Source organism: Monodon monoceros, unplaced genomic scaffold (assembly GCF_005190385.1).
Source record: "Monodon monoceros isolate NGI ecotype Baffin Bay Population unplaced genomic scaffold, NGI_Narwhal_1 Super_Scaffold_18, whole genome shotgun sequence".
NCBI classification, from domain to species: domain Eukaryota; kingdom Metazoa; phylum Chordata; class Mammalia; order Artiodactyla; family Monodontidae; genus Monodon; species Monodon monoceros.
Window position 1 is genome coordinate 34,165,679 of NW_021703774.1, and position 60,948 is coordinate 34,226,626.

The 60,948-nt window shown below is 43.4% G+C and overlaps 1 protein-coding gene across 2 annotated transcripts; it reads right to left on the bottom strand.

Moving 5' to 3' along the window:
• Nucleotides 1-34,815: 34,815 nt before the first annotated feature.
• Nucleotides 34,816-47,159, bottom strand: CUNH1orf116 (chromosome unknown C1orf116 homolog). Of its 2 annotated transcripts, XM_029231271.1 has the most exons (4): nt 47,005-47,159; nt 41,475-41,660; nt 38,931-39,108; nt 34,816-37,573 (listed from the first exon to the last, which is right to left on the bottom strand). In XM_029231271.1, exons 2-4 carry the CDS (start codon nt 41,577-41,579, stop codon nt 36,036-36,038), a joined length of 1,821 nt encoding a protein of 606 aa, XP_029087104.1. In that variant the 5' UTR covers nt 41,580-41,660; nt 47,005-47,159; the 3' UTR covers nt 34,816-36,035. The 2 variants fall into 2 exon arrangements, with proteins under 2 accessions (XP_029087104.1, XP_029087105.1); XM_029231272.1 differs by lacking the exon at nt 41,475-41,660 and having other exon boundaries at nt 47,005-47,158.
• Between the last annotated feature and the right edge of the window lie 13,789 nt (nt 47,160-60,948).

Genomic DNA, 60,948 nt, shown 5'->3' on the forward strand with positions numbered 1-60,948 from the left:
GTGGGTCAGGATCTCAGAAACTGCTGGTGGAGAAGACCCTTCCCTGGGTATCACACAGGAGTGCTTGAACCAAGGTCTGACTTCACACGCTAAGAGAATCCTATGAGCTTCTCTCATAGTTGTCAGGTCTGGGGGGTGGACAAGATGACCTCCTTGCTTTCTAAGCTACCCTCATTTCGTTGGTCTGGTGCTGTATTTCCAGCCCTCTCCTGGGTTAAGAAAGGGGATAGGTTCTTGCCACAGACGCTGGAACCACCCGCAAGCTACGGTGCTTTTTCAACCATGGGCAGATGCTGCCACCTTGTGGCAAAAGGGCTTCATAGCTACGGTGACCATGTCCTTTATTACTCAGATTAGGACACTTTTTAAAGTGAAAGGGGGCTTTTTAAATCATGGTGCCGGGCCAGCAGGTGCAAACGGGGACAGGGAATGTGAGGGAACAAAAGGACGTGCTGGGATTCTCTGGAGACAATTCTGGCAGCGTTTTCCAAATTGTCCCACTCTCCTCCGTTTACTCTCAGCAAGAAGCTTCCTTCCACGCTGGCCATCACCCATCTCATCCAATGTTAACAATACAAGAAAGAGTTTTGAGTTCCTCTGAGACAAAGTATAAGGAAATGCCAACTACGCCTATTAATAGAGGGGGAAAAAAAGGATTATGTCTTTCTACATTGCCTGTGGATTCAAAGTGCCCCAAGCACATTTAAAGTTTAGTTCTGACTTTAAAGGTACATTTTAGGGGTGGCTTCCCTGGTGGTCCAGTGGTTAAGACTCTGCTCTTCCGCTGCAGGGGGTACAGGTTCGATCCCTGGCTGAGCAACTAGGATCCTGCATACGGCAGGGCGTGGCCCCCCACCCAAAAAGATACATTTTAAACCAATAAAGGAACAAAAAGCCCAGAAAAGACCTCAAGTGAGTGTGTGTGTGTGTGTGTGTGTGTGTGTGTGTGTGTGTGTTTGGTGGTGGTAGTTTCGAAATTTATATATTACTCAGAAACATAAAAGTAAAAAATTTTTTTATAATTGCATTTTATTCTGGACGTTAACTTCTGTTGATAGCAAAGATGAAGTGGCATTGGCAAGATACTTAAACCTGATGATTTAACGGTAACTTAACCTCTTTCATTTTCAGACCTCTTTTAGGTAAAGCAGTCAATTCAAAGCCCAAACTCCTAACAGCTTGAAGGGGTCCCTCTACCCCTTCTCAGGATGGTGTCTGGGTACAGTGACATTGCTCAGATATCACCTGGTCCTCCCCATTCTCCGCTGAGATATTCTTGTCCTGCGTGATACCTTTCAGAAAGCGATTTGTCAATGTAACCCAGGAATTTCACTAGTTGGAATTTATCCTATGGAAATAATTTAAAAGAAGACTCAAGTTATACACGCTTTTTATAATCCCTTTCATATTACACTGTGATGACCATTTTACACACTGGACTGTCCCATCAGACAATGGGAGACTGTGTTCTTTTCACCCCCCAAATTCCTGATGCTTAGCCCAGAGTCCAGCATATTGTAGGTGGCAAATACATGTTGCAGAATACATTTTTTTAATTTATTTTTTATTGAGGTAACATCAGTTTATAACATTATATGTTTCATGTATATAACCTCATATTTCTATTTCTCTACACCCTACAGCGTGCTCACCACCAAAAATTCAGTTTCCATCTGCCACTATACAGTTGATCCCCTTTGCCCATTTCAACCGCCCTTCCTCCTTCCCCTCTGGTAGCCACTACTCTGTTCTCTGTATCTGCTTGTTTGCTTTTGTTTGGTGAGATTTGTTCATTTATTTTGCTTGTTTGTTTGTTTTTTAGATCCCACATTTGAGTAAAATCGTATGGTATTTGTCTTTCTCTATCTGACTTATTTCACTTAGTAAAATACCCTCAAGGTCCACCTATGTTTGCACAAATGGCAAAATTTCATCTTTTTATGGCTGAGTAATATTCCATGGTATTATATACCACATCTGTTTATCCTTTCATCTGCTGATGGGCATTTAGTTTGTTTCCATATCTTGGCTATTGTAAAAAATGCTGCAATGAACATATATCTTTTTGAATTCGTGTTTTTGTGTTCTTTGGATAAATAACCAGAAATGGGAAAAGGGGATCATATGCTAGTTCTATTCTTCTTTTTTTTTTTTTCATTTTCATCAAGAACTTTATTGAACAACATATTCACCCTTTTGTTCCACTACCTTCTGCCATTTTTCAGGCAACTTCATAATTCCATCTTCCCAAAACTTTTTACCTTTTTGAGTAAAGAACGGTTCCAGGTGCCTTTTACAGTCTTCCAGGGAATTGAAATTTTTTCCAAGAAAAGAATTTTGTAAAGGCCGAAATAAACGGAAATCCAAACATGCAATGTCTGGTGAATACAGCGAATGAATCAGAACTTCCCAGCCAAGCTGTAACAGTTTTTGCCTGGTCATCAAAGAAACATGCGGTCTTGCATTATCCTGAGGGAAGATTATGCGTTTTCTGTTGACTAATTCCGGATGCTTTTCATCGAGTGCTGCTTTCCGTTGGTCTAACTGGGAGCAGTACTTGTTGGAATTAATCATTTAGTTTTCCGGAAGGAGCTCATAATAGAGGACTCCCTTCCAATCCCACCATATGCACAACATCACCTTCTTCGGATGAAGACTGGTCTTTGGTGTGGTTGGCGGTGGTTCATTTCGCTTGCCCCACGATCTCTTCCATTCCACATTTTTGTACAATATCCACTTTTCATAGTCTGTCACAACTGTTTTAAAAACAGAACGTTTTCATTACATTTCAGGAGAGAATGGCATGTGGAAATATGGTCAAGAAGGCTAGCTCTAGCCTTAATTTTTTTGAGCAATCTCCATACAGTTTTCCATAGTAGCTGCACCAATTTACATTCCCATCAACAGTGTATAAGCATTCCCTTTTCTTCACATCCTAGCCAATACTTGTCATTTCTTACCTTTTTGATAGTAGTCATTCTAACAGGTTAGGTGATATCTCATTGTAGTTTTGATTTGCATTTCCCTGATAATGAGTGATATTGAAGTCTTTTCCAGTGCCTGTATGGCTGTATGTCTTCTTTGAAAAAATGCCTATTCAAGTCCTCTGCCCATTTTTTAATCTGGTTGTAATTTTGCTTGTTTGTGTGTTTGTTTTGTTATTGCTGTTGAGTCATATGAGTTCTTTAATATTATGTATATTAGCCTCTTACTGGGTATATAATTTATGAACATCTTCTCGCATTTGGTAGGTTGTCTTTTTGTTTTGTTGATGGTTTCTCTTGTGCTACGGAAGCTTTTTAGTTTGATGTAATCCCATTTGTTTATTTTTGCTTTTGTTTCCCTTGCCTGAGGATACATATCTAGAAAAATACCGCCAAGACTCATGTTAAAGAGCGTACTGCCTATGTTTTCTTCTAGGAGTTTTATGGCTTCAGGGCTTACATTCAAGTCTTTGATCCATTTGAAGTTGATTTTTGTGTGTAGTATGAGATAGTGGTCTAGTTTCATTTTTTTGCATGTGGCTGTCCATTTTTCCCAACACCATTTAATGAACAGACTATACTTTCTCCATTGTATGTTCTTTGCTCTTTTGTTGTAAATTAATTGTCCCTATATGTGTGGGTTTATTTTGGGGCTCTCAGTTGTGTTCCGTTGATCCATGTATCTGTTTTTCTGCCCATACCATGCTGTTTTGATTACTATGGTGTTGTAGACCAGGGAAGCATCTGTTGCAGGCCTTTCTCTAGCTTCTAGTAGTTTCTTGGTTTGTGGTAGCATAACTCCAATCTTGACATGATGCTCACCCCCTGGCATATCTGTCTGTTCAGGTAAAGTTCTGTTTTTGTTTTTATAAGGACACTAGTCATATTAGATTAGGAATCCACCCTATTCCAATATGACCTCTTCTTAACTGGACCTTGTTACCAAACCAGGTTCATTTTGCCCGATGCACAACAAGCCAAAATGCTGAGACACTGATGTTTGCAGCAAAGAGAGGGTTTATTCGCAAGGCAGCCAAGTGAGGAGACTGGAGAACAAATCTCAAATCTGACTTCTCAAAGGTGAGGGGCTTGAGATATTTATGGGATAAAGAAGCAGGGTGGTCTTAGGCGTGGGGAGAGGTAGGGAAAAGGTGAGGTAATCAGTGTCCTGTGCAGGCTATCTGAGTTACATGCTTCTTCATGGGATGTACGTTTAAAAATGGAGGCGCTTAGCACAATCTAAGGGTGGAGTTTTTGGCCTTCTGATGTCGAAAGATCATTCATCAGACACCTATGCATGGCCCAATTTTAGGGTTGGTGGTCCCAGCCAGTCTTAGCAGGCTCAGGCTGGAGCTAGACACTGCTGACTCCAAGTTCCTGGTAAACAAGTGGGGTACATCTTATTGTTTAGGCTACCTGAAGCTTGGAGGGTATGCAATTTGCAACAAAATAATTAAGGCAAGCTTGCTCATTGGAGGCAAGCTACAAGAGAAGGGGTTTTTAGCAAGCTGCAAGACAAACTCAAGGATTTCTATTAGTCACCAGTTTCTGTTAACCCTATGAGGCATGGCTTCAACCTCATCTACAATGACCCTATTTCCAAATAAGGTTACATTCTGAGGCACTGGGGGTTAGGATTCCAACATATGAATTGGCTGGGGGGGTTGGGCAGGGCACAATTCAACCCATAACTAGTAACAGCAGCTGAAAGCTGTTGTTACTTGACATTGTGCTCTGGATACCCTGATCAATTCCCAGTCCCCAACTCTAAAGGACTCTGGCTTTGCTATATCAGTGGACAAGTGTTTGTCCTGGGTCAAATTTCCCCAGTCTCGAGGATGGTGTTACACCTCTTGAATCATGCTTTTTGCTGAACACCTTCCTCCTGGAGCCCTTGGATGTCCTGCTCCACAGGGGGTATTGTTTGCTCACAAGACCTACGTGCGGCATAGCTGTCCCGGGTTGTCATAGCTTTCACGAGCAAGAGCCACTGTTTCTGGGGTCCCATGTTTTTCCTGTCTTAGCTGACTCCCATATTTGTTGAAGTGTGTTGTTAATCATTTACTAACACAGGAGGTTTGATAGGTAAATTTCTTCAGCATTTCTAAAAATATTATTATGAATAAAACGATTAACAAGGTTGGTCTAATGGACATACATTAACTACTATACTTAATAACTAAAGAAAACAGTCTTTGAAAAATATATTTAAAATTTATGAATTGACTGCCATTGTAAATCATAAATCAACTTTCAACAAATTTCAGAGTTAGTATCCAGCAGATAGATCTTAATTCTGATCACAAAACAATTGTGCTGAAATCCAATAACAAAAACATACCTATCTTTTAAAAGCCATATGTTTGGAAAATTTAAAATAGATCTTTAAATATCTGATGGGTTAAAATAGAAATGATAATATGAATTAGAAAATACTTAAATCTAAACAATAAAAATACCAACTTTCAAAACTAAAGTAGAAATGTGAGGGAAATTTATAATCTTAAATTGCTTATTTTAGAAGAGGAGAGAGGCTGAAGATTAAGTAATTATACTGGATTAAGTATCCAACTGAAGATGTTAGGAAAAGAACCACAAAGAAAACCAAGTGAAAGTGGGGAGTGAAATGCAAGACAAGAGCAACACATGAAATAGAAACGTAAAATAGAGAGTGACAGAACCAAAGTAACTAACAAAACTCTGGAATGATTCTTCAAATAAGGGAAGCAAAGGCACTCACAGACTGTATCGTGAATGAAAAACGAGGTTACTACAAGATTAAAGGGAGTGTTATAAATTATGCCAATAAACTTGTATTCTTAGGTGAAATGGACAAACTCCTAGAAAAATATAACTGGTAACAATTACCTTTACATAAAATAGAAAGCTAGAATGGTTTTATAACTGTTAACAAACTTGAATCATAAAGAAAACATGGAGCCCAAACAATTATAAAGGTGAGTTCTATCATGTGTCCAAGAGACAAAGGGAGATAACCCAAACTTACTCAGACTCTTACAGAAGGAGAGGCAATACTCCCAACTTCGGAACCTGATCCCCAAACTGCACAAAGACAGTCTGAAAAAGAAAAATAACAGAACAGATTCATTCACTCATACAGATGAAAAAAAAACAAAAGCCCAAGTTAAATGCTCCAAACATAATCCAGACATTAAAAAAATAATATGAGTCTATTCCACAAAGTTATATAGGAAAATATCTTCATATAATTTATCCCATTAGAGATTTAAAGAGACGATCATCTCAATAGGTCTAGAAAGCATGTTAGATGATATTCAACATTCATTCATTGTTAAAAAAATTAAAACCAACCTCTTAATAAATTTGAAATAGAAGGTAATTTTCTTTACCTGGTCAGGGAAAACAATTTTTTAAAACTACAGCATTAACATCATAAGTCATTGGTGAAAAATTAAAAGTATTGCTTTTAAATTCAGAAACAAAATAAAGATTGAAGTGACTATTTTAGCTAGCTCAAGGCAAGAAAAAGAAGAGAAAAGATATAAGAATGAAAAAGGATGAAATAAAAGTCTCATTTTGGCCAATGATATGAATATCCACATGGGATACTCCTAATAATCTACTAATAATCTTTATTATTAAAATTAATGACTGTTTAGCAAAGTTGCTAAGTATAAAACCGATATACAAAAACTAACTTCATTTTATACCAGCAATAAACAGAAAAATATAATTTCAAATTTCCAATGATAAAAACAGCAAAAAACAAAAATATCTAGAAATGACTCTAAAAATGTGTAAATCCTTCATATAGAAAGTAATATGACTTTTTGAAAGATATTACTTAAGACTTAAATAAATAGAAAGACAATATATTTGTGGGGAAGGAAAATCAACTTTGTAAATATTTACATTTTCTCTATCTTGACCTATAGAATTAAAGAAATTCCGATTAAAGGCTTAACATGGTTTTCCCTGGAATATGATGATCTTACCCTAAAGTCTATTTGGAAGAACAAAGGGCCAAGAATATCCAAAGCCCTCCTGAGGAAGGACAAGATTGGTGATTGGGGTGGGACAGCATGTTCTCTGCTGTCACAATTTTTAAAAATAAAACTAGAGTAATTAAAACAGTGTCATATTAGGAAAGGATAGACATATAAATCAATGGAACCGAATAAATAAGAAGACCCGGGAAGAGTCGAACACATAGATGAAAGCTTGATATATGAGAAGGGGGGTATTGCTGATTATTTACCTATGATGAAAAAAGAAATTAATTCCCTAACTACATCATACAGGAAAATAAATTCCAGATGGATTAAGAACTTGAATATAAAAAACAAAAAACTTAAATTTAGTAGATTATAGAAGAATTTCATGGCTTCAAGGAAAAGAAGGTTTTTTCTTTTTTCTTTTTTTGTAACAGGACACAAATCACAAACTAAAGGAAAAGGTGGATACATATGAATACATTAATACATTGTATATATTTTTATACATTGAATACTTTGATACAGATTATCAAAGTATACCATAATGAGAGACAAGGAAAGCCACAAACTGAGGGAATATATTTCTAACACACATAGGTAACAAAAGAATTTTTATCCAGAGTATAGGAAAAACACCCACAAATCATAAGAAAAATAAAAATAAACCAAGAGGAAGACTGACAAAAGACATCTCACTTCTCACTGGAGAAGAAAGCTAAAATGTGAGCTCAGTATCTTCTTCAGAGATGTCTAACCCAATAGGGTACCCTGGGTTAGGTCCCCTTACATGCTCTTATCATACTCCATATGATAATTGTCATCATTTATTTAATGCCTATCTCATCCTTTGCTGGACAGAATTCTCCATGAGGACAGGGAACCTGTCTGTTCTACTGCATGAGGGAGTCAACTGTGTCCAATTCACTGAGGACCTAATACTCAGGTTCACCAAAGACGTACTGAGCATTTACTACTTGTTAGGCATGATGCAACTTCAGATACAATCTTATTTAATTTCATCTCCATGAACTTTTTTTTTTTTTGCGTTATGCAGGCCTCTCACTGTTGTGGCCTCTCCCATTGCGGAGCACAGGCTCCAGATGCGCAGGCCCAGTGGCCATGGCTCACGGGCCCAGCCGCTCCGCGGCACGTGGGATCTTCCCGGACCGGGGCACGAACCCGTGTCCCCTGCATCAGCAGGTGGACTCTCAACCACTGCGCCACCAGGGAAGCCCCCATCTCCGTGAACTTTATGCTAGGATTTGAGGTTCCAGGAGCTGAGGTTACTGCATTGAGATTATGAGTATTAGATGAGCTCAATATGTTGAAAACTACAGGCCTGACACATAGCAGGTGCTCAATGAATATTTATTTGATGGAAAAACACATTTGAAAAAAGCAACCCTCTGCTGAAGAAGTTAAATTATTTATTTTACAGCTGAGAAAAACAGATTTCCTAAATCAGACAGCTAGGAATTCCTGGGCCTGGGATTTGGACCCAGGCCTGGAGAGGTGAGTCCAGATCTCACCCTGTGTTCCCAATTATCTCTGCTGGTCCAGTGGGAACTCAAAATGGTAAAGACCTTGGTCTGCCCTGGAGGGACAGTAAAATTGATAAGAAAATGATATAGGCACAGGAAACAATCTGAAGACCTAGGTGCCTCTTGGTGCCAAAGCAACGGATACAAACAGGAAATGAAGTTGGAAATCAGAGAAGGAAGAGCTCCACATAGTAGTGAGGGATGCCTCCAGGGCTGGAGAGGCATGGAAGGGCATCCAGGAGGGGTGAGCCAGCGGAAGCAAAGGCAAAGAGGAACAACTCAGCATGAGTGGGAATTGTGCAACCAGACCAAGCGTGTTCCCGAGCAGTGGGAGATGAGGCATGGGGAGAAGAGGAGAGGGGGTGCCAGTGGCTGAGGGCCCTGCATGGCAGATGGAGAGGTGACTGGACCTGGCAATGGGAAGTCAGTTGAGATCTGTGATCTAGGGAGCAGCCTGATGCGAGTGGAGTTCCAGGAAGATCAGTCTGGGAGTTATGTGCAAAATGAACTGTAGCAAAGAAGAAAGAAGAAAAGGCAGAGGGGAGGAGGCAGGATGGACAGATGGAGGAAGAAGGGAGAGGTAGCCCTTGCTGAGAACCTAGTAGGCCCTTCAAAAGAGCTATCTCTGTTATTCTTGTCAACAACACTAAATGGAGTGTATTACCATCCATGTTTTACAGATAAACAAGCTGGAGTTGAAAGAGGTGAAATAACTTGCCCAGGATTACTTAGCCAGATAGGAACCAGACCTAGTGCTTGAGTATTTTGTCTCCAAGTCCAGCAACCTTTCCACTGCATCACAAAGTGCATCTGACAGAGAGCCCAGTTAGGAGGTCACAGTGATGCTGAAAACTTGGCCTCTGTGCACCGGTGTTGAATAAATCTCAGAGACAGAGTTTTGGGTGAAGTAGAAAAGAATAGCTTTATTGCTTTGCCAGGCAAAAGAGGACACAGTGGGCTCGTGTCCTCAAAAACTGTGTGTCCCAACCCAGGGAGATTTGGTGAGGAGTTTTATAGCAATGATTCAAGGCAGGGTTGCTGATAAGGATCAGGGTGTGTACAGGGCCTGCATTCCTTTAATTTGGCCCCAGGTGATCTCCTGATGAGCTTTTGTGGTTCTTGAGGTTATAAAACTATGACCTTCTCTCTGGAATGAAGAATGCTTCATCAAGTAGTTCATCTTCCATTTGTTGGGGGTTTTAGTTCTGCAGAAGAGCTCAAAGATATTTTTATGTGTATCCCTTGAGGTGGAACCAGGACTCTGCCCCAAGGCTGCACTAGTGTTTCTTGACTGCTTCTCCCTTGTCTCTGCATCCCCTCCCTTCCCTGATTAGCAACTGTTTGAATCTGCCCTTTGGAACTCAGGGAAGGTCATGGAGGCTGGAGCCTATTCCCTACAAATAAGAAATGGGGGACACAGAAAGGCTTCTGTGCCCAGGAGCCCCACAGGGTCCTGATTGGTTTCAATAGGGTGGTGGCTTTGGGGACTTTTCTGAGCGAAAATGATTGTGTTTATCTCTGGGACCCAGCTCTAAAAGCACCATGGCAGGCATGCTCGAACAATTCTAGCAAAGAGTTCAGGAGCAGCACAAGGTCAGTCCTGGGAGAAGCGTCCCATGTGGAGCCACATGAACAGCTGAATCCAGAGCAAAGTCTCAGGATATGTAGTTAGAGCCAGGGAGTCAGCCTGGCCTGGGAGTCGGGATAACTGGGTTCTGGTCATGAAAGCATCCCTTTGGGACTTTGGATCAGTCAATCTCTTTGAGCCTCAGCTTCCTCATCTGTAAAATAAAATTAAAAATCTCAACTTCCTCATCTTCCATGTTATGAGATCCAAATGAAATTGTCACTGTGGGTGTGTTTGGATTACTGAAAAATGCTAGGCTGGTGGGAGAAATGGTTGTTGTTATCAGAGGTCAGGGGGTGATGGGCAGGTTAACTCCAAGGCCTGAAGGGGAGCATTTCCTCACCCAGGATCCAGTGGACACTTTCATTGAGCTGTTGCCCTGAACTGGGTGTTTGTCATCAACTATTTCTCCTTGACCATCATTTCCAATCAATTCATTGCCTATTTATTAAGCACCACTTTATTTAAACCACTGTCTGGACAAGTCTTGCTCCGATCCTCTTACAGCCCTTCTTTTACTTTTCCTCTTCACTGTGTATCAAAAGAGGAAGTCAAATAAATCCATTGTGCTGTTGGTAAATAGTGAGTTACTCATATCCAAATCTTGAGACAGATTAAGAGCCTCCTTTCACATTTTCCCCAGTCCATCTCCCTTCTCCAATGAATTCACCATCTGTGACATATTCGTGTTATAAATGACAGGCATAGCCTATCCTATTCCATTGTTGAAAGAAGAGAAAGGAAAAAAATACTTACCAATTTTCATTGCTGGTTAACTTTAAAACATGATGCATTTTATATGTGTGGAGGAGGGAACCTAGGCATTGGCCAACACAATGCCTCACAAATTTACTTTTCACAGAAAATGCATTAGGACAGGCAGTGCCAGCCTCTCCCATCTTGCATCTGGGATGGCATGGCTATGCACGGCCCACAGCTCCATCTGTCTACTGCCCATCAAATTCCATCCTCCTCTGGGCACCTTACCTTGCCCCTCCTCACATAGAGCCCTCCAAGATGGGGCCAGTCCGCAGTCTGCCTTCTTCAGATCCTGCTGGAAGCAAGGATAAAAAAGCAGCACCCACTTCTGGCTCAGGAGGGGAGAGTACCCAACTTTTTCAGTCCTTCCTTACCCCTTCCACAGTTCACCGCACTTGCTCTCTTACTCCATTTCCTTTTCAGTCTGGGAAGAGAATGACAAGAATGCTTCCTCCTAGTTCAGCCGGGTTCTTCTACTTTCTTCCCCCCTCCCCAGAACACAGGTCTTATTGCCCCTCTTCCAAAGCCCAGCCCCAAGTGCCAGGCCCAGCAGAGTCCTGATTCTTCTGTTTCCAGGGAGGTGAGGCACAGGCATGGCTGGAGCAAAAGGAAGGCGGCAGGTGCTGATAATAAAGGGATGGGGGTGGGCGGGTCGGGGGGCTGTCACATGTATTTGTTCATATACTACTTCACTTTTAGAAGGCTGAGAGTCTTCTACAGTGGCCCTCTCATGTCCTTGTCCCCAGCAGTTATTCCTCCCAACCTCTCTTGCACACATGTCGACTGAAAAAGAACTACACAACCTAAAAGTTGAGAGTTTTGTTTTCTTCAGGGACCTTACTGAGGACTATAGCCTGTGAATCAGCCTCTCAGATAGCTCTAAGGAACGGTTCCAAAGAGGTAAGGGAGGAGCCAGGATGCATAGGAGTTTTTGCTAAAAAAAGAAAACAATAAAAACAAACAAAAAACATGCAGTTGAACATCAAAAGATTACTACTAATCACAAAAAACAGACATCTCAAGTTAATGATTTTAGTGCTTTTCTAAGATGCAAAAGTCTGTGCTCCATGAAATTATTCCTTTGTTGTGCGTCTTAACTATCCAGGGCCAGTATCCTGTTTTATCTCCATCCTGATTTCCCCTCTGGGCACGCACTGGAGTGGCTACAGTGGCTGATGGCTTGATGGTAGGCAACATTCTTTGTTTACTGAAATGGCAGGAAACATGATTTTGTCCAAACACACATGATTTTTTTTTTTTTTTTATGTTTAGGATTTTGTATTTTATTCTAAACAGGACAGGAAGTCATTGAAGAATTTTAATGAGGACATGATTAGCATGATCCAATTTGAATTTTGAGGATATCAATATAAAGAATAGATTAGAAGGGGCAAGACCAAAGCACTAAGGAGCTAACTTAGGAGGTGGTTACAGTTATATGCCATAGGAGAGTCCTGATCCAAATGTTTGCTGATATTAGAAAATGGAGGGGCTTCCCTGGTGGCGCAGTGGTTAAGAATCCACCTGTCAATGCAGGGAACATGGGTTCGAGCCCTGGTCCGGGAAGATCCCACATGCCCCGGAGCATCTAAGCCCATGCGCCACAACTACTGAGCCCTCGTGCCACAACTACTGAAGCCTGTGTGCCTAGAGCCTGTGCTCCACAGCAAGAGAAGCCACCACAATGAAAAGACCTCACATGGCAACGAAGAGTAGCCCCTGCTCGCCACAACTAGAGGAAGCCTGCGCCCAGCAACGAAGACCCAACACAGCCAAAAATAAAATAAATAAATTAAAAAAAAAAAAAAAGAAAAGGGAAAAGAAAATTTAGTGATTTCTTTAGGAGACAGAAATGTTAGCCTTGGCAATGATTAACTATGTGTTGTGTCTGTTAATCCTGAACTCCCAGTCCTTCTCTTCCCCACCCCCCTCCCCCTTGGCAACTGCAAGTCTGTTCTCTGTATCTGTAAGTCTGTTTTTGTTTACGGATATGTTCGTTTGTGTCATATTTTAGACACAGTTGTTTGGGATTAACAGATGCAAACTTTTATATATAGGATGGATAAACAACAAGGTCCTGCTGTATAGCACAGGGAACTATATTCAATATCCTGTGATAAACCATAATGGAAAAGAATATGAAAAAGTATATGTGTATAACAATCAATTTGCTGTACAGCAGGAATTAAACACAAAATTGTAAATCAACTGCACTTCAATAAAATTTTAAAAAAACATGTGTTGGGAAGCAGAAAGTATGAATAGGGGAATAAGTACCGGATGATGCTAAGAGTCATTTAGTGTATGATGGTGTGATTCACTGAAATGTCATCAAAGGAGGTAGTTCTTGAGACCTAGGTAGGGGTGGGAGATGGAGGATGATGAGATTAACTTTGAAACAATTGCATTCGCATCACCTATGGGACAGTGAGATGGAGACTTCCTGAAGGCTTGAAACTCAGAATCAAGAGCTATAAGGTTTGAAATTCATCAGCAGGTAGATATTAATTAATAGTGGGGGTGTGGATTAGATCTCTTCAGCAAACACACATGATTTTAACCCTGTTTTTCTGCACCCAATTCCAATGTGTGTGTGTATGGGGGGTATGGGTGAAACGGAGCAGGACCCTGTGGGGACCTCCCAGGTACAAATCCTGTGTCCGATGTAAGGCCAACTGGCCCGAGGCAGGGGAACACAATCAGATTCACAGGTTGCATCAGACCGAAACTCTCCAGACCACCCAGTTCCAGGACCTGACCTGGGGACTTTGAACCCGGCCCAGCCTTCCCGCCTTTCGAGGGGCGGGACTAACGGTCCCCCAGGATACCCGAAAAGACCACCAAATAAGGAATACCCTGCGCCCTCCCAGATTCACCACACCCCTTTCCCTTCTTCCCCTATAAAATCTTGCCCAACCCTCGCCCAGGTGCGACTTCTCTGGCCCCTTTCTCTCGGGCCAGTGAACCTCGCCCGGGAGTGCTCCCTAATAAAGCTCACTTGAAGCTTTCCTCTGTTTCGCGGTGCCGTTTGTTAAGATCCGACCTTACATCCACCATTTCATTGTTTGTAAGAAATAAGCTTCATTCAGCCTCTTTGACCTACCCTGAGTTCCAAAGGGCAGATTCAAACACTTGCTTATAAGGGAAGGGAGGGAATGCAGAAATAAAGGAGGAGCAATCAAGAGGCAATAGTGCAGCGATGGGGCGAGGTCCTGGTTCCTCCTCAAGAAATATACACAACAATACCTTTGAGTTCTTCTGTGGAACTGAGGCTCCCACCTAGGTGGAAGATGGTACTTCAGGCTGAGCACAAGATTCCTGGAATGCCACCCTGTTACCTCACCACCAACCAATCAGAAGAAAGTCTGCACACAGTGGAAGATAATAAAAGACCCTGACCCCCTCCACTAATGAGTCTCCCTTTAAAAGCTTTCATGGTTGAGCAGAATCTTTGGAGTTGGTTTTTGGACACAAGTTGCCAATCTCTTGCATAAAGCAACCTTTCCATTCCTACCAGCACTTGTCTCTCAGAAGCATTAGCTTTTGAGCAGCGAGCAGCCAAACCCGAGTTCAGTAACATGGGGGCAGGAGTCCACACACCACCAAGCAATTCTCGGACACCACCTGAGTTTCCTACAATCAACTCAATTCTGAAACTATCTACCTGGAGATAGCATCAGATTCTACAAGTTAAAGGCTCAGTCCTATAAGACTGCCCCCTTCCCCCAGTTGCCACTTCAGACACCAGTCACAAGTCCAGGTCTTTCTGACCCACCAGCTGTAAAATCACAGCTTCCAATGACCGCTTCCTTGAGTTTCCGTACCAGGGAAGAGCTAAATCGGACTCCTTGTTAGATCTGTTATCTTTGAGTTTAACCTTTGCTTTTTGTTGCTTTTATTATTATAATCATACATAATGGCCTGCCTCGGAACCCTGACCCTCTGTCTGAATGTTAAACCAAAGTGCCTTTGTTCAGGGAAACATCTTGACCCAGTCTACCTGTGAATTGCTGCAGAAAAGAAGAAATTAATGCCTCCCCTCCAGGAGGCTGGCCATTCTAGGAGATATTTGCAAGGCTTATGGCCTTTTTACATTACTTCCTCACCTCCTCCCCTTCTCTGTTCTATAAAAGAAACTGGCATTCAGACCAAAATAAGATGGTTTTTTGGGGACCCTTGTCCGCCATCTTGTCGGTCTGCCGGCTTTTCGAATAAAGTCGTTACTCCTTGCCTCAACACCTTGTCTCCTGATTTATTGGCCTGTCGTGTGGCGAGCAGAGCGAGTTGCACTCGGTACCAGTTCCAGCAACCCCTTTCTTGGGTTCTGATTAACTTACCAGAATGGCCCACAGAACTCAAGAGAAACATTTTACTTACTAGATTACTGGTTTATTATAAAAGGATATAACTCAGGAACAGTCAGATGAAAGAGATGCATAGGGCAAGGAGTGAGGAAAGAGCACGGAGCTTCCATGTTCTCTCTGGGCCACCACTCTCCACTAATTTCCATGAGTTCATCAATATGGAAGCTCTCCAAACCCCATCCTTTTGGGGGTTTTTATGGAGACTTCATTGCATAGTCCTGATTGATGAATTCATTGGCCATTGGTGTTTAAACTCAGCCTCCAGCCCCTCTTCCCTCTCCAGAGGTTCGGGGGTGGAACTGAAAGTTCCAACCCTCTGATCACAAGATTGGGTCCCCAGGCGACCAGCTTGAGTCTTTATGTGAGCTAGGAGCATTCCAAAAGTCACGTAACGAAAGACACCTTCACAATTCTCCTCAGTTAGAAAATCCAAGGGTTTTAGGAAGGAGTTCCAAGCCAAGAAAAGAGGTTGGTGTCAAAGACCAAATATATATTTCTTTTTATGAATCACAGTGTTAGAAACCTCTAACTGTTCCTCTCCACTTCTCTTGATAAAATACAAATGGCTCAAACAGTGGGTGCTAATCTGCAAGCACAGTTCCTCCTTCTTCTGAGAACCATTTTTTTTTTTTTTTGCGGTACGCGGGCCTCTCACTGTTGTGGCCTCTCCCGTTGCGGAGCACAGGCTCCGGACGCGCAGGCTCAGCGGCCATGGTTCACGGGCCCAATCCGCTCCACAGCATGTAGGGATCTTCCTGGACCAGGGCACGAACCCATGTCCCCTGCATCGGCAGGAGGACTCTCAGCCACTGCGCCACCAGGGAAGCCCCCTGAGAACCATTCTTAGTCAACTATTCCTGAGACTAGCTGAACTTCAGCTGACCCCTCCTGCTGAAGCCCTATAAACCGTTCTATTTCCCTCCCCAAGTTAGAAGGGCATAAATGGTCTTCTTCCACAATGCACTCCTTGTGATAAATTGACACAATCCAGGAAAGGGTCTTCTATTTATCCCAAGAAAAACTTCCTGGAGGGATGGGGAACTTGAGGAGAGAGGAAGGGAAGATCATTCTGAAGCTTGTGGAAGGATTAGAAAGTGTGTTTCAGGGAGGGTGATTCTAGAATAGTCGGCGGGTCTAGCAGGCACCACCCCCGGGGGCTGGCCCAGGAGCCCTTTTTAGCTCCCCTCATCACCATATCCCCCCCCTCACCAGGCCCCTGAGTGGTTGCCTCCTCACCTCACCCCGGAACATTGGGCCCCACTTCTCAATGCACCTTCCCTGGCTCAGTCCTCCATTTCCCTGTAGACCCACACAACTGCTTTGTTTTCTCTTCTATGTTTTGTCTTGGAAAGGTGATTCGCTACTATAACTGAGGTTGACCAAGGAATTAGCACTTCACAGAGGGAAATGTGCCTCTAGAAATACAAGCTCATGGTCTCTAACCTGAGGGCAGGTCCTGAACCAGGCATTGTGCTTTGGGACCCCCCAGTGTGGATGCAAGTCCTGTTCGCTCTCCACATGGTTCCTGGCCCCAGACCCATCTCTGTCAGAGCAGGTACAAAATTCCCGGGTGTTTGTAGGACCTTATCAAGGGCATCAATGGAAACCTGATAACCAGGCCAGAGTCCAAACTGTACCCCATGCTACAGCCACACACGTCTGCAAGAACAAGGGGTCCCTCACTAACCGTTGCTTCCTGCTGCTGTGTTCCCTGAACGGAATCCAAGCTTATTCACAGAGAGGAAGAGGCTGCCAAGGCCAGGGTCCTATCAAAAGGCCTTTTGTCTCCTGAGCTAAACGTTGGCTCATTGTTACCTTTCTCCCTGGACCCTTCCAGAGGTGGGAGGACACCCAGAGCCTCTGGTTTCAGTTCATGGGTCTGAATGCAATGGAGCAGGAGGAAGAGAGTGGCCCAGCTCCAAGCAAGAGGAAAACCTGGGTCAGGCTGATGTGATGCACTTGCTCAGGGCTTCCTGTCCAGGCATGACCAGGGTTCCACTGGCCGAGTGGACACACAGTTGCCTTTCTTCAGGATGAGGAGTTCTTACACCTTTTCCTTCCTCCCTTCCAAACTCAAACCTGTTAAAGACTCCTTTTCCCCTTGCTTTTCAGGTTAAGCTCTTCATCCTTCAAAAATGGAGCTCAATGTCCCTTGCTTTCAGTCAGCTTCCTCTGATCAGCTCCGCCATATTCCTTAGTGGTGACACGCCTCATCCGTACTGTGATCCTCTGCCCTCTTCTTCCTGTGGCACTGCTCATCTGTGTGCTCTGTCTCTGTTACCTGAAAACTGGATTCACTTCTCGGTGGGTGTTGAGCCAATAGAGAGATCCAAGCCAAAGACTGGGGGAAGGAAGGATTTATTACTTGCAGCAAGTAAGGAGAACTTCGGGGATATTTCCCAAAGCAGTGTCTCCCCAAACAGCAAAAGTGGGGAAGTTTTCAGCTAAGGGTATATGCATGTTCATGAGGGAGCTTGAGAAGAGAAGAATTCAGCAAAGAATTGGGGCCAAGGTTGACAGAATCCAAGCTTTAGCTGATTGAAGTCAGGAGGGTCAACATTATCATTCCATCCTCCACCTGGGTGAGGGCCTTAGTTCCTGCAGAACTCAAAGATGTATATTATGTATATCCCTTGAGGAACCAGGACCCTGACCCAAGGCTACACTACTGTTTCTTGACTGCTCCTCCCTTGTTTTTGCATTCCCTCCCTTAAGATCATTAATTACTGAGGCCTGTTCAAGGGCAAGCATCTCTCATGCTTAGGTCACAAAATGGCTGCGGCCAAAATGTTACGAAAGGCGCTCCTGGTTCTCTTTCTCCAGGGAACCCCCTAACCTATCCCACATTGGAAGGCTTTCTTAGGGCAGAATCCATGGCTTCCTTCTTTCCAGCTTGAAGCCTGAATACAACACATCATGTTCTTTAAATGTTTGTTAAATACCAATTCTAGCCACACCTCTTCCAAGGGCAGTGTTAGAAAGGTCTGTGTGCAGACTGTCTCTCTTTCTCTGTCTGTCTCTCAGGATTGGACTTAAGCTGTATGTTATTTCATGTAGATCAACCATCCATCCTTCACCAAGTTACTGTCCCTGAAACTGTGTAACTCTGATCAGGACTTGAACCCACACGCTGGGACCTGAATGCAGCCAAGACCCAGATTGGGACTTGAACCCATGATCTTTTAATTGAGATCACACACCTGGTCTCAGGACTTAATGAAACTCAGGTGCTTGAATTCAGAAAGAATTCAGTGAGAGACAAAGTGATGGGTAAGAAGTCGATTTATTTAGAGAGAAACACACTCCACAGACAGAGTGTGGGCCATCTCAGAAGGCGAGAGCGGCACCAGGATACGGGGTTGCCAGTTTTTATAGGGGTGGGTAATTCCATAGGCTAATGAGTGGGTGGAGTATTCCAGCTATTTTGGGGAAGGGGTGGGGATTTCTAGGAATTGGGCCACTGTCCTCTTTTTGACCACTATGGTTGGTCTCAGAACTGTCATGGTAGCTGTGGGTGTGTCATTTAGCTTGCTGATGTGTTACAATGAGCGTATACCGAGGCTCAAGGTCTAGTGGGAGTTTTCTCATCTGCCATCTTGCACCTATTTCATTCTAACCAGTTTATGTCATGTCCTCAGGCTATGTCATTCTTTTAAAGGTTGTGCCCTGCCCCCTTCCCTCCTGTTTCACCTTGACTATAGTAAATGGTACAAAATGAGTTTAGTTATATTCCTCCAAGACTTGAAATCCTGTTTCAGAAAGGGGTGAGGGTTATTTAATCACCTCCTCTCCACCCTGACACTCCCAACTCCCATAACTGAGAAATGAAAACTTCAGAGGGAGGAATTTACTCTCAGCCTATGTTCTGCTGTAGTAGACCCCAGACGAGCTTAACCCTAATGACACCAAGGAAGGATCTCAGCCCAGTCCAAATGGAGGCCCCTACACCAGCATTCTAATCAGCAATAGCCCTACATTCTTTATTGGACACAAAATTCTGACATATCCTCAGAATTTCACAGGCCACCCATTCTATCCCCTGTGCTAATTGAAAGATGCTTCCCCAGCGCCCTCTCCTGGCCCCCTTATGTCAAGGGGCTGTGATGACACTGGGAGGCAGTGTCAGCATTCTGCTTACCCCAGACCATTTCTAGAACATGCCTTTTCCGCCCTCCTCCGCATAATACCAATCCTCAGTGCTTCCAGAGTAAGTCTTAAAGTCCCTTTTAAGCAGCCTTCAGGCGCTGAGAGCTTCGTCAAGTACTGTCAAGATGCTGGAGTGGTTCTCACAGGTTCTGGGGATGAGTAGGTATGGCTGCAAGAGCTGTGAATTTAGCTTAATTGGGTGGAAATTTGGGGTAATTGTTTTTTCAGAACAATTGTTTTCTGATGGAGATTTTTTTTTTAACTTTATTTTATTTTTTATACAGCAGGTTCTTATTAGTTATCCATTTTATACATATTAGTGTATATATGTCCATCCCAATCTCCCAATTCATCCCACGCACACCCCCACCACCACCACCCCCGCCCCCGCCACTTTCCCCCCTTGGTGTCCATACGTTTGTTCTCTCCATCTGTGTCTCTATTTCTGCCCTGCAAACCGGTTCACCTGTACCATTTTCTTAGGTTCCACATATATGCGTTAATATACGATATTTGTTTTTCCCTTTCTGGCTTATTTCACTCTGTATGACAGTCTCTAGGCCAATCCACATCTCTACAAGTGACCCAATTTCATTCCTTTTTATGGCTGAGTAATATTCCATTGTGTATGTGTGCCACATCTTCTTTATGGGGATGTTTTTATATAGTAGCTGTATAATGGTGAGTGAAGGGCCTCAGTCAAAGGACCAGGGATAGAGATAAGCCTGCACCCCCTCCAACCTGATTGACCCAATGCCACCTTCCTTTCTCTACATATTTACGCTTTTCTGGGTGGTTTCTGACCTGGTTTGTACCTGTGATATCACCACACGTTCTTTTCTGTCATTTTTCCCAATGAACTTTGTTTCTCATCCCTACCACTATGGCTATTTTATACTTTCTCTCTTATCAAGCTCCTTACCCTTCCCCTACTTCCTTTGCTTTCAGCAGTTGACATTGCTTCCAAATTAAAAGGGAAAATGCAATTTATTAAGAGGGGACTCCCTTCATTTTCCACCCTCTACCCACAAAGATTTTTGTTTTTTGTTTTATATCTCTCCATCTTTTCCTTCTTCTCTCTTACCTGAAGAAGGTACTGACCCTCTTTCCCAAGAATTCATTCACTAGATTCTGTCCCCTCTTTCCTTTAAGAGCCTTGCTCTATAATGATGACATTTCCTGTATATTTAATTTTTCTTCTGCTGACTCTTTCCTCCTAGCATATGATCATGCTCAAATCTATTTCATCTTAAAGCAAACAATTAAAAATAAACCCTCCTTGGCCCTTGATGACTCTCTGTCAATTGCCCTAGCTTTCATTTTCCTTTTATAGCTAAGCTTAAATCTATACTGTTTTAATTTCCATTCACCTGACAACCCTCTAAAGTTGGGCTTCCACACTCAACTCTCCACTGAAAATGCCTTTGCTGAGACTGTTGGTGACTCAATTTCCAAATCCAGTGGAGGTGTTTTTGTCATTGTCATATTTGATGCATCTGGGGTATTTGATACTGTTGACCGTGTCTCCTTCTAGAAGCTCTTTTTTCTTTTAGCTTTCACAGTCTCTCTCTCCCTTTCAGCCTCTCTCTCTCTGTTTCTCTACCGTGTTTCAGAGAAATCCTCTCATATATTCATTAAGCAAATATTTGTTGAGTGCTTACTATGTGCTAAGAATTCTTCTACAAGATAGGCAAAGTCCTTGCTTTCACAGAGTTTATACTTTTGTTGAGGGAAAGAGAAAATAAATAAAATAAGCAAACAAATAAACAAGAAAATGTTAGATAGCATTGAGTACTATGCAGAGAATTAAAGTGTGTTACTATTAAAGAAAAGACTGAGCGTCATCTTTAGACTGAGCATTCAGCAAAGCCCTCTCTGAAGATCTGAAATTTTATCCAAGACTTGAAGGCTGAGAAGGAACCAGCTATGTAAAAATGAGGGGAAGAGAATTCTAGCAGAAGAAACAGCCAAGGCAGAATCCCAGAGTTGGGACAAAATTGATGTGTTTAAAGGATTTCCCCTTTGAACATGTAGATATATCTGAGCAAGGTAGTGCCCTGGGGCCCAAGAGAATGAACTGGCAAAGGCAACTGAGAAGGAGCAGACAGAACTCAGAAGACCAGAAATGAAAGTGTTTCAGAAAGAAGGAAGTTGTCAACTATTGCCAAGAGATAAAATAAAATGAGAGTAAAGAGGACCATTGGATTTGCCAAATGGGTATAATGGTGACCTTGACAAGTGCAGTCTCAGGGACATGGAGGAGACAGATGTTTGTTTTCAGGGGGTGGAGGAGTGGGTGTGAGGTGAGAAAGGAGGAACTGTGACTGTTTCAAGGAGCATTTCCAGAAGAAGAACAGAGATGGTCAGAGCTCTAGAAATGCGCTGTACTGTATGGTAGCCACTACTCACATGTGGCTATTTAAACATTTTCATTAAAATGAGATAAAAGATTGAGCTCCTCAGTCACACGAACCACATTTGAAGTGCTTGACAGCTTGATGCAGCTAGTGGTTACTCTATTGACCAGAGCAGAGATGTTTTTATCATTGCAGGAAGTTCTATTGGACAAGCTTGCAGTAGAGGATGTGGGATTAAGGAAGGTTTTTTAATTTTGTTGTTGTTATTCATTGGTTGGGCTGTAGTTAATTTTTTAAAAAATATTAATTTAATTTATTTATTTGGTTGTGCCGGGTCTTAGTTGTGGCATGCGGACACTTAGTTGCAGCCTGCTTGTGGGATCTACTTCCCTGACCAGGGATCAAACCCTGGTCCCCTGCATTGGCAGCACAGAGTCTTAACCACTGTGCCACCAGGGAAGTCCCTGTAGTTAATATTTTAATGTGGTGGATACTAGACACAGCAGTGATCACATAGAGACTGGAGGTACATCTTTCTTCCTGAACTTCTCTTTATCTCCCTTCAGCTGTTAGTGTGCCCTAGAGATCCATCCATGACCCCTGCTCTTCCTATTCTACCCATTCTCCCTTGACAACCTCATCCATGCTCATGATCACCCATCAATTGGCCCCATTATTTTGTCTCCTTCCTGGGCAGCAGATCCATAGTACACCTACCTAAAGATCATGTCAACTTAGAATTCCCACAGCAATTTCAAACTCAGTATGTCCAAAACTGAACCTCCAGTTCCTCCTGGTTCTATTCCTATAGCAACTCCTTGAAACCCACCCGCTTACCCAGGCCAGCAATGTGGGAGTCATTATGAATCCTTCTTTCTTATTCTTTATATCTGGTCAGTCACTAAACGGCTAGGTAGATTTGGGAACATACGTGGAATTGATTCTCTCCTCTCCATTTTCACTGACTTATTTAAACTCTCACTTGAACTGTTGGGGACATTGTGGATTGGCCAACAGAATACTCATACCCACCTGCTTCTCCCAGGCTAACCTCTAATAGAGAGGTTGAGGGAAGGGACACATTCAGCTAGGGAAGGCTTGTCTCATGGACCTAAAATGAAGCCTGTTGAAGAGTTTCTGGGAAAGATTTTGCTTTCCTGATCAAAAGGGACAGGTACAGCTGCTGCCACTCTTTCTTTCCCTTCTTCCCCTTTAACTGCCGACATCATGACTGCCACCACCTTGCAATCACTGAGGGAAAGACAAAGAGAATCTTAGAGCCTTCAGCCCTGACAAGTGCCAACAGACACCTACCCCCAGATTTCTCATTGTGGAAAAAAAATAAACCTTTATTTAAGCCAGAGGGGATTCTGTTACTTGCAGACAAAAGCATCCTTGACTGGTAGTCTCCTACCTGGTTTCCTTGTTTGAATCTCACTGCAGTTTTCCATTCTTCACAACCTTGGCCAGAGTCACCTTTATAAAATGCAAATTTGATCACACTACTTCCCTAATTAAATCCTCCACTGGCTCTCCACTAAACAGGATACAGTTCAGACTCCTTTGCATGGCATGCAGACCCTCCACAATCTCCCGCGGTCTGTCTTTCCAGCCTCATCCCTTGGCACTGTCCATCACGGACAGTTCTCCAAGTAAACCATGTTCTTTCATGTTTTCTGGGCACATGCTGTTTCTTCTGCCTGAAATACCTTCTTTTCTTCAAGCTTTTCACCTCCTTCTCTTAGAGCTCTATCTTCTATGGTTCCATATCCTTACTATCTTTATCACGATCACATTTTATTGTCTTCTCTTCTCACTGGACTATGAGTACCTCTATGGATTTGTCTTATTCATCTTTGTCTTCCCAATATTGGGTAGGGGACTGGGACTTAGGCAATTGTTTGTAAAATGAATAAATAGACGAATGAATGAATGAGTGCCCTGAACCAGGGGTCTTGATTCCCTCCTTAGTTCTATTTCTCATAACCCCTTGCGTTCTCTGAAAATCATTTTCTTCATATGTAAAACAAGGGTATTAATTTTACCTTTGTCTATGTCTATTTGGAGTTCAAATGAAATTATGTTTGTGGCAGCTTTGTAATGTCAGAAACAGCACTGGCCTTGGTGACAAGCAGACACAGGTTAAAAACCACCTTTCTACTAATCACTAATTTACGAACTTGAGCAAGTTAAGCAAACGCTCTGAGCCTCAGTTTCTTAATTGTTAGGAGGTTGTGTATAAACCTGTGTGGTTGTTATGAGGATTAAATGAGATACAGGATGTGAGAATTTCTGGCTCATAACGGGGGCTCAGTAAATATTAGTTGAAGTGGAGGTGAGGAGAAGAGGTCTTCAACCTCAGTGGGATTCTGCCTGGGATGCCCATTTCCTGAAACCCAGCAGGACCCTGTGGGGCTCCTGGGCCAAACAGCCTTTCTGTGTCCCCTTCCCTGAGTTCCAAAGAACAGTTTAAACATTTGCTAATCAGAGAAGGGAGGGGATGCAGAGGCAAGGGAGGAGCAGTCAAGAAACACTAGTGCAGCCTTGGGGCAGGGTCCTGGTTCCACCTCAAGCGATATACATAATGTCTTTGAGCTCTTCTGCAGAACTAACACCCCCCCACCCCCCACCCCTCACCATCCCTTCCCCACCCCCCCACCCCCACCCCCCCACCCCCCGCCCCGCCACAAATAGAAGATGAAGCCCTCTTCATTCCAGAGATGGTCACAGTGTGCCCATCAGCACCTGACGCCAGATGATCTCTGGATTGAAGGAATGCAGGCCCTGCATACACCCTGATCCTTATCAGCAACCCCGCCCCCTGGACTATAAGACTCCTTACAACACCCCCCCCCCAAGGTGGGGACACACAATTTTGAGGGCTAATGCCTGTCGTGGCCCCCTTTGCCCAGCAAAGCAATAAAGATATTCTTTTCTACTTCACCCAAAACTCTGTCTCCAAGATTTAACTCAGTGTCGGGGTACAGAGGCCTGATTCACCTTTATTCCTAGAAGAGAGGCGCGGTCCACGTGCTGCTGGGCAGCCAAAGCCACAGAACGCTGTCTGCCTCCTTTAACTGTGCAAACAGCAGCTGCCAGGCCAGCTACTCCATGCAGAGCTTCTCTGGGTCTCTGCCCCCAGGCTGGAGGAATAAGAAGAGCTATTAACATCCTCACAGCACTGAAAAGGTCTCCTGGTGCTTTCATAAATATGTATCTCATGTAATTTTCAAAACAACTCTGTGAATCACCTCTTCAAGGGTGCGCAGCAGGTGACTTGGGGCAAATCTTTTACCCTTTTAATGCCTCAGTTTCCTCTTCTACAAAATGGCAATAATACTAGGATTGTTGGGAGGATTAAAAAGAATAATGTGGGTAAAATGCCTGCCTCTGTGTCTCCTATCTTGTACAGATTAACTGCAGTAAATATTACCTATCATTACAATTCTCAAGACGAGCCCCAGGATCTGATTTCCTGAGTTTTCCCTCTTAACTTGTTCTCTGCTACCTCTCAAGGCACGTGAGCATGGTCCTGGGGAGTTGGGATGAGGTTCCCCTTCTCTGTTTAGAAAGTTCCACAGTACAATCCAAGCCCAGGGTAGAGACAACGTCCACACATTTGCTTATGAAGCCTGACTATCAAGAGGACCATTAGGCCCACCAGGTTATCTAATACCTGGCAGGTCTCAATATGAATGCGGCATATTTGGAAAAATTAAAAAGGTGTACCTGAGACTTGGTTAATCAAAACTGACTCACTTTTTGTATGAACTATAGAAATGATGGGCCTTTGTGGCACCCTGCACCCTATTCCATCATTCATTCCTTCATTCATTCAACAAATACTCATTGCGTGTTTACTGCATGCTGGGAATTATGCAATGGCAGTGCATACAATGATGAGCAAAAAGAGACATGGTCTTGGATTTTGTGGGCCTTAGGCTAATGGAGGAGCAGACATTAATTAAATAGCTATAAGCAAATGCCCTTTGGGGAAGAGAGTGACAAATTCCATGACCTGAAGGAGTGGCTTGCAGCTCAGAGAGAGTGCTTTGGAGGCTGGAGGGATGGACTGGGGCTGCCTATGACGGAACTTGGAGATCTTACAGTCCATGTTTAAGATTTTGATCTACATCCTAAGAGCAGTGGGGAAGCCAGGTCATGTATGCTTCAGTGTTCTATTTTGAAAAAAAATTCTTTCTTGAAACTTTTTGTTTTAAAAGAATTTTGGATTTAAAAAAATTTGCCCTATGAGTTCCCACATATTATTCCCTCATCTTCCCCAGATGTTACCATCTTACATAGTACTTATTAAAACCAAGTTCATTGCAGCTCTATTTACAATAGCCCGGAGATGGAAACAACCTAAGTGTCCATCGTCGGATGAATGGATAAAGAAGATGTGGCACATATATACAATGGAATATTACTCAGCCATAAAAAGAAACGAGATTGAGCTATTTGTAATGAGGTGGATAGACCTAGAGTCTGTCATACAGAGTGAAGTAAGTCAGAAAGAGAAAGACAAATACCGTATGCTAACATATATATATGGAATTTAAGAAAAAAAAATGTCATGAAGAACCTAGGGGTAAGACAGGAATAAAGACACAGACCTACTAGAGAATGGACTTGAGGATATGGGGAGGGGGAAGGGTAAGCTGTGACAAAGCGAGAGAGAGGCATGGACATATATACACTACCAAACGTAAGGTAGATAGCTAGTGGGAAGCAGCCGCATAGCACAGGGAGATCAGCTCGGTGCTTTGTGACCGCCTGGAGGGGTGGGATAGGGAGGGTGGGAGGGAGGGAGATGCAAGAGGGAAGAGATATGGGAACATATGTATATGTATAACTGATTCACTTTGTTATAAAGCAGAAACTAACACACCATTGTAAAGCAATTATACTCCAGTAAAGATGTTAAAAAACAAAACAAAACAAAACAAATTGAGATGTTTTGCAAGATCCAAGCTAGGCTCCCACATTGCTTTTATTTGCCATATCTCTCTTATCTCCTCCAATGTGTGACAGTTCTTCGGCCTTTATCACTCAAGACCACCATGCTTTTGAAGAGTACTGGCCAATTATTTTGTAAAATGTCTCTCAATTTGTGTTTGCCTGATGTTTCCTCATTTAAGTTCAGGTTGTGCTTTTCTGGGAAGAACACCACAGCTGTGGTATTGTGTCTTTCTCAATACAGTGTAATAGGAGGTACCTTATGTCAATATGTGTCATAATTGGCGATGTTAACTTTGATCACTCAGTTACTTTTTTTCCCTTTTCAGTGAATAAGTATTTTGCAGGAGGATACTTCGAGACTATGCAAATATCCTATTTCTCTTCATACTTTCTTCCACTAATTTTAGCATCCATTAATGATTCTTGCCTGCAGTAATTATTACTGTGGTGTTTGTCAAATTGTTATTTTTCTATTTCCATCATCCTTTCTACATTTTTTGCTGGAATTCCACTGTAAAAAAGAACTTTTTTTAAAACTCCACTTAATTACTTATTCAATTATTTATTTATATCAGTATGGAATCATGTATACTTATTTTACTCTCTGGATTATAGTCCATGGCTATCATTTATTTTGTTGCTCAACTTACTCCATACTTGGCTATTGAGAGACTATTTATATTGGTTCTTTTGTCCTTTTGACATTTATTAAAAATAAATAAGAAAGTGAGGAAGACTAGAACAAACCTTGTGATTTTGGATTGGAATTGGAGGTACTGATCTCAGGTAGCCTTGGCCTGCAGCGGCTTGAAGCAGGATTTTGGTTCCATGGCCAGAGATTGAAGTCAGGTTGCAGCAGTGAGCATGCTGAATCCTAGCCACTAGACCACCAGGGACCAGCGGCCAGTAATAAGGCCGTGGCCCATCAGCTTTGTAGAAATAAATTTCCACAAAGAGATATAAAGTAGTGAAAAAAATAAAGTGTTTATTAGGAGGAAAAAGAGTACATGTGGATCGACACAGAGGCAGACTCAGAAAAAGAGTCACACCCTCGTGGTAGTTTGAATCACTTATATGGGGCATTTCTTCTGGGTTTCCTTTGGCCAATCATATTGCTCTTCCTGGTTCTGAGTTCGTATTTGGTTTATTTCAGGGTCCTCCCACGTATGCGCGCGCATCTCTTAGCCAAGATGGATTCTAGCAAAGAGGTCTATGGGTAGGTTGACATCACCTACTATGGGGTGGCATCCCCTACATTTTTAACCCCCGATAAGCCTTTCTGTGCATGTGTAGTCAGGAAGGTCTCCTTGACCTTGAGAATGAGAAATATGTGGTCTTTTGTCTCTTATCTGGACAGGGGCTCAGCTTCTCCTCCCCTTGCTATTATCTTCATCTTGGAGTATCTGTCCACAAGGGACAAAGTCCAGCTGCTCAGCCTGGGGCCCATCTATCTCCTGCCCCAGTATCAGTATGAACTCATGATTTTTAACATATTACAGATAGATAAAAGTAGACAAGATATAGATATGTGTAGATATGTGTATATATTCATACATATATTTTCTAGCTCTTTCTGCTGAGAGGGTCTAGAAGCAATGGGCACATCTAGCACCCAGATCTTAGTTTCCAAATATCATTTCCCAAGAAGAGGATCCATCAATCCTTGGCGAGGAATTCCTGGGTAAAGACAGGGAAAGAACAGATGGGCCTAAAACATTTTGTGGTGGCAAAATGTAAGGAAGTACTCAAAAAAGTATAGGGGCATGTCAAAAGGACAAGAGTCAAAGTAGGGCTTCCCTGGTGGCGCAGTGGTTGAGGGTCCGCCTGCCGATGCAGGGGATGCAGGTTCGTGCCCTGGTCCGGGAGGGTCCCACGTACCGCGGAGCGGCTGGGCCCGTGAGCCATGACCGCTGAGCCTGTGCGTCCAGAGCCTGTGCTCCGCAACGGGAGAGGCCACAGCAGTGAGAGGCCTGCGTATCGCAAAAAACAAAAAAAAGAGTCAAAGTAAAGGATAAAGTTCCAAACAGTAAATGTAGAAGGAATGGTAGAAATAGACAAATGACAATTTGCAAACAGCACAGTAGTAATTGTAATAATTGTTGCAGGCAAGTATCATTAATGGATGCTAAAATTAGTGGAAGAAAGTATGATGAGAAGATACTTGCATAGTCTCAGAGTATTTTTTCCCTTCTTATTTCTCTTTTCAGACAATGAGAAATCTGGTTCTTTTATACATAATATAGGTACTTATTGTTCAATCCAGTAATACACATAAATTCAGAATGCTAACCTGTAAACGTGAAAAACACATTCATCAAATAGAATCTGTCGTTAGCCTTTGACACTGATGCAGCCCCAGTGGCAGCAGAAAAGAGGACAGGTTTGAATGATGTTTGGAGGTGATATTGTTACAATTTGGTAACTGATTTCTGAGGGTGACGTCATGGATGATGCTTTGGTTTCTGGCTTGACTGATTGGATGGATGCTAGCATTGCTCTCTGAGATAGAGAACATTGTAAAAGGGTCAGATTTGGTGAGGGGTCCCTCACATGGGCCTGTGTTTGGACATGTCGACTTTGAAGTGGCAATGGAGTAGGCACCTGAGGCATAAAGCACAGAGGGGAGGGCTAAAGAGTTATTCCTCAAGCTGTGAATTCTGCCCTGATCTTCTGGTCAAGAAGTGAGTGCAACAGCATGGGGAAGAGGATCTGGTACCCAATTCCAGTGTGACACCAGCAGGGTGTCTTACAGTTCAACCCAATCCTGACACTATCCACCCTGAGACAGCATCAGATTCCACAGGTTGAGGGCCCAGTCCCACAAGATTCCTCTTTACTTCTGATGCCAATTGCAAGCTCAGGTTGTCACCTGTGCTTCTGACTGCCTGGTTATAAGTCAGAGGTTCCCATGACCTCTTCCTTAGGTTCAATTCATTTGCTAGAGTGGCTCACTGAACCCAGGAAACCAGTTTACTCACTAGAGTACAGGTTTATTACAAAGGATATTAAGGGATATGAATCAACAGCCAGATGAAGAGATGTATAGGGCAAGGTTCTGAACAAAGGAGCTTCTGTCCTTGTGGAGTTTGCAGCCTGGCACAGTGGCACATGGAAGCATTCTGGTTCACCAACCCAGAAGTTCTCTGAGCCCCATCCTTTTGAGTTTCTATGAAGGCTTCATTGTATAGGCACGATTGATTAAATCATTGGCCATTGGCAATTTAACTCAGTCTCCCGCCCCTCTCCCCTCCCTAGAGGTATGGGTATAGGGTGGAGGGGGAGGGAAGGGGGTGGGACTGAACTCTCTAATCACCCGGTTGGTTACCCTGGTGATCAAGTCCCCATTCATAGGTTCTATAGGGGCTTTCCCAAAGTCACCTCATTAACACAAGGAAAGATACCTTTATTGCTTTCATCACAGGCTATTTCAAAGGTTTTAGGAGCTCTGTGCCAGAAATGGGGATTAAGACCAAATATACATTTTCAATTATAAATCACAGGGAGATATTCCAGTCCAATGCAGAAGAACAAAAACATAAACAAAACCTTGGTAGTCACTCCATCTTCTTGCAGAAGGCTGGCTGCTCAGGGCATGGTGTCCACCAGAGAATGTGCCTTACCAGTGGGTGATGTCAGAGGCACAGGGCAATCCCTGCCTCTCAAGGTGGAGGTGGGATGGCAGAAGATCAGGTCTAGAATTGTGCCTGATTTCAAGTCTCAGTGAAAAATTTGCCTGCCATATCAGTAAACAAAGGATGCTGTAGCCATCAAGCCATCACATTACAGCCATCCCTGAAGGTGGGCCCTGAGGAGACTCAAGATGGAAACAGGATGCCCACCACCAAGCAGCCATCCCTGCAACCACCCACCAGTGATGCACTCTGAGGAGACTCAGGTTGAGAAAGCACAGGATACTGGCCCCAGATAGCTGAGGTGCAGATCAAAGGAATGATATTAGTGAGTCCAGACTCTTACATCTTCCCATACATAGAAAAGTGCTAAATTCCTTAACCTGAGATGTCTGTTTTTCTTTAATTAACAGTAATCTTTTGGTGTTCCAACTACCTGGTCTTTGTTGCAAAAACTCCTGTATATCCTGATTCCTCCCTTACCTCTTCAGAGCAATCCCTCAGAGCTATCTGAGAGGTTACATCCTGGGCTTAAGTCCTCAGTTTTGTCCACCAAATAAAACATACTTCTCAATTTTTTTAAGTCAACAAAATCACCCTAAAATGCTAATGATACCATATTTGAACTAACCAGCTAAATGACATTCCCACAGCCCACAACACTTACCTGGGGCCTTGGCTAACACAGAAGAGCCCCTGCCTGAAAAAGTAGGGTGGGGTGTCACTGGAAGAGAGGACCAAACTTCTCTGCTTATCCACAGAGCAACGAGCTATCCAAAGGAGGCCCTGCTGAAGCCCTTGGGAAGAATGTAGTGGGGTCGGTGTGAGTTGGAAGCGTAGATGTCACAAGCCGTCTTGTGTTGTAGACTCTCCGTGCCCCAGCCCACCCCCCAGCTTTCAAGGGTGAAGGTAAGGAGGTAGAGAACACTGCAGTCTCCAGAGCTCATTTCAACGAGACACCCCTATTCATGGATAAGAAATGTTTTGAAAAGTCTCTTGCGGCAAATGCTCAGAGCATGAGGGGCCCTGAGTGTGGATGGAGGTGAGAGTTTCCTGGGAGCGCTGTAACACACCAGAAGGGACAGAGAGGGAAAAAAGGGTGACACAGAGGTGGTGGTAGGCTCTGTGCCTCATGTTCGGTCCCTTGGCATCTCCCACTCAATCTTCAGTTAGAAGCTCAGAAAACAACAAAATGCTTAAACTTGATTTCCCTTGGGAATCAGTTAAAGGCCTGGGCTCTAGGGACAGTGAAGATGCTGTGGGGTGGGCAGTGTGTGGGGTGGAAGGGTGGGCAGGTGGGGGGAGGCCCAGAAGCAGCACCACAGATGTAGAGGGAACACAGGAGGATTGATGGTGAGGGCTTTTGACTGTTTCAGGTTGAGGAATTTAGGTGCAGGCTAGGATTAATCCAGTCCTCAAGGGGGACCCATTTGGTACCTGAATTAAATATGTATATGATGATAACATTAATAGAGTCCATTTATTGAGCAATGTGCTAAGTGCTTTTTATATGTATTATCTCGTTTGATTCTAGGCTCATAACAACTGTAACAGGTAAGTATTGCTATTGCTTCCATGGGGTTCATTCCTGTTATAAGTTCTTTTCAGATTATTTTGAACTCTGGATACATGGCAAGTGGTGAATAAAGACAATGCTCCAGATAGGCAATGAGCAAGAGGGAATGATGGGTGGGATTTAGAACGTCATCTGTTTTCACCTCACTTGTATGCTAAGTCAGTGATGGTGATGATGGTGGCGGTGGGGATGGTGATGTTGGTGATGACTCCTCCAGTTCATAGGGCCCTCATATCAGAAGGATTTGGAGAGTTCGCCCAATATACCTTCTTTCCTCCTGCTAACGAATGCCTGATTCATTCCTGAAAGATGCCTACCTTATTTTAGAAAATGCCCCAGGAATCTTGAAACCTCTGTCTCTTCCTGATTTTTAGCCAGAGTTCCCTCCTGTTATGTTTATTCTTTCCCTCCATTTGAAAAATAAATAACTATAGAGCATCATATAGTTCCCTGAACCACAGTAAAAAGAAGTTAAAGGAAGCAAACAGAAGTAAACTCTATGGTCATGGACAACAAGAGATTGATGATAAATGGCAATCTGGGTTTGGGGATAGAGAAGCTGGAAATAGCTGGTTCAGCCTTCACGGAGACAGAAACACCATATCCACTCTGATCCCTTTGTTTTCAAGTTCCGGGACTCACGGCTTGGGTGAAGTTGAGTCACTTGGAGAGCATGCCAAAGCCTACTTGTTAATTTGGACTTTTATCTGCAGCAAGCTCTCTCCGATTTCTTCAGAGCTGAACTGGGTGAGCTCTTGGCTGCCAACCCTGTCTATATTTGCTCCCTTTGAGAAGGAAGGAATAAGACCCAGAAGGAATAATTCTGTCATTTATCGACTCTCTATGCTATGTCAAGCACTAAGCTTTAGATTTTTTATATCACTTGTTCATCTTAATAATCTTGAAAGCCTGGTATTATTATACCCATTTTACAGATGAGAACTCTGAGGTTCAAAAATTAAAGTGTCATCCCCATGGTTCCCTCATTGGTAAGTGATGGAGGTAACCTGAGCCCAGATCTATAGGCTCCATAGTCACTCACGTGAAGAAAAGAGCATGGGAGCACTGTATCTGCCTTCCTTCTTAGATTCTGATTGCGGTAGATGTGCTTTTTCCTGCTCATGCCCCTGGTTCTTCCCCTCCTCTAGTTTATGAACCTACAGCTTCATATTCTGACAGTATGATCCTTTTCTTCCTACAAAATGATCATGGATCGAGGATGAAGTGGTTCATCTCACATATTTACACATATTCAAATTCTTCACCTCCGGCTCTAACTCATAACATCAAGTAGGGCCTGCTCTCCAGTCTTTCACTTGCTCTTCTTGCATGCAATAAACACCAACTTTTGCACACCTACGTACCCCCAGGGTGGCATCTGTCATACCACACTTCCCACTATGGAGGGGGCCACCTAAGAGGTGACTGGGTCCATCCCTTGACCTCTGTGTACGATAGTGCGTGGGCCTGGAGAACTCTCAGGGTGGCATATGAGTGGTGATTCAGAGGAGTGGCTGCCAACGCATCTGAGGGCACAGACCCCACCGGGCTAGGCTGAGGAGGGGCCAGCTCCTGTATTTGGCAGATGGTTTGTTTCTGGCAGCAGCAAGACTACAGCAGGCAGGGGATAGTGGAGAAATAAGGCCATGTGAAAGTAGAGTTGTCACTGTGGTTTTTAAACTCATATTTCTGCCTAAAATCCTTCAAAGGGGATAAGAACAACCCTGACCCCACTTTCACCTCTCCCCCAATCAGTTCTAGCTGAATGAAGAACAGTCCTACCTGGGACAGGAAGATGGATACAACTCAGGACAGTGGATGTCCTCAATTGATGCTTGATGCTCTTCAAAATGAGGACAACCAGGTTTGGATTTATTATCCTATTCTTGAATCCCAAAGACCATCCTTAGAGCAAAACATGCTCTTTGAAGGCCAAGGACATGGGGAAGCATGGTATCTTTAAATAACAAGGGGACGGAGTATCTCAAATTGGGTGACCTGGGGAACCAGGCAGGATGAGAATACAGAGCAGGAGGGCAGGCTGTGTGTAACTCTGCTTTGTCTGGGAGAGAAATTGCCTTCGCCAGGGAGTGGGATTTAACAGGATGTGGCCCTGACCAACCTGCTAGTGAGGCTTGTGTTAATGCCAAGGCCCCAGATTCCTACCAAGTCTTACTTTATAGCTGGCCCCAAGTTTCCCTATTTATCAGGGAAATTAATAAATAATAAAGTGAGCATTCTTTAGGTTGTGTCTTGGGAAGCAGTCCAACCAAATACAGCATGTCTGACCAGTATTGCAGGAGGGGGGTCTTCTCTCTCTGGGGGGTGTCTGTGATAAGATGTGGCTCAGACAGTCATGGGTGACCCTATTGGCTGTGACAGGCCAGGTCCTCACCCAGGGCCAGGAGTAAGGCATCAGCTTTTGGGTGTGTGTGTGAGAGTGTACATAGAAACTGTCACAACCACATCCCACATGCCATAGCAGGGCGCAGCCATTTGTTGTCCTTACCTTAACCTCCTCACCACTTGCAGAGATACTGATCCTTGATGTGCTGGGTCCCTAAGGACACAGCCCAGAAACGCTCAGCAGACCTAAAGGGCACTTTTTCAACCCGGTTCCCTTTATCTGCCCCTCACATCTGGGGACCTTGGACTCCAACCAGGTCACGTCTCTGAATAACATTAATTTCTTAAGGGGAAGCAGGGGTCACGCCCAGCCATGTCTGATCTCCAGGCTTGTATTCACAAGCCCACACCACCTACCCACAGTACGCTCTTCCAGCATGTGCTCAAGGTGCATGACTTGGTCGGGGAATTTGGGATTAAAAATGAGTTATAATATTGCTACTTTCCCAAACTAAGTAAAAACCCACAACACTAAATACGATCCTGAACAACGTTTAATCTCTGATGTTTCGGAAGACACTTTAGACCTTGAAGAGCTTTAGGGCTGGACCTTTGCTGGTGACTCCTTAGGATGCTGAGTGGAGGGACAAAGGGACTGCTGGAGGGGAGGGGCATGCGGCATGGGAGCGGCATCAGGCGCTCCAGCTCTGATCTCAGTTCTGTTACTAAACAACAGAGTGACCACGATGAGTCACTTCCCTTCCCCAACAGGGTGGGACTAGAGCGTCTCTAAGGCCCCTCCCAGCTCTGATATTCTATGAATAATTAGCAGAGAATGCACTGTGCTGATTTTCCATAGGAATTGAGGAAATCAAAAAACAACTTGCAATCCTGTAGACAAAGGCCTGTAAGAGTCCCTCGGTATTTACAAAGCCTCTGGGCTTGGGCTCCCATCTCACTGTTGGCCCAGCCCTGGGGTCACTGTGCAGGCTGAGATCCGGAGCAGGAAGGATAGGCACATCAGAGCCAGAGACCACCGTAGTTTATTACTGAATTTAACAAGCCCACAGACAAAGTCCTCTCCAGTGGAGGTGTACAGTGTGGGCACTCATCCTGACTTCTCAGGCCAGCAAGAGCTCTCCTGGTATCAGTCAACCAAGAGTTTTTAGTGGCGGGGATGTGTCTCGTCCTTGGGACTAGGGACAGACAAACCAACTCCTCTTGGCCGCAGGCCCCTATCCGGGAGGCCAGAAGTGAGAGGGGGATCCAGCAAGGTCTGTGCCAGTCTCCACCCACTGCAGGGGTTCTGGGAGACCCACATTTCATGGGATCCTGCATTTGCCTACTGTCACGGGTACATCCATTGTCCCATTTGACTTTTTTTTCTCAGGCTTAGCCACCCCTCTGCACTCAGTTCTGGCTTGGCTGAGCTCTACCCGATGTAAGAAAGTTTCCAACAAGTGAGGAATTCTGAGCAATGACTCTGTGTCATATAAACAGCTTCAGTGATAGACACAGCCTATACCACACGCACACACACCCTCCTGTGGAAATCATCTTCAGGGTGGTTCACGCAGGCACTCATTGGTACAGCCACTCTGAATATAAATGTGTGCTCCAATCTCTCCCTCGGAGAGGACACTGCAGAGAAGCTGACCCCTGCCCAGCCCCTGACTTGTGAGGGGGGGTAGACTAAGTGGAGGCCTGGGTCTCTTCTCGAATAACGGGGTGCGGGAGGCGTTGTGTGGGGGTGCTGGTGGCCAGTGCCTACTTCTTCAACAGGCCCAGCTTCTTGAGAGCCTCCCTTCTTTTTTCATCAGACACGCCTTTTGGGGAGATCTTGACACTGACACAATGGGATCGAGGCAGCATGTCACGGCTCTGTCCTTGGTAAGACAGGCGCTTGGAACCCAGCTCATGCTCCGGGTCGGCCAACTTGCCCACCTGGATACCCTCGAAGTCCTTCCTGGTGCCCAAGGAGGCCGGGCGCGGCCGGGAGTTACGCAAGACGTTGGGTGAGATCTTGTCCAAGAAGGAGCCTTTTCCCAGAGAGGTGCTGGTTTTGGGGCTGCAATCTTTCTCTGCTGAGAGGTAGCTGCTCAGCCCCACGCCTGAACGCTCCAGCGTGTTGGACTTGAAGTTCATCTGTCTCAGGCCAGGGATGCTGCTCTCCTGGAGAGTCAGCCCAGAGTCTGGCTTCGGCTGAGTGAGGGGACTATTTGCCTGTGGGGCCTTAGGGATAGGAATAGGCATGGATTTGTCAGCTGGAACTTTCCCTGGAGTGGGTTCCTGGGCAGGAACCAAAACATTGCCTGGAGAAGATGGCTGAGCTGGAGCTGGACCCGGAGCTTTCACTGGAGAAGGTCCCCGCATTGGTGCAGGTGCTGGAGCCTTTCCTGTCGCTGCTGAGACTTGAGCTGGAACCACAGGCGGAGCCGGGGAAGGGGCCTGAGTGCGAGTCTCCCTGAGCCTGATGGAGGGCCTACTTAAGTGGGTGCTGGCCTCATCTTGGTCCTGGGGCAGCCCCAGCTTCTCCAGCGCTTCCCTGCGTGCTCTCCTCTGCTCCTGCAGTGATGACGAGGTGGGGCCTGAGTCTCCAGGGCCAGCCTCCGAGTGGCAAGACAGCCGGTTCTGGGGATCACTGTGGAAACCACCCCGGCTGCTCTTCAGAACAATATTTGGTGGCAGCTTCCGTGGCTTAGGGGCTGTGAGGGGAGCCAGCCGGGCATTTGGACCCCCCTCTGATGGGACAGGAACATCTTCAGCTTTTGCATTCTGAGAGGACACAGCTGGAGGAGGCCGAGGTTGTCCAGGTTCCCCGGTTGAGCCTTCCTCACTGGCTTTCTGGGACATGGCCTCTGAAGTGGTCTCCCTTTTTTGCTGGAGGCTGAGTGATGTGTGGACCTGGGGCCTGGGACTCAGCTCCCCTGGCTGTCTGGGCAGGCCGCGTTGCCCACGCTGCTCTGGCTGGGTGTCCCGGAAGGCCTCTGGTGGGGGGATGAAAGCCCTGTCCAGATCAAGGGCAGCGTCCCGGGGGCCCGTCGGTGCCTGGGGGGGCTCACTGCTCTGGCCCACCTGCTCTTTCTCAGGCCCTGGGACAAGCCCGTCAGATACCCCTGGGGTGTGGCTGTTAGTCTGTGTGGTGCTTTTTCTGAGGATCTGGTTTCTGCCGATGTGGATATTTCTGGGGAGGCTGCAGGAGCCAGACCTGAGGCCCAGGCTTTGAGGCTCGGGCAGATGAGACAAGCTGAATGGAGTCACTCTTTTTGGCTCTGTTCCTTGCTGAACGGTCTCTTTCGGATGTCCTGTGAGGGTCGGGAAAACAGGCAAAGAAGAGTGCGTGGTGAGAACCCTGCTGCCGGGGGGGGGAAAGAAAACACCTCCCAGACTCTGATCTCTAATTAGCAATGGATGGGTTTTGTTTTTTGCGGTTTCTTTGCTCTTAAAGGGCAGCAGTACTAGCAGTTTCCCTTCAACCAAGGATTAATGTTTCATGATGGCTGGGGAAAGGGCAGCCCCAGACAGCTCCATGTTCCTGACTCAGGCTCTTTCTAACCCTCTACAGAGGCAGGGTTGGTTGGGGTTCAGGACAGTCCCTCTAGCTATCCTGGGGCCCTCAGGTAACTGAGCCCAGTGGGAGCATTCAGCATTGAACATGGTCAACAGGTGATTTGCTCTTGCCGGACCAGGCTTCTGCCTTCTTCTGCCTTCACTTTCTATAGGCACCTGGATGACTCTGTAATGGCCACAGCTGTCCCCACACCACAGAGTGACAGGGCCTCTTTTCTTCCAGTGAGTAAGCACACGTATCAGGCCCACTGGACCAGGAAGTCAGCACCAGGCAGCAGAGGAAGCCCCACGTCCCCACTTCCTCCTCTATCTCAGGGAGGGTCTAACACATTGTCAATAAATATTTGCTAAATGAATGAATAAGTGATCACAGTCCTGATACCAATGGGTCTGTCTTCAGGAGTAAAATGCCCCCCTCACCCTGGGGCATATGGCCCTGCACTCCTGGCCACACTTACGTGTCATCTTGCTTCCCGTCTACTGAGCCTCAACGCCACTCCATACTCTCTCACAAGGCCCTTGAGACGTCACCCACTGAAGTTAAGGGAGCCCTTCCCTCTTCTTATCTCCTGCAGCCTCATCCTCTGGGTCACCCAGATTAGCTCCACAGACTGACTTAGTTTTTCCAGAGCCAACCACCCACCCCACCCTGAATCTCTCCCTCACCTCTGTGGTCATATTGCTTTAGAATCTCTCCATAAGAGGATGGGTGCTGGTCAAACCCCTTTCCCTCCCAGGCCTCTGATACTTCATAGAAAGACATAGAAGGCTGGCTTATCGGCAATCTCTCCTTCCCTGAAGGGACAACAAGGCTTTATTCCAGCCATGAGAATGCAGAGGAGAGCATTTGTTCCTCCTTCTGCCTGTGACCCTTAGAGCAGAGGGCAGACAAGACGGAGAGTGGCCAGAGGATGTACTGCTTTTTTGGGGGTTTTATTTTTTGGTTTTTTTTGACCTCACAGCATGTGGGGGGGATCTTAGTTCCCCGAACTGGGATCGAACCCGGGCCCTCTGCAGTGGAAGCACAGAGTCCTAACCGCTGGACCTCCAAGGAAGTCCCCTTTTTTGATTTTTTTAGACACTCTCTCTTACCCTGGGCGGCAGGCTGGGTCGTGGGCAGTGTTCGGGGACCTCGGGGAGTTGTGGCTTGCCCAGACTTGTCAGTGGACAGTCCACCGTCAGCCTCGGTGTCCAATAAGCCAATGGTTTTCTCTAAGAAGAGCAGACACTCCTTCTCTTCAGCGGACAGGAAGTCGTAGCTGCTGTCACTCTAGAGCGAGGAGAGGGCGCTGTGAGAGGTAGCTCCCCAGAAACTGGCGGGGCCCGAGAACCACCCCGCACTGGGAAGGATTGCTGAAGAACTGGAAACCTCTCCATCATGCCACTCGGCAGACCTGCTGGAGTTGCTTCCTGAAACTGCAGGCACCAAGGAGGGCAGAGACTGTGGGCTGCTGTCCCAGTAGCACCCAGCTGGGCAGGCAGATGGCAAATGACCTTTCTTTTGTTCACTCCTGGGTGGAATGCTTAGGGGCAAAGATCAGAAGCAGTCCCAGGTTCTAATTCCACTTCTTCTGTGTAACCTATGACAAGTATCTCATTTCGCATGTCTCCAATGTTGTTCTAAACTATATGGGCAGCATAATGATTTGACCTTAAACTTGAATGGTATTGCTTTTAGCTTTTCAAAGTACTTCTGCATTCTTGATCTGGCATGTCAAGGACAGTATGAGGACAAACAGGAAAGACAGCCAATTTATCATGACTAGTCACAGATCAATTTACTAAATAATTTACACTTGACTTTGAAATGCATTCCATACAGGATTTTTTTTTCCCTTTTGTGTATTTACTTTCTTGATAGCATTTGGCTCTGGCTAACATTCAAAAACGTGTGCATTTATTTCTTAAGCACATATTAACTTAAGGGAGGAAGGTGGAGAAACTGGTATGGGGTGAGGGGAAAGCAACTTAGTATTAAATATTAAGTAGAAATTAAAATAAATAATTTTCATTATGAGAAGGCACATAGGAGTGTTTGGGAGAACAGGTGAGGCCATTTCAGATGGTTACTGCCTATGTTCTACAAGGCTAGGAAGATCCATGGAATAACCACTCTCCAAAGTTGAAGGTTGAAGGGAGGACCAAAAGGGCAGATGGGAATATAGGAAATTTGGCCTGAGTCCCTTCCTGCCGTCTCTACCCCTCTTCCTATTATTGGAGATACTTCAGAGTTATATATTTTCCAGACCCACTCAGATGTCCAGGAAAGATTTTGAGAAAGCCCTAAAAATATCTTAGGGGGAGGGGAGATGGTTGTTGGAATAACTTCTCCAGTTCCCCAGGCTCCTTAAAGAATCATCTGTCAGTTGACTGAGGGAGGCTTACATTGTAAAGGGAAGTCCCGAATACAGCCCTTGGAAGCCTTGATGCAGACCCCAGAGGTTCCCTAAACAAAATCTTCTCTACTGCCCTCTTCCTACTAAAATAGTCTTCCAAAACTCCAATTCTGAATTTCTCCTTTATGGATGATTCACTTTGAAAACCTTTAATCCCTGTCACATTCTGTGTCCAGTGGTATGTAACTACTCATGTTGGCCTCTGCTTAACAGAAACTGAACGTGGTCTGTGAGGTCCCATCATCTAGGGTTAAAAAGAAATTATCTACAGATTGTCTGCACTTTAGGTTTTTTGTGTGCTGTGTGCTGCTTTTTCTACTTCATTTTTACATATCTAAACTCACCGACTATACCAAACATCTTTGACATTCAGCAGAGATCATTACGATCCTTAAATTATCAAATACCTCTACGTATAGGATATAGAACAATAAAGTATAAATTCTCAAGGGTTATTATGTATGTGATGAGTACCCATAACAAAGGAATGCTTACATTTGGACATAGGACAGATTTACTCTGTCACACCAACCTTATAAGAATTGAGATTTAAATTCATGCCCAGAAAAATTACAGTTTATTACATGTCACTCACAAATAGTTAAACACAGTGACTTTGGAAAATTCTCAGTCTCTACTTACAGATAGGCTATTTCTTTTCTACATAGAAGCACGTGCTAAGTGCTTTACATGCATTTCATTTACTCACCTCAAGAACCCTATGAATTTGGTATTAATATTATGCCCATCTTAAAACTGAAACTGAAGCTTAGAGAAATTAAGTAATTTGTCCAAGGTCATAGAGCTTATAAGTAGAGAACCCAGATCTGTTTGGCTCCAGAACCCAGGCTCTTAACTGCTCCGTGCTCTTTGATCTTTGTAAAAGATGGAAGTAACGCTGTTCTTTGCAGAGGACTTCAGGAATCCACGTGCTACAAGGATCTATGTTCTAGTTTCCACCATGACCTCAGATCACTGACCCACTCTCTCATCTCAATTAAACCACCCAACCTAATGAAAACTGGGAAAAACTCTCATTTGTCCTATTACTCTCTGGGGTTGTCCCACTCTATTCTCTGTAGAACCAGGGGTGACTCAGAGGCAGAATACCAACTGGTGTGATTCACTCCCTGACAAGGAAGATGAAAGACAAGGAGCAGTGAGCAAGGATGGTGGTGGGTAGGGCAGGGCAGGGCAGGGGTGCGGAGAGCGGGCCAGGCTGCAGACAGAAAGTACGTACAGATCCAGAGAGGGTGGAGGTGGTGCTCATCATGCTATCGCAGCTGCCAATGTGGGTCACGGGTTCCAAGCCAGGCCCTGCTGGCCACAGCTCTCTCTCGGGCATCGCCTGAAGCAAGGTGCAGGGGTGGTGAAAGGGGCTCTCAGAGGGGAAGCGAAGGGAAGTGAAGAATGTCCCAGGCCGGGCCTGAAAAGAGAAGAATCAAAGCCATGTGTGAGCTGAGCCAGGCTCCAGCAAGGCTCTGCCCAGGCCCTGGAGCAGCATGGCAGCAGGGACACCAAGCAAACAGAGAGCTGGAAGGGGCCATGCTCAGCCATGACCCAAACCCAAATCCCCAGCCTGCAGGGGGACACATAAGCTGGACATGTAAGGACGCATAAGCTGGCTTACATACATGCAGAAGGTCAGACTTAGGTGGTGGAGAGGCAGTCTAGTCAGAAAAGAGATTCCATCATTTCTCTTGGTCACGTTTTTTTTCTCTGAACCAGGGAGCTTAACCTACATTTTCATTACTATAAACACTACATATTACAGGGGTTAAAGCTTGGGTTCTGGAGGTAGCTGGATCTGGGTTCCAATTCCAGTTCCACCATTTAAAGTGTTGTGACGAGGCAAATTACTCTTTGAATCTGTTTTTCTTCATTAAATAGGGTTAATAGTAAGACTAAATGAGAACCGATAGCACAGTTTAGTTTGTAGTAAGTAAGCAAACACTTAAAGAATAAATGAGTAACTACTACTGTTTTTGTAATAAGAAAAAGACAAGATCCATCTCGGATCAAAGTAGACTGAAGCAAGGGAAATAAAAGCTTTTTTTTTTTAAAAAAAGGAACAGGGCCCGTAATAGTACCTACCTTAAAGGGTTTCTGTGACTATAGAATGAAATACTCCACGGAAAACACTTTGCGCAGTGCACGGCCCTGTAACAGTCAGCTGCTACCATAGCCACATCATCAGCACCATCACGATGACCCCCACCCCAGCCACCGTCATCCCCCTGGTCTGGGAGGGATGTGCATGGCACCCCAGTGGTTGACGGAAACCCAGGTTCCCTCTTGTATATCACCCTCCTGATGTTGCATTTATTCCCAACGAGATTCCCTAATCTGTGTCAAATGGACAAGAGCAACGTTCTAGGTAGCTTTCTCCCAACTCCAACTCATAGGGAAAGAACAGTTTCAAGTTCATCGTGCCAACAGAAATAGCAAAGGAAGGTAGTGCCCTCTTCCTTCAGGGAATCCCAGGGATTTTCATATTCCTGTTTGTGGGAAAAACTCCACCAGAGCTGGAAAGGCCAAAGGTGACTCTCCTATGCTCAAATGAAATTCTAGAAGAATTAAGATTAAAAGACAGTTCTAAGATCAAGTAGGGACCTGGGGGAAGAGCTAGAATTAGAGTATACTTTGTCTGATTCTGAATCCATATTTTCCCCACAATGCCATGCTTTATTTTCTACCATCTTTCCCACCTTCTGACTACTAGGTAAAATGTCCTGGAAAATTGGGTTTTATTTGAGATCTTGAGACTTGGGCTTTAGATTCCAAGGCGGGTTGTCTTTTTTGCCTCTGCCAATAATTGCTTCCAGTGCCAAAGTCAGGTTTGGGCTGTGCTGGGTGAGTCAGTCTGCCAACCACCTAGAGCTGACAAACACAAGGCCTCACAGAGCTCCCTTCCTGCTTGGAAGGAGAGTCTCCTTCAACTGGGGCAGGTAGGGAGGGGGCAGGACAATGGGGAAGGAAGAGGTAAGATCCATTATGGGCAAGACACATGTAGTTCACGCGGGTCCAAAGCCTCTCAGGAGAGAGAGGGAGAACCAGAGGGGACAGAGATACCAAAGAAACCCAGTGATAAATCAACATGGGGTAAGATAACTCCTGGGATTCCTTTATGAGGTTAGTTCCCCATTATCCAGGATCCCAAAGAAACAGAAATGTGAGAAGTCATGTGGATGAAGTTCAGTCACCTCAGCTAGCCTCTCCATTAAGGACTGTCTAGGTTCCAAAAGTACTAACTCATTCCTAAAATTCTGAAGGGTTGAGACCACTACAACAAAGAGGATCCATTTCTCGTTAGCCTAGGCACACAGAAGGCATTCAAAAAATGCTAATGAATAAACGTCATTTGTTCTAGTGTCTACTGAGTTGACAGTAGAACTCAGTAGACAGTAGAACTAGTTGAACTGTTGGAAGTTCTCTTTTTTGGCTTCTACCCTATTATCGTAATCTCTTTAAAAAAATTTTTTTTAAATAAATTTACTTATTTTATTTATTTATTTTTTGGTGCATTGGGTCTTTGTTGCTACACGCAGGCTTTCTCTAGTTGTGGTGAGCAGGGGCTACTCTTCGTTGCGGTGCGCGGGCTTCTCATTGCAGTGGCTTCCCTTGTTGTGGAGCATGGGCTCTAGGCATGTGGGCTTCACAAGCTGCAGCACACGGGCTTAGCTGCTTTGCGGCATGTGGGATCTTCCTGGACCAGGGCTCGAACCCATGTCCGGCAGGCAGGTTCTTAACCACTGTGCCACCAGGGAAGCCCCATGTAAGCTCTTTTTTAATATTTTGTTTCCCAGAAAATATATGGCTTAATGGAATTTGGGCAATGCTTTCAGTTACACTAACATTTATGAGTACCTAATAGGCATGGGGCATGCAAAACTTTGTTAAGACAAAGGTATTGTTTCCAAGAAGTCAGTGTAGATCCAAGGGTCTGTTTTTTTGGCTCTAGTTTTCCTATCTGTTACACTGGGGCAGTAACTATTAAAAGTGACGCACTGTAGAATGTTCTCTGTGAATGGATGAGCAGATGCTACCTTTCCCTTTCAGAGAAAAATGACTACCCTTGTTCTTCCAAGCACACTTTGGACTTTACAGTGGTGTGCTAGCCTCTCCTCCCTCCCAGGGCAGCCTAACACATTCTCACTTTGGAACAAAGGATGGCCTGAAGCAGCTGGAAGAGACAGAAACAATATGAACAGCACTGCTTTAAAAAACATACCAGGGTATAGCTTACAAAGTGCTTTCAGATAACCTGATACCTTAGGCAGGATGTGGCATTTTCTCCATTTGACAGATGCAAAAGCTGGGGCTCTTTCTACCTCCCCTTCCTATGGGAAGTAGGAAATGATTTATAACTGCATCTGTTGGGCAGCCTGTGGCTCCCAGCCCTTCTAGAGGGCATTATAGCAGCTGTCCAGAGGCAAGAGGGCCGGGTACCTAAAGAAGGGCCACTGGCCACGTCTGACTAAACACTGAAAGCCCTAAGACCACTCTTCTCTGATTCAGATTTATGCATCCAGGCCAGCTTTTTGTCCCCACAATAGCTATTTCCAGAATAAGGAAAAGACACCAAATGCCACTGAAGCTCAAGTCATAGGCACAACGAAATCACTGCAGAGATTAACCTGAACCTGAAACTGAAGCTGAATGAGCTCTAAGGTGCTCACACCTCATCTCCACACCTAGTGTTCTGACCCTAAAAGTCTGAACCATAAAGACGTCTTCTCTTCTTCTCACCACTCTCTCCTTCCCTCACCAGTCTGACCTGACCTGGAGTCTGAATTTCCTTCCACCAACTTTACAACCTTGAAACTTGGGGGCTATTTCAGGGCAGCCATTGAAACCTGAGGTATTTCTACTTGATAAGAAGCCTGAACAGCATGCAAAACACTCAAGGTGAGAGTTGTGTATTTTTTAACCCTTGACCTCTTTGGGCAGCTTGAGGGGAGGAGGGAACAGGTTAAGCAATGTGCACAGCCTATATCGGGGCCACCCATGCAAAGGTACATTAAATATTAACTACTCCCTGAAACCAGCCAAGCCTTGGAGGAGAGTAAATAAATGGCGTGTGGAACTCTGGCATCTGGAGGGGGTGGGGTGGGAAGAGGGCTCCAGCTCCACTCCTGTTTGGCTTCTCTGTACCATCTGAACAGACCCGAGGCCCCCTTATCACCCTCTTCCTGTGAGCCCATTCCTATATCCTCCAAGAGCTGAGCTCTCTCCCCAGTGGTCAAAAAGGTTTCCTGTTTCTCTTAGACCGGGTGCCTCTGCTTTTTGCTGACCACCCAAAATGTGCCTTGGGCTGGAGAACATCCTAAGGAAAAGGCCAAGAAGACTAAAAGTTGCACTGTGTGTGTATCCCTCTCCACAAGCACATGGGCAATTTTCTGTTTGTGTTTAAGCAATGATATAATCGCCTCTTTCACCAGTGGGTTTGAGGGAGAGGGTGGGTGGAAATATCACGTGCACAGAAGAACTTTGCTTGACACTGCAGCTTACCTTTATTGCTGACGAGGTCGCCATGTATGGCAGCCCTCAGTCAGTGAGCTTGGCGGACTGGTTCTGTGGTGTGGGCTGAGCTAAATGAAGCCTAAAGCTTCAGTTGCTAGGACGAAACCCAATATATTCACTCAGGGCTTGTGTGCCAGGCCCTGGGATCCTGGCACTGGGTCTTCCCACTTCCCTCTTTCTGGAAGCAGGAGGAAAAGGGGAGAAGTTAGGGACCAGAGTGTTAATCCCCACAAGCTGGATGGCGGAGAGCTGACTTGCTACTCTGACTTGATTTCTACACCCAGCGTCCTTGTGCAGGGAATCCGGCCACACAGACTGCCAACTGGGACACCCGAAGGAAGTCAAAGCAAAACCACAACACTGGTCCGGTTCTCCTCTCTGGACTCTGCCACACTGCTTTGGCCTGAGCCCCACTCGGAATTCCTACTAGACTCAACATGCTACCAGGAAATATTAATGTAGGTGAGGCCCCGGTACAGTTGAGTAGCTTCCTGCTTGCCAGTCCCTGTGTCTATTAACAGGCAAAGTCAGAAATTTAATGAAGCTGAACTCAAATAGGCTTGACTTTGCAACTAGACTATCGGTGGGTTTTCCAGAGATGAGCTGGTAGCCTGAGCTGGCATTTTCCCAATGTAACCAAATCTCACACACCCTTACAAAAACATAGCATAGCTCACATCTTACACACCCATCCACAAAGAGCTCCATTATCACACTACCATTACTGAACACACACACACACACACACACACACACACACACACACACACACGCTGCACCCTTCGTTTAAATAACAATAGACATTGAGTTCATAAAGCCATGAGAAATTTGCCTGTTAGAATGGAAAACCAAAGCACTTTTCTTCCCCAGGTGATTTTCCATTTTGACCTCCTCTAACAATTCTCTTCCAAAATCACAATGCAACTTCAATTATTCAGAGATGGAAATTTCTAAAACAAATCTGTTTTCTTGCTGTCAGCACAATATGCTCATCCAACCTAAACAGGCAGATGAAAAAAAAAATGTGCCTCAGCCTGGGTCTCCACTAAGACACTCCAGTCTCAAGAAGCTGCCAACTCACTTTGATCCCGTATTGGACACAGGGAGTTGAGGAACAGAGAGGAAAGAACCCCACCTGGTGTATAAAGGGCTCCCCGCAACTCTGTAGCTCTGACTTCCCATGAAGCCCCCCCCCCCCCACCTTGCTGCAGAATAAGCAATAGTTAGTTGGTTAGGAATTAACTCACCTTCACTGGGCGGGGGGCTGAAGAGAGGAAAGGAATACCCTTATATTTCAAAGGGCAGAGACGGAGACAGAGACTGCTTCCCCTGCTTCCTACTGTTTTCTTCTTTTGACCTCTCCCTGACTTACCTAGACAGGTAAAATCTTCATCCGCGCTGCCTCGCCCCACCCTAGCAACTGACACTCAGCCAATCCCAGCCCTCCCTCCCTACTTTTCATTCCAGCTGTTTATCCAGGGAGGGCGTGGGAGGGGATGGCACAGGGCGGTGCTGCTCTCACTTAGCCAATCGTCTCTTGCCCTCCCTTCCTCGTTGAGAGCCAATAAAGAGCCTTTAATAATAGAGAAGGGCTGGAAGGAGGGGGACCGGTTTGGGCTGAGACTGGACGGAAGGAGAGTCGGCATGTTATTTAAAAAATATATTGTTATAAAGAAACACAGTCCACTAGGCAGTATGCTTTTCCGTGTGTCTGTTTGAAACTTGATTTTCTATCTATAACTGCCTTCTCCCTCTCGAAGTATTCCCCTGAGTTCTGCAAGTTAAAATCCTTTGTGGCCAGTTTTGCTACTCGGTTTTTTAGCTTTTCAGAGTCACTGTCATCCTCAAGCTTTTTCCTAGCGGCTCATAATCCTAGCAACTCCACTTAGGACCACAGAAAAAGGCGTCTAAGGCAAGAGATGCTGGCACTGAGACAACCATTGCCCTACAGTTTGCCAACGACCTTCTTGGCCTCATTTACTTCTGGGGGAAATAAAACCATTTTCTCCCCCAAGAGGTCCCTGTTCTGATGAAAAAGCGACTGGACAGCCTTGAGGGAGGGAACATGCGTGCTGTCATTTGGGTCTCTGGTCCCTTTTAGCTGTGCGTGGAAGGTAGCAATGAATATTAAGAAATGAAAACAAAAGAAGCTACCAACCAGTTTAGCAACTCCTATCTCCTTCCAGTAGCCGATTTCTGGCACCTGTAGTTAAAACAACCAGAAGAGAGTAAGGAGAAGAGAGTAGTTGGAAGAACCCAAAAGTCAGGAAGGAATCTTCCTCCAGGAATGGAAGCCACTTTCACCAGATGTGCCTTTTGCTTGGAAGCTGGTTTTTCCTGGGTATATGTTATCCTCAATACCAGAGGGCAGAAAGAAAAATTAAAATCAATGCACATAGTAATTGCCAACATTTATTAAGCTCTTGCTATGCACTGGGAATTGTGCTGTGCTAAGCATTTTCATGCATCATTTCATTTACTCTTTATCTGAACTTCAGAATGTAGGCACTATTAATATACAAATTTTACAAAGAGGTTAAATAACTTGCTCAAGATCTTGTAGCTATGATGTGGCAGAGCAGGGATTTCAACTCAGGCAGTTTGACATCAAGCTTGCCATCTATCAGTATGATGCCAATCAGCCTCTATTTTGGAGAAAAATCCCAAGTAGGAAACATGAAATACACAGATAATGTGCAGGTCTAATTCTAATAACTAGATTTATCCTGTCTTGTCTCATTTCTGTCTTGTAGCTATTCATGTCTTTTTTTTTTTTTTTTTGCGGTACGCGGGCCTCTCACTGTTGTGGCCTCTCCCGTTGCGGAGCGCAGGCTCAGCGGCCATGGCTCACGGGCCCAGCCGGTCTGCGGCATGTGGGATCTTCCCGGACCGGGGCACGAACCCGTGTCCCCTGCATCGGCAGGCGGACTCTTAACCACTGCGCCACCAGGGAAGCTCTATTCATGTCTTTTGTAACAAGATGACACATGGCTTTCATCTTTTCTCTGTGTGGTCTCTGCAATGTGATCACTGCAGAAGTGCAGTGACCCTGGGGCTTAGGTACAGAAGAGGTAGGGCAGGACTAGTGAGGAGAAAGGAGGTTTGAGGAAGCCTGGAATAATTCAGCACCCTATCAGCGGCATGTGGATAACAGAGCTGATCGAACATTTAAGGAGGATGACCTCTCTTCCTGATGTGTCATTCAAACATGTATGATGTCATAATACTAACAAAACAGGAAGTTACAAATCAGAAGTTCAATGCAACTAGTGTTACACCCATGGATGGAGTCACTGAAGTTGATCAAGCTTCATAGGTGTGTGATTTGAACATTTGCTAAAAAAATGAATTGACTTGTGAGCATTAACCTCAAAGATGAGAGGAGGCACAGTCTTGTTTGTGAACAGTTTTTCCGTTTATAATAAAAGTAGAATAATTAGGAAGGGCCCCTATGTTTTCCCAGGTAGTAGTAGGGACATAGACAAAATGATCTTTCTGTTACTCTTTCCTTTTTCTTTTTTCTTTTTTTTTTTTTTTTGTGGTACACGGGCCTCTCACTGTTGTGGCCTCTCCCGTTGTGGAACACAGGCTCCGGACACGCAGGCTCAGCAGCCATGGCTCACGGGCCCAGCCGCTCCGCGGCATGTGAGATCTTCCCGGACCGGGGCACGAACCCGTGTCCCCTGCATCGGCAGGCGGACTCTCAAGCACTGCGCCACCAGGGAAGCTCCTCTTTCCTTTTTTTAACATCTCTTTTTAAAAATTATGAAATATTTCAGATATTCTGGCATAAAAACACCACTGTACCTAATACCCAGTTCAAGAAATAGAACATTAACATTACAGTTCAAGCTGCTAACAAACTTTGCTCCCCACTCCTTCCTGCCTCCTCAAAACAGACATACACCCCCAGCTGAAATAAATCACTATTCTGAATTTGGTGTTTTTCATTCTCCATATCTTTAAATGTTTTGCTTGGAATCTTTCTTCGTTTTGATTTGCTTTCTTTATTTTTGGCTTGGAGAAATACCAAGTCTCGGGACTTCCCTGGTGGCGCAGTGGTTAAGAATCCGCCTGCCAATGCAGGGGACACGGGTTCGAGCCCTGGTCCGGGAAGATCCCACATGCCCCGGAGCATCTAAGCCTGCACGCCACAACTACTGAGCCTGCGTTCTAGAGCCCGTGAGCCACAACTACTGAAGCCCGTGTGCCTAGAGCCCGTGATCTGCTTCAAGAGAAGATCTGCTTTCAAGAGAAGCAATGAGAAGCTGCGCACCACAGCAAAGAGTAGCCCCTGCTCGCTGCAACTAGAGAAAGCCCGCATACAGCAGTGAAGACCCAACGCAGCCAAAAATAAATAAATAAATTTACTAAAAAAAAAAAAAAAAAAAAAAAGAAAGAAATACCAAGTCTCTAAGGTTCCAAGAGAATTGAGAAGGAGGTCTGGACCAGGGGAAAGAGAGGATTTCCCAAGTCAGAAACCTGAGAGACTAAGGCTCCCTGGTTGATGTAGATCATCATTTGAGGAGCAGTGTGTGTTGTTGCTCTTTGTATATGAATTCCTATTTGATGACCTGACCGTGGAATCTAATTACAGTCCAGTCCACCTGACTCATCTGTGTCCTCACTCCTTCTCCATCCTTGCATGCTGTTGTGGTGCAGTCATCTTCTCAACTGTCCGAAACTAGTTTATTTCCTTTCTCAGTACCACTTCCCCATTGAGGCAACTCACTTCCCCTACACACAAACACACACACACCACCTTAAAACCGAAATATACCACAATCAGTCATTGGTCAATCTTTCCTCTTTGGGCCCCTTATAAAGTTGGACTCTGCAAAATACAGTGGACCTCCACTCTAACCATTCATGATACTTATTCATTCATATTACAGTCACATCCTAGCCGTGCTTTTCTTTTCCTTTTCCTCTCCAAAGGAAAAATGAAGTTACTTTGAACATGTATTATCACCAGCCCTAGGAAATGCTGGGTACCCACTATGTTCATGGTGTAGGGCATGGTAGTCCGTGCTGGGTCTCTGAATGTACTTCTGTTGGGGAGAGGGAAGGTTTTATTCTTCAAGTAGTAGCGAGAACTTGCTTTAAAGAGAGAACAGTTGGGAAAGGATTCAGACGAGGATGGTTATAACTTGCCTATAAACTGTGGAATTGATAGGCCAGACTAAGAGATCAAATAGATCAGCAAGTTCTCACCAAACTGATATTAGTGTTAAGCCTAAACTAATTAGATGGGAACTAAAGGTGTAATTAAGTGGATTTGGATGAAGCTCTGAAATGACTTAATCATTAAGTAGTTGCTGGGAGTAGCTTTTTTTCTCCCTTTTTTCTTTTTTGAGAGCAGTGTTGGCCCACCTACCATAAAAATTTAGAGGATTCAGTAGTCCTTTTCTTCCCAGTGTTAATGAAAGTCTGAGGGGAGAGCTGAGATCATCTAGTAGCATTAGTGGGTTTCGTAAGGAATGCCAAATCTTAACATGTTCAAAATGGAACCTGTCTTACCTCTGGCCTCTCTCCTCTATCCCCATGCCAGCTAACTGCAGCACCCAGACTCAATGCTTCACAGCAATCCTCCCATAGCTCCTGTGAGATCACTCTCATAACTGTCTCCGGCTCTTCATCCTCTCTACTCTGATCAGGACTTCACTATTTGTAGGATCACAGACCACTAAGGATGGAAGAAACTACAGAAGTTCCTTGTTTCACATCTTTCATTTTATAGAGGCACACCTGAATTGTCATTCCTCTCCTTAAAATACTTTGAGGTATTTTCATAGCATTCAGGATGAAATTCAAAGTCCCTATAAGACATAAAAAAACCTTCATAAACGGCCTACGTGCATTTCCCCACCACATGTTCATCCATACTCTTTACCAAAGTCACATCTAATTTTTCTGAAACTGTCATGCTTTCATGCTACTGGGCTGCACCCTTTGCTTGGACCCATTCCCACCCCGTTCTCCTGGCTTAGTCTTAGCCTTCCTTCAAGGTTCAGCCCAAGCACCACCTTTTGGAATAGGATGTTAGGTACTGCAATAGGATGTTAGGTACTGCTTCACCGTAATCTCTTAACACAATGAACATATCTCTAGATTTAACCCACTAGGATGTAATTGTCCTCTTTCTCTCCCTGAAAAATTTGAATTCATGAAGGGCACCAAATTTTTCTATGTATAATTCTTCTATTATAGTATAGTAGTTATATATTAATGTCAAAACTGATGATAAACTTTTGGGAAACTGAAGTCCTTTATTTAACAAACTTGCCCTAAAAAATTCATTTTTTGGAGATAGCGTCTGTAGATAACCCATCTACTGCTACAGTTTTGCTTATTGTTTTTTCCCCAAATCTTGTCCCTTGACATACTATTAAACTGTGCATAACTCTTAAAAGTAGTAGGCAGTGGCTCATCAGGACTGTTTCAGAGGTTTTTGACTTTTTGATGTTATGAATATACCTGTGAGTCTGAGATATTATGAAAGCCCCCAATTGACGATACTTTACATTGCAATAATTTAAAACGCATCTGGCAATGGGCTGACTGATTTCAATTACCTTTCTTAACATGCTTCTAACATTCTTTATGTTCTTTATTTATTATTATCGGTATCTGTATTGAAACATTGTTTAATAAATGAGAAATATCAAGTTTAATAGTATTTACAAAGAACTGTAGCTTATAGCAAATATTCAATACTGGAAAATACTAGGGAACATAAATGGATAATATTTGGATCTCCCAGCAAGCTCCTCATAGCTCTACACAAAGTCATTTGTTGAAATTGCCAATTCAAGAATATATTTTGCTTCTCAAACTTGTTATTTCTTGGAACACTTGTGATAGAATTTGCATTAAGTATACTATGAGTATAATATATTAATATTTATTTTATTCATTGTTAGCAGTATGCAGGACCATGGAATACATACTTATATTATAGTAACAGTTATAAGCCAGACAGATGGATTAGACTGTAACCATTTCCCTCCTATCTGCTAGTGTCTAGGTACCCAGAAATGTAAACTTTAACCTTCTACTCCACATGTCAGAATTTCCTGCTCTTGCTTTTTTTTTTTTTTATCATTGGATTCCTTCAAATCACTAACATCTCTTGTTGATCACACAACAAGAAGACTGACACCACGAATCAATCAAGATGGCAGAGTATGGGGATGTGGGACTCCCTTCCCCTCATGAACACATCAAAAATACATGTACATGTGGAGCAATTCTCTCTGAAAACTAACTGTAAAATGGCAGAAAGTCTTCTGTACAAACAAGGCTGTAAGAAAGATCCACACAAAATCAGATAGGAAGGAAAGAAAAGTGATCAGGTTGGGATCTGTGCCCCTGGAAGGGGACTCAGAGGAAAAGGGAGATTACACGGGCAGAGACCCACACTGGGGAGTAAGTGGTTTGAGCCACAGATTGGGCACCCCACTCCTGGGGTCCTACACAGGGGAGATGAGCCCCTTGGTTGGTCAGAGGACCACTGGGACTAACAGGAGGGCTGAGGGAAGCCTGAACTTTGCCCTTGAGGAGTGCATGCATGTTGGCTTGTCCCCAAGGCAGAGTAGAGAGATTGGATTGAAGACTCCTCTAGTGGCTGCTGGGTTTCCCCTGACCACCTCTGCGTGTGCCCCAGTCTGAGCCAAGTAAATGGTCCAGTCTCACTTACTCCACGTTGTAGCTCAGCACTGGATCTAGGGCTGCCGTGACCAGAGAAGAATTTCGGCCGTGGGACACAGAGGCAACGGGGGTCACAGAGTGTCATCTGGGTGGGGTGGTGGTGGCCATTGTTGGCGTGTGCTCAAGCAGGGCCTCAGAAGAGACCCAGAACTCTGATGGTGGCCAGTCCACCACAGCTTACACCTTGATACACACGAAGAATCCATGTGGGTACCACCTGCCCTGCAGTGTGGCTCCACAACAGGGTGGGGGCAGTGATCAGCTGTGGGGAAAAAGTGTACTTCACAGTAATACAGTAATAGTAGGGGGCTTTAACACTCCACTTAAATCAATGGACAGATCATCCAGACAGAAAATCAATAAGGCAACAGTGGTCTTAAATGATACAGTAGACCAGTTGGTCTTAGTAGATATCTACAGGACATTCCATCCACAAACAGCAGAATACACATTCTTTCCAAGTGTACATGGAAAGTTCTCCTGGATGCATCACATTCTAGGCCACAAAACAAGTCTCAATAAATTTAAGAGAATAGAAATTATATCAAGCATTTTTTTTTCTGATCACAATATATAAAACTAGAAATCAATTACAGAAAGAAAAATAGGAAAAGCACAAACACGTGGAGACTAAACAACATGCTACTTAAAAAACCAGTGGGTCAATGAATATATCAAAGAGGAATCAGAACATCCTTCAAGACAAATGAAAATGGAAACACAACTTTCCAAAATCTATGGGATGCAGCAAAATCAGTTCTAAAAGGTTTAGAGTGATACAAGCCTTCCTCAAGAAACAAGAAAAATCTCAAATAAACAAATAACCTACCATCTAAAGGAATTAGAAAAAGAAGAAAAAATAAAGCCCAAAGTAAACATAAGGAAGGAAATCATAAAGATCAGAGAAGAAATAACTAAAATAGAGACCCCCCCAAAACAATAGAAAAAAATCAGTGAAACTAAGACCTGTTTTTTTTGAAAAGATAAAATTGATAAACCTCTAGCCAGGCTCACCAAGAAGAAAAGAGAGAAGACCCAAATAAAATAAGAAGTGAAAGGGAGAAATAACTGATACCACAGAGATACAAAAAAATCATAAGAGAATACTATGAATCGTTATATACCAACAAATTGAACAACCTAAAAGAAATGGACAAATTTCTAGAAACATATAACCTGACAAGACTGAATCAAGAAGAAACAATTTGAACAGAATGACTACTAGTAGTAAAATTGAATTTATAACCAATAAAACTCCCAGCAAACAAAAGTCCAGGACTGGATGACTTCAGAGGGGGGATTCTACCAAACATATAAAGAAGAGCTCATACCTATCCTTCTCAAACTATTCCAAAAAATTGAAGACAATGGAACACTCCCAAATTCATTCTATGAGGTCACCATTACCCTGATACCCAAACCAGGCAAAGACACTACAAAAAAGAAAGTTACAGGCCAATATCTCTGATGAATATAGATATTGAAATCCTCAACAAAATATTTGCAAACCAAATCCAACAATATATAAGAGGATCATACACTACGATCAAGTGAGATTTATTCCAGGGTCACAAGGATGAACAAAATTCACAAATCAATCAATGTGATTCACCATATTAACAAAAGTAAGAATGAAAATCACATGATCGTCTCAATAGATGCAGAAAAAGCATTTGACAAAATTCAACATCCATTAATGATAAAAACTCTCATCAATGTTGGTATAGAGGGCACATATCTCAAGGCCATTTATGACAAACCCACAGCTAACATCATACTCCACAGTGAAAAGCTGACAGCTTTTCTTCTAAATTCAGGAACAAGACAAAGATGCCCACTCTCACCAATTTTATTGGAAGTCCTAGCCACAGCAATCAGACAAGAAAAAGAAATAAAAGGAATCCAAATTGGAAGGGAAGAAGTAAAACTGTCACCATTTGCCAGTGGCATGACACTATACATAGAAAACCTTAAAGACGCCACAAAAAAACTGTTAGAATTAACAAATGAATTCAGTAAAATCGTAGGATACAAAATTATTATACAGAAATCTGTTGCATTTTTATATTCTAATAGCAGACTCTCAGAAAGAGAAATTAAGAAAACAGTCCTATTTACAACTGCATCAAAAAGAATAAAATACCTAGGAATAAATTTAACCAAGGAGGTGAAAGGCCTATACTCTGAAAAGTACAAGACATTGATGAAAGAAGTTGAAGATGAAAGAAATTGAAGATGCCACAAAGAAATGGAAACATATAATATGCTCATGGATTGGAAGAATTAATATTGTTAAAATGTCCATACTATGAAAAGTAATCTACAGATTCAAGGCAACCCCTATCAAAATACCCATAGCATTTTTCACAGAACTAGAACAAATAATCCTAAAATTGTGTGGAACCAAAAAGACCTCAAATAGCCAAAGCAATCTTGAGAAAAAACAAAGCAAGAGTTATCACACTCCTGGATTTCAAACTATAATACAAAGCTATAGTAATCAAAACAGTACAGCACTGGCACAAAAGTAGACACATAGATCAATGGAATGGAATAGAGAGCCCAAAACCAAACCCTTATATGCTCAATGATTCTAGAATAAAGGAGGCAAGAGTATACAATGGGGAAAATAGAGACTCTGCAATAAATGGTGCTGGGAAAACTGGACAGCTACATGTAAAAGAATGAGATTAGAACATTTCATTACACTATAAACAAAAATAACATAAAAATGGATTAAAGACCTAAATGTAAGACCTGAAACCATAGAATTCCTTGAAGAGAAAATAGAAAGAACACTCTTTGGCGTAAATCTCAGTAATTAAAAAAAATTTGTCTCCTAAGGCAAAAGAAATAAAAGCAAAAATAAACTAATGGGACCTAATTAAACTTAAAAGCTTTTTTAAAAATTGAAGTATAGTGATGTACAGTATTATATGTTACAGGTTGCAACATAGTGATTCACAATTTTTAAAGGGTATACTTCACTTATAGTTATTATAAAATATTGACTATATTCCCTGTATAATATATCCTTGTAGCTTATTTATTTTATACATAAAAGTTTGTACCTCTTAATCTCCTCCCCCTCTTGCCCCTCCCCCCTTCTCTCTCCCTGCTGGTAACCACTAGTTTATTTTCCATATCTGTGAATCTTTCTTTTAAACTTAAAAGCTTTTGCACAGCAAAGAAAACCATCACCAAAATGAAAAGATAACCTATGAAATGAGAGAAAGCATTTGCAAATGATATGAGTGACAAGGATTTAATATCCAAAATATATAAACAGCTCATACAACTCAATATCAAAAATAAAAACAACTCAATCAAAAAATATGCAGAAGACCTGAATAGATATTTTTCCAAGGAAGACACAGTGACTAGTGGGCACATGAAAAGATGCTCAACATCACAATTTATTAGAGGAATGCAAATCAAAACAACAATGAGATACCACCTCACATCTGTCAGAATGGCTATCATCGAAATGATCACAAATAACAAATGTTGGCAAGGATGCGGAGAAAAGGGAAACCTTGTACATTGTTGGTGGGAATGTAAATTGGTGTAGCCACTATGGGAAACAGTATAGAGTTTCCTCAAAAAACTAAAAATAGCACTCCTATATGATCCAGCAATTCCTTTCCTGGGTATATATCTGGAAAAAATAAAAACACTAATTTGAAAAGATACATGTACCCCAATGTTCATATGTTCATAGTCATTTACAATAGCCAAGATATGGAAGCAACCCTAGTGTCCATCAACAGACAAATGGATAAAGAAAAAGTGGTATGTGTGTGTGTGTATATATATATATATATATATGGAAAGGGGAGGGGAGGGGCAAGACAGAGGTATGGGATTAAGAGATACAAACTACTATGTATAAAACATATAAGCAACAAGGATATATTGTACAACACAGGGAATTATAGCCATTATTTTATAATAACTTTTAATGGAGTATAATCTATAAAAATACTGAATTCTATGCTGTACACCTGAAACTAATATAATATTGTAAATTACACTTCAATAAAAAAAATTCAAAGTAAAGAAGACTGATGCTATTATAAACTCAAGAATAACAACCTCAAATGGGTACTGTATACTCCCAGGCAATTACCACATTTCTCTAGGAAGCTGGATTTCCCATTTTCCAAGACCTCTCTTTCCTCAAATTTTCCACTCCTCTTTTGCTTCCTTTATTTTCAGAAAATGAGTTTGCCACAAAATTAGAAAAAATTGGTAAGAAAACAGCAGCCAGTAGGCAGGAACTCCATATTTCCATCACCAAATTTACAAACCTACCTTCCTTTGCACCCATGTTATTCTTCTTTTGGTACAACAAAGGAAATATTCTTCCTATAAAACCAGATGATGTACATGTACTCTGGATCTCATCTTACGAACTCCATCCCTGTGATCCTCTCTTATACATCATCATTTTGACCTTTCTTCTATAATAATTCCCGTCAGCATTCAAATGTACAATATTATAGTATAGTATATCTGGAGCCAAACTGCCTGATTTGCTTCCCTGCTTTTGCATTAAATAAATGCTATTGAGAGTTAATGCTTTGAGATATACTATGTTTACTCTTCCTTTTCTATATATCTTTTTTGTCTGTCCACCCCCACCCATTATGTAAATCTTCTCTCAATACATTCAGATTTAATAGTATTCTATTAATTTCATCCTGAAGAAATATTTTCCAGGGCATTCTGATCTACTTCCATTTGGATAGGTTTTTCTCCAGCCTGTTGCTGTCATTTTGATATCTGCCTTTATCATCCTACTGGGAAAAATCTTTTCACCTCTTTCTTTTGTTGTATTACCTAGATCTCATATCTTCTTCCTCTTTCTTGAGTTAGCTCTCTTATTTTAGCAAAACACATTCTCCAGTAGCTTCCTGAGAAAGAGCACATAGGAACTTATATGTCTGAAAATATCTTTTATTTCATCCACAGGTTTGGCTGCTAATTTGGCTGGGTATAGAATTTTAGGTTAATGTCTGCTAGCTTTCAGTGTTGCTGTTGAAAAGCCAAAAGGATTTATGATTCTAAATTTAGGGCTTTCTCTTTGTTTCCAGTATTCTCAAATTTTCATGATGCTGTGTTTTGGAGTGGATCTATGTACTATGTTGGGTACTTGGTAAATCCTTTCAATCTAGAATCTCATGACCTGCAGTTCTGGGACATTTTCTTGAACTATTAGTTGTTGGATTCCTTCCCTCCATTTTCTCTGTTCTGTCTTTTTGGAACTTCCACTATTTGGATGTTGGACCTCCTGGACTGGACCTCTATCTCTCTGTTACTGGGAGCTTTCTTAAAATTTACCTATAGCTTTCTGTTGCATTTTCTTTCTGCTATTGTATTTTTAATTTCAAAGAATTACTGTTTGTTTTTCAATTTTTAGCATATTTTTCTGTAGTTTCATCGATGCAAAATCTTCTCTTACTACTTTAAGAATATATGTGTAAATACAATGTTAGTATTTTTCTGTCATCATAGTCTCTGTTTATTCCATGTTATTTTTTTTCCTAAGTTTGTTTTCACTTTTGTGTTTCTCATTAAAAGTATCTTCAGATGTCTGATGATTCTTGACTATCCACTCAAATTTAAGAATTTGGCAAAAACTAAGTTTTGTGGTGTGGATGGGGCTGGTTTACTGTGGAATTTACTGTAGAGTGATCACGTATGGCCAGCTGGTTGGAAAATATTTCATGTCAATATCATTAGTCTTTTTTGTTGGTGTGGTTCCTCAGAGAAGAGTTTTCCAAAATCCTGCCTGAAGGGCATAATTCTGGCAGCTAGCATTCTTGGAGCCTAGTGGCAGAAGAAGGTTTTTTGTCTCAACATTCAGCATATAAAAACACCGCGTCATCCTCTTTATTTTAGTACAGAGACCCTCTGTTTTGCCCTCAACTAGAGGCGATGTAGCAAGCACTTAGTTGCTCGGAGTGAGAGAGGAGATCTGAAAAGTATATTTCTTAACCAGATTCTCCATTTTCATGATTTTTTTTCACCCCTGTTTCCAGAGGTATTAACACCACCAATTCCTGAATTTGAGGGGAGCTCCATGGAAAAATAGGGTTGCTGCCTTAGGATTCAGCTTTTTCAAATCTGCTAGGTCAGTTATCACTCATCCAACTCCTGGCTATCTTCCAAAATTTTGTTGGTATTATTTATCATCTCTTTGTCCTTGAGAGTTTCTGCCTTTTTAAAATCCCATAATTATTATTTAATGCTGTTTGGGGAGAGTAGACGACCAATGAATATGTTCAACCTGCTATCTTTAACCAGACATCCTATTTACTCCAACCCACATCCATCTAGCTTCTTTCTCTACTATTTCCCTGAAATAGCTCTTGTTAAGTTCATCAGTGAGCTCTAGCTTGCCTAATTCTACAGACTCCTCTAAGATTCCTCTAATCTGACCTTTGTATAACATCCAACAAACAGTTCTGTTTCTTAAATAACCATATTCTCTTGGATATCATGACAAGAAATTCTTACACACCTCTGGTCTCTTCTGAACTCTCAGTTATCCTTGGTGGCTCTCCTTCTTTAACAGACTTCTAAATGTTGGTAGTTTCTCTGTGGTTTGGTGATGAGCCTTCCTCTCTTTACACACTCTCTCTAGTTGATCTCTTCCACTCTTATATCTTGTAACTATTTATAGGTCAAGAAATTGAATATTTAGATCTTAATCTTTGGACATATTTTTTTAACTTCAGGCCTGTAGTTGCCTTTATGACATTTCCTTTCAGATGACTCACAAACATCTTAAACCTAACATGTCCAAAGTCTTATTTTCTCTCTTCCCTCCAAATATTCTTCCCCTCTATCTTCCATGGGCCAATAAATGTCACTTTCATCCACCAGATGCTTGAGTAAAAATCCTGAGAGACATTCTAGATGCATCCCTATTACTCTTCATGTCACCAAGTCCTGGAGATCCTATTTCCGAAATAAATCTTAAAATGATCCCCTTCTATTGACATTACCTAGTCCAAGCTATTATCCATTTATTGGCTTTTGATCCTTGAAGAAGTTATCAAACTTTTCTAATCCTCAGTAACCATACCTACAAAATACAGAATAATAATATCTATCTCATAGAGTTATTGTGAAGATTACATGAGATAATACATGACAATGCTCTGTACATTGTAAGCACTCAACATATGCTATTATAATTATCACCATCGTCATCACATATACATATTACTGCAGTAGCTTCCTCCTAACTGGTCCTCCACTTCCACTCTTGCCCCCTTAATCCATTCCCTACGAAGCAGTTAAAATAACTTGGAGAAACATAAATCTGATGCCTTCTTTAAAGTGCTTTGTCCTCCCAGTGCTCTTAGGATATTCCTAAATTACACGTGAACATCATTTGTTTATATGTTCATTTATTTAAATAAATATTGAATGTCTACTATATATCTAGTACCTTATTAGGTGTTCAGAAT

Coding starts and splice junctions, on each gene's coding strand:
- CUNH1orf116 (XM_029231271.1), bottom strand. CDS start 41,579: ATGCCCGAGAGAGAGCTGTGGCCAGCAGGGCCTGGCTTGGAACCCGTG. Junction 39,109..41,474: donor CCTCCACCCTCTCTGGATCT/GTACGTACTTTC, acceptor TCCTCGCTCTAG/AGTGACAGCAGCTACGACTT. Junction 37,574..38,930: donor GACCCAGCCTGCCGCCCAGG/GTAAGAGAGAGT, acceptor CGACCCTCACAG/GACATCCGAAAGAGACCGTT.